Source organism: Chenopodium album, chromosome 12 (genome assembly GCF_948465745.1).
Source record: "Chenopodium album chromosome 12, dcCheAlbu1.1, whole genome shotgun sequence".
NCBI lineage: Eukaryota > Viridiplantae > Streptophyta > Magnoliopsida > Caryophyllales > Amaranthaceae > Chenopodium > Chenopodium album.
Genome location: NC_137845.1, coordinates 8,215,931 through 8,279,973, shown reverse-complemented (window position 1 = coordinate 8,279,973; position 64,043 = coordinate 8,215,931). Strand labels below are relative to the sequence as shown.

The window sequence follows — 64,043 nt, the reverse complement described above, 5'->3', positions numbered from 1 at the left end:
CGTGTCGCCATATTATTGGGCAAATTTAAAAAAAAAAATTAAAAAACCTAAAACTACCCCAGCCACCACCACAGCGCCACCCCCGCGCCACCGCCGCCTTCCCCCCAACTCACCACAACCCTCCCCGAAACCACCACCCGCGTCGCACCACCAGCCCCAACCCACCTGAACCCTCCCCCTCCCTTTCCCGCAACCATATCGCCCCCAAAAACCACCAAACCCAAAACCCTCGTCCCCCCTAAACGGCCACGAATCCGGCCTTAAAAGGCCGAAATCGGCCGGTTAAGGCCACTAAGCCCCAAAATCGGCCGATTTCGGCCATTTGTGGCCAGATTCATGGTCGTTTTGGGGAACGAGGGTTTTGGGTTTCGTTGTTTTCGGGGGCGACAGGGTTGCGCGAAAGGGAGGGGGAGGTTTCAGGTGGATTGGGGCTGGTGGTGCGACGCCGGTGGTGGGTTCGGGGAGGGCAGTGCTGGGTTGGGGAGAGGGCGGTGGTGGTGCACGGAAGATCGGTGAAGATGAAGAAGAAACGTCAAAAAGTTGGGCCCTACTAACAGATTCATGGACGGAATCCGTTAGTTGGTGGTAAAATCGAATTTTTGGAAATTTTGTTGGTGGTAAAATAAATCTTTTTTTTATGGAGGTGGTAAAATCAATTAAGTCATTTTTTGGAGGTGGTAAAAGTCAAAATTTCCAAAAAAAAAAACCTAGTTCGAGGTTAACCCGGTTCGGATTGGTTCATTTTGGAGTCTAGATTTTAAACAACCCTGAACTTAACAACAAATATGTAAGTTATGGTAAGTTATTTTGCTTTAATTATTTATTATTGTAATCAATCAATCAATAAACCTATACTAAAGGCGAAACCAGGAATGACATTTGTCATTTTCTAGTTAAAAATTTTCCCGCCTTTTTTCCTTTCTTGTTTAGTATTTTGACAATATATTTTATCCAATTATATTCAATAAAATATACTAGGAAACTTTTAGTTACAAAACTACTAACATTAATTAAAAATAATGTATTGGAATATATTCGAGGAAGCTCCAATTAATTTCTGGGATAAAAAAAATTTGTTGATCATATGGCATTTTGGTAAATAAATTAACAACTTTATTCAGTCATCATCACTGTGGGACCCGCTTTTATTGAAAAAGTTGTTGATTTATTTACAAAAATGTCATGTGATAAACAAATTTTGTGTATCTCAGAGATTAATTTGTATTTACCCAATATATTCTTTTCCAAAATTATTATAATATTATCAATATCAATTTTTTTTCTCCAACTTTTATCATTTGATAATAAATTTTATTTTAATTAAAAGAGAAAAATCATTTTGGTAGCATACTTTGTATTGATTTTAAAATTATAAGTAACATTTACAAGAACAAAATAAGTTTGTTATAGTATACTTCGTACACGACATATATTGGAAAATTATTTAGTTATTCTTAACATTTATGTGATTATTTAAAAAAATAAAAACCCCTACTACTCACTAAAGATATATTTAAAAAGTTGATTATTGAATACTAATTATCCTAAAGTAAAATAAACTCAACTAAATTTTCATATTATGTCGATCAAAGTGTGTCAACAATTTAAGGACAAATGTATATGAGTTCGTGTATGGGTACTAACCTAAGCTAATATTTTAATTTTCTCATATAAAACCTTATAGCTTCTAAGTTACTATTACTATATTTATTTATTTATTTATTTATTTATACAATCCATTCAATAACCTTTACGTATTTAGTGTTGGTATAAACTAATTAAAATTCAAGTTATTTTGTTACAAATAATTTTTTTGGATAAATTATCGTTGAATTAACACCATTATTTATTATTTATCTGTTGTAAAATTTAATTATGACCGTGCATGGCACGGGACTTAACCTAGTTGTAACATATGAGAATGAAGTACTCCGTAATTGATTAGATGGAGTGTTGTAATAAAGCGAATCTTTGGGATGTTGTAATAAAATGAATATTTGAGTTAGGGATAAGAGTAATAAAACTAAAAAATTTAAGTTGGAAAATAACAGCGAATCTATCTAATGCACTAAAATTTTCTAAAATCTGATTTGGATCCAGTTCTAGCATTATTAGTGCGATATACTAATCTTGCATTTTAGTTCTACCATCGATCTAGTCCAACCTTGGAACAATGAATTGCCCCCTTTTGTGTAGGACTCAATTTAATGAGCATAATGGCTGATTAAATCCATCATATCACTTATCACTAATATGTAAAGTCAGACTCGCAGCCAGGCCACAAGACAACGACAATTAGCATTCCAGTTTTTTGCCAAGTGTCAAGCCTAATAAGTATTTTTATGACATGTAAGCGAGTTTTAGATTTTTTTTTTCTTTTTTCTCTCTCTCTCTCTAAGATCAAAAAGTTATTATATAAATTATATATATCCTCCTAAATCACATCATAATAATTTCAAAAATATTATTCTCCTAGTTTATTATGTATTAGGATATCAAAGATATTTTCCCCTTTAACAACCCCCATCTAACGTGTGATTAGGATGATAATTGTATTTGCTATTGATTTTTTTTTTTAAGGCAATGTTGAGATTACCTTATTTACTTTGTTCCTTTAAATTGTAGTACAAGTGTACAACTATATACTACCTCCGTTAACAGTTATTTGCAACATTTACAAAAAAAGGGTGCTAACTATTATCTGCAACAAACTTATTTCTTTCCTATTTTAGTAACTTTTTTCTGTTAAATGACCAAAATACCCTCATTTAAAAATTATTAGTACATAATACTACACACAATTACAAAATATTATAACCTTAATCTAATTTTTTTTTTCTCTCTCTCCTCCTTCATCTCTCATTTCATCATCTTAATCTCTCATCTCTCTTCAAATTTCAATTCATCCTAATAGTGAGTTTCAGATCTGGTTATTCTTGGATGGTTTGCTTGATTCGTGGTAGGATTTGGTGGCTTGTGGGTGGTTTTGTAGGTTTGTGGGGGTGGTTCGTGGGTGAATTTCGGTGGTTGTTGGGTGGATTTCGTGGTTGTTGGGTCGATTTCGGGGTTGTTGGGTTAATTCGTGGTTCTTTGGTTGATTTCGGTGGATGTTGGGTGATTTTCGTAGTTCATGGTTCATGGATTTCGGTGGTTCTTAGGTGGATTTTGTGGGTCGTGGGTGGTTTTCGCTGGTTGTTGGGTGGATTCGGTGGTTGTTGGGTGGATTTCGGTGGTTCTTGGGTGGTTTTCGTGGTTGTTGGGTAGATTTCTTGGTTCGTGGACGGTGGTTCTTAGGTAGATTTCGTGGTTTGTGGGTGGATTTCGGTGGTTGTTGGGTCGATTTCGGGGTTGTTGGGTTAATTCGTGGTTCTTTGGTTGATTTCGGTGGATGTTGGGTGATTTTCGTAGTTCATGGTTCATGGATTTCGGTGGTTCTTAGGTGGATTTTGTGGTTCGTGGGTGGTTTTCGCTGGTTGTTGGGTGGATTCGGTGGTTGTTGGGTGGATTTCGGTGGTTCTTGGGTGGTTTTCGTGGTTGTTGGGTAGATTTCTTGGTTCGTGGACGGTGGTTCTTAGGTAGATTTCGTGGTTTGTGGGTGGATTTCGGTGGTTGTTGGGTGGATTTCATGGTTGTTGGGTGGATTTCGGTGGTTATTGGGTAGATTCCGGTGACTTATGGGTGGCGTGGGTGGTGGTTCGTGGGTTCTGGGTAGCGATGTAGCTTGTGGTGGTGGTTTTGGGAAATTTTGTTTAAATTGTAATTGTTTTTTTTATTTTTTTTATTTGATTAATGAGTAGTTAATTAAATGTCCATAACTTTCAATAATCATGTTTTTGAAGTTTTGCTAGGAGTCCACGCTAACCCCCTTTGTTGCAAATAACTGTTAACGGAGGTAGTATTATTTGTCGACACATGTGCTAAAATTCAATGGGACACTAAAATAAGGCCCTATTCTTTTGAGCTTCTGGGCAGAGTAGGGGTCAGCAAAACAGAGCAAATTAAATTTCAACAAAGCAGAGCAGAGCAAGCAGATTTCAACATTATTATTATTATTATTATTATTATTATTATTATTATTATTATTATTATTATTATTATTATTATTATTATTATTATTAAGTCCATATACCATTGATTTAGGTGAGTGAAAACATAAATAAATGTGTACCATATTTAACATATGTTAATAGTAGAAAGATAAAAGACAAATTACTACCTCGGATAAGTCATGATGTGGTCTAATGATATCGAAAGACAAATTAACCAACGCTTTCAACACTTCGTTATAATACTTGCATATTGTAGAAATAGAATGCTTAAATTTGTCGGAAGCATCACGATATGAAAGTCCTTTTGCTAAAATATTTAGACATATACCTACTTGTTCCGCTACTTTCACATATTTACCGTCATGTAGTAGATCTCTTTCAATCATCAAGTTCAATAGCTGAACAAACATGTTTCAATCAAGTCTTAATTGAATTTGACATTCCGTCGGAGTTTCTGTTACAACATATGTATAAATATTAAGTATTGCTTTTCAAAAAAAAAAATATCAAGTATTACTATTCCCTAAAAAAAATATTAAGTGTTCGTTATTATTATTCTCGGCAAATACTGAAAATTGTTATTATTTTCTTTCAAAAAAAAAAGAAATTGTTATTATTATTATTTATTTATTTTGAAAGAATTGTTATAACTATTAGAAATTATTAATTAATAATATTATTAAATATTAATTCTTAAGTTTGAATTATTAATTATTATTATTGATAATAATTATTATTAATTATTATGATTAATAAATATTACTTATTATTAATATTAATAATTATTATAATTATTTAAAATAATAAATTATTATCATCAATACAATATTAATTATTATTATTGAATATTAATTATTATTATTATTATTATTATTGTTATTATTAATTATTATTTGAAAATAGAGCAGAACAGATTTCTTTTGAGCAGAGTAGAGCAGATTTGATCTGAGCAGGGATCAGCAGAGCAGCTCTAAAGAACAGGGCCTAATAATGGAAGTATGATTTTGTGAAAAGAAGAGTGCGTTAGTAAAAAGAAATAATAAAATATATAAAAAGTTAAAATCAATCAATCAATCAATAATAACATAATACTAAAACAAACACCGAGAGTGACACATGTCACTTCCTGGTGTTGTTTTTTTCCTCCAAAAAATATTTTTCAAAAATAAATATATAGTAACTTTATTTTTCCTTTTATATCTTTTTGATTGACAACTTATTTAAAACAATAAAATTATATATATTTGATTTATATATTATAATAGCAATTAAATATTCTTATTACTAATATTGATATTAATTGCTCAAATGATTTTTTTTCCTGATTTATTACAATCAAATGGGTTTAATTTATATTTATAGTATGAATATTTTTTTTAAAAAAAAATATTACGTTATAGTGCATCAAATTGACTTTAACACTGAAATCTATAACTATAACTATATATTTATGTGATATTAAAGGTGAAACCGAGAATAACATGTATCATCTTCTTTTCAAAATAATTCAGCCAAAATAATAATTTTTTTTGTTTTTTGCAAAGCTTCTTAGAGAATATTTAATACCATACAATATATTTCCCTACATATAACTTTGTGACGTAATCCATTGTGCATGTAATACTCCCACTATATACTTTAGTATGATATAATTTTATTTTTATTTTTGTAATTATGAATTTTTCATCTTATTTTACAATTAGATAATTTTTATAATTAAGTATAGTATCAAACTAATAATAAATATATAGTACGTGAAAATTACCGTGCATGACACGAGACCTAATCTAATTTTAATACAAAACATGCCCACAAATAAATACACTCTTTAAAATGGATTTCTGGGGCCATGCCCAGGGCACGTACTAGTGGAAATATAGTTCATGCTAATAAGTATACTTCTGTCTTGTTAAAATGCAGAGTACCCACAAGGCCACAAACATCAAATTACCAATATGTCTAAAGTTATCGTTTAGGCATATCTCGTACAATAGAAATTGCACGCGAGGAACAATTTTAACAATACGACTATACGAGTATTATTTAAGTCATCAGCTTATGACCTTTAATATAGATAAACGAGTATTATTTAAGTCATCAGCTTATGACCTTTAATATCGATTAAGAGAAATTAAGCAATGGTACACATTGCTTGTGAACTTGTGATACACAATATTTAAAACCCTGTAAACGTGTGCATTATACACATCGCTTGTGAGAGTGAGAGATAGTTCAAGTGGTTAGAGCTTCTCTCCCGATTCCAGGAGATCCTGGGATCGATTCTCACCCCGTCCCTGTGGCTCTCTAAACACCAAAAAAAAAAAAAAAAAATACACATCGCTTGTAAGCTTGTGAACTCGTGAAGTAACTAAAATTGTTAGACGAAAATACATCATAAAGTTAAAATTATTCAAGAATCAACCTTAGTTAAGATTATTAAAACCAAATTTTCCAAATAATTATAGTTTATTGGTTTCAAAAAAAATAAAAATAATTATAGTTAATTTTAACTTAATATGTGATAACTATATTTAAACGAAGGTAACATATGCCAGAAATTTCAAAATATTAGCACTCTGCCACTCTGTATACATTTACAATCAGTACGAGAGTATGAACAGAGGCGGTTAGAGATATAACACTACAGCGCTTTTGATGGGTGAGCTGCCTAGACACAAACAAAGGATTTCAAAAGCCCTTGCAAATACGAGTAAAATTTATTGCACATTTTATTATTATGAAGATTATAAAATATAAATATTTAAAAGATGAATACTGAAGTTTCTGCAATACATTCAATACCAGAACAGAAAGTGTTCAGAATTCGGATACTAGGTTTTATCTATTCTATGATATAGTAGTTGGTGACAAGAGTACACTGAAAAATAGTTGTTCTCGAAACCTTTTTCACCAGTTGCTTGCTGTTCCAAAAGATCATTTAGCATCTTTGGATAGGAAACCATGTGTTTCAACCTTACGAGCATTGCATAGCTCGTCGACAGCATCTCCCCTCTCAAAAACAGCTGCAGCACCCATACCAGTTCCTGAAGTTGCAAAAAAAAAAGAGGGGGGGGGGGGGGGGGGGGGTTAAATACTATACAAAGATCCACGAGTTTGTTTACCATCAGTATAATTTTAGCAAACATGGAAATAAGAAGAGCCCATACCTATGCACATTGATATAACTCCAAATCGGCAGTCTTTACCACGACGCTTCATCTCATGCAGCAAGGTGGCAACACAACGAGCACCTATAACAGACCAGAAGCGACAAGAAACCTGATTACAAAAGTACTACTACATCTAACAACATATACATAACTCTCCAAATAGGCAGTACTCCCTCTGCCCCTAATACTAGACACTCGTGAAATATTTACATCACTACTGACAATCTTATGTCATCTTTCTTTGGATTTTTAAGTTTAGCATAGTATTCAAGGTAATATCATGGGGAAGTTCGACTTTTAACTTCATAAATCCAGAATGTTGGGCCTATTATATGGAGACAGACTATATCATAATTTTGGCCAAGTAATTAACAACATATGGAGTGCTATATATTGGCAATTTGCTGTATTGATCATCCAACAAGAACACTCTTCTCAACCATCTACTATTCAAATTCTGAACCCACCATAAAATTTTGTCATGAAAATTTAACTAGGTTGTGAGATATAGACAAGATAGAACCAGGAACTCCCAAGGTACATGTCAAGCTTAGAACAAATAGACTTGTATCTTGTTTGCTTTAACATCATCAACTGGGGAAAATTATTAAAGTAGAATAGGCACCCAGAAAAAATAAAAAATCTAAGTACCTGTTGCACCCAAGGGATGCCCTATTGCCATAGCCCCTCCATTTACATTGATTTTCTCTGGATCAAGTTCCAACTTCTTACGGCAGTACACAAACTGAGAAGCGAATGCCTGTAAAATCAAGATGACATTGAAACAAGTATTATTTACATGTCAAGTAAAAGCAAAATATCAATGATATGATCCAAAGTCCAACATGTATTTGCTTCAGAAATTCCCAATTCAATTATCACCTCATTTATTTCAAAGAGATCAATATCATCAAGTTCCAAGCCAGCAGCCTTCACAGCAGCTGGGATTGCAACAGCTGGGCCAATTCCCATGATAGCTGGGTCCACTCCAACAGCAGCAAAAGTCCTGCACAACAAGTTTCACATTATATAACCCAAAGTTCCAGGCATCAACTAAAACCATCATCATATATAAGCATAAAAAACACTGGGACCTCAGAACAAAGAGAAGATCATCAAGTTCTCAAAGAATGATAAAAAGTTAAACATTAGGCAACCGGCAGATTAGCAGCAAGGTATTCGAAAATGAGAACAATAAATAACTTAAACAAATGCAAGTTTTTAAAATGCCCATCTTATTATTGTGGATGTGGGTTTAATGATAGTGTGCAAAGGTTCCAACTCTTAACTGCCACCACACGTATTAAATACCAGAAGAGACTCATCAATCATATCTAACATGTTTCTATCAGTCACAGAGAACAAAAGACAACAAAAGCAGTAATCTGCAACCAGTGCAACGAGTAATCAACAGACCCCACCAAACCAAAGGAGAAAGAAGACAAATGGATGGGGCTGGGGAGGATAAAAGAAGATACTATATACCTAAAGACACCAAGAATAGGTAGCCCTTTATGCATGGCAATACTCCTCTTCATCAGCAGAACAGCTCCGGCACCATCAGTCACCTGGCTAGAATTTCCTACAAGAGAGGAAAAGGGGGAAAAAAAGTAAGATAGGAAACTGCTACACAAGTACGAGAACTTAAAATCACTACTGAAATGCCTTATACCAGCAGTAGTTGTCCCACTCTTCTTGAATACAGGCTTTAACTTGGCCAGATCTGCGACACTTGCATTCGGCCGGATACCATCATCCACATTGACAGTAATAGGCTTCTCATCTCCAGTTTTTGGATCAACAATCTGAAAAGGTGGAAGGGAAAAGCATGAGAACTCACTAAGACCATGAATTGACAAATGAGACACAAATAATCACAATAGCTTAATATGTGGATTACCTTTGTGTGTACAGGTATTATCTCATCTTTAAATCTACCAGCAGCAGTTGCAGCAGCAGCCTTCCTGTGAGACTCTACCTAACAGGTCCAAGCTCAAAGAAATTATTTAACTCTGTGTAAGCACCTAAGAAAACCACATCTGAAACGTCATGTAACTCACCGCTGCTTGGTCTTGTTCTTCCCTTGTCACACCGAAGCGGTGTGCCACATTTTCTGAAGTAATACCCATAGGAAGAAGACAATCTTGGGCTTGAACAAAATCCTTTACCTACCACATAAGGAAAAACATATCAAGCTACACAGTCTCATAAGATATAACAGAAAAATTCTCTATACTACATGCATACAGAGGCACGTCCATGTAACCTAGATTGTGAGATAACTCAGACAAGGGATCATCAAGAACTTACTTTGGGATTCACAGATCCATCAAAAGCCATTGCGTTTGTTGTCATAGACTCTAATCCCGCACCAATTCCTGCAATGTGAAAATTTGGAATGTGACTCTTTACATACTACTTCCTCCGTTTCTTTTTAGTTGACATGTTTCTTTAGTCACGTTTATCAATGCATAAATTCAATCATTAATATCTTTAATTACCGATAAGCAAAAATTATAAAAAGTTGATATTTTGAAAATATATAGTCACGAATCTAACAAGATCCAACTTGACAGTATTTTTCTTCACATAAAAATCACAAAACATGGTCAAAGGGAGGTGTGTGAATAGTGCTAAAGTCAAAACGTGTCAACTAATAAAAAACACAGGTAGTATATAGTAAGAAGAAACAAACTTAATAGGTCCCCTTCCCATTTCTTGTCCGAGGTTACACCAACTCTTCATTTCACCTCAACCACCCATGTTGGAGATCCAAACTTAAAGGCAGGGTATGTATGACGCTTGGACAGTTCATAGTGGACCAAAATCATTTCATGAATGAACATACATTGACACTTGGACACACATCTATGTGACTGTGTCTTGACTCATCAAGCCAAGTCTATGTAAAATAATTACTTTTTCCGGAGGGAATCAAACTTTGCTCATTACTTTCAGCAATACACTAAGCAAAGGTCCTTACCAATATCATAAAATCCAGCCTTGATGGCCGCTGCTACATCAGCAACTGCCTGAAGCCCAGAAGAACATTGCCTATTCACAGTCCTTACAGGAACAGTTTCTGTTCACAAACAACAAGCCAAGTTAGTAAAGATCTATTTTACTTGCATAGTTCACATTCATGTGTCACCTAACATCCAGTTGGCTCAGCAAAAGCCTGAACTAGGGAGATTTTGAAAATTACATCAAGTTTCCAAATGATAAAGTACCAAACTTTCATATTAAATAAACCTATCTAATTACAAAGTAGCACTTCCTAGTCATCTAGATTTAAATGAAGAAAATACAAATGCTAGCTATTTCACATTGGTTGCTAAGAAGGTAATAGGATACTTTGAACTAATGATCAAAATTATCATTGGTAAAAAGGTACTCCGTAAGAAATATACCTGGGAAACCAGCATAAAATGCTGCCATTCTACACTCACTGGCTCTCTGAGAACCTGGGGCCAAAACAGTTCCCACAACAATGTCCCCGACTTCAGCAGGGTTCACATTTGTTTTCTCTATTACTGCCTAAATAAACAAGAAGAGATCACAGTAACATAGATATCTTGAGAAACAGGGTAGAATGGTAGATATGATTGCAGTTTTGAGCATGATTAACATAAGAGGAAGGAGAGGAATTTCAATGAAAATTGATAGGGTAAGAGAAAAACATGCATTCATATTAACAGCATAATATTAAAATTCAGTCTCTCTGTCACGGTAGCAAGTTATGGGAAAAGAAAAACTCATAAATTACTTCAAGTTTAGCAAGGTCAACAACTCGGCATAAATTTTAAATACTTGTATACATAGGTAACAACTTCTCAAATTCTTTTGTGTCAATGATTTATACAAGCCCCTTTTTGAAAGGAATATCATTAACAGCATAATCCATGTGTACCTTCAAAACTGGAGCAAGAAGATCATCAGGAAATGTGTCCTTGAATTGACCTCGTTTTGCCTTGCAAAGTGGAGTGCGATGCGCTCTGAAAAAAAAAAGATGCAGTATGACTAAGCTGTTATTTATCCTAGTAACTAAAAGTGGGTATAGTATAATCACACAGTGACAACTTACGCTACTATGACAACATCATCACCAAAAGCACTCGTCCTGTGATAAGCAGCAGAATCCCCCGCCATGCAATTGGTTGCCTACAATAACCACCACAACCAACATAAATGAACAATGAGTTGAGAAGAGATCCTTATAGTACAAGTATCAAATGATACATATTGAATATCTTAGTTAAATCAGGAAAATGCGTAATGGGCCGAAAGGATAAAGTATATTCTAAATGTTATGACTACTAAAAGTCTTTATGTTGTTTGAACTCTTGAGAAATAATGAAATCTTGTTAGAACTTACAAGTATCTGACAGGGATATGAGTTTTCCTTCAGTTCTAATTTTTTCCTGCTACCAAGTTTCCATGGGCTATTCTTAAACTATGTGCAATTAATCAACTAGTCTGTTATGTATCAGATACTAGTGCATCGGCTACATTAATGGAGTCTCAGCCCCAAAATGTCCCATTCTTTCTTTATTCTCAAATTATGAGATTGCACATGTATCCAAGGACTAAAAGAAGTCAAACATCACAATTAGAAGACTGTAAACAAGATCTCCAACCCCTAGTCAATTAATCGCACTTGGAAATATTTAAATGCACTTAAATTCAGGAAATGCCCCAACTGTAGTTGTCTACTAACTCCTGGATGAATTATATCAAGCCTTACAGCCAAAGTCCACCAATCCACGTGAAAATGACATATTTCCCTCCTCCCACAGCTTTGACGAGAAAAGGAAGGCCTAAGAGTCAGTTAAGTGTTTATTACAGCCATCAAGAATAAGATACATACGATGACTGATACAAGAGGCAACGGCATTAAATAAGCACCAACCAACAAGATGATGAATCCTAGTAGCCAATTAGGTAACAATCTAATACACCAACATGACAGCAACTGGAATACAAAATTACTAGCTGCCTTAATGAAACCAAGCCCTAAAACATTACATAATCCCCCATGCAATAACCACACCTAACACCAACAATTAGCTATCACAGGCCAATTATTTGCCAGAAACATAGCACCGTGCTCAATCTAAAACCCGCGAAATTCTGATTAGCTCATAAGCTCCATATATAATCAACATAATTCAGCTAAAAGTTTGGGATCACAATTTAAGTTTCTCAACATAGATTTCAATTTTACCACAAACATGCAAATACTAACTACAAAGATCCGCAAACCATTCATAACCGACCCATTAACCGAGAATCGAACCATCCAATTCAATCATACAAAAACTAACAATCCAATTCAATCATACAAAACCAACAATCCAATTTCAACTTCAAATTCATTGTTTAGATCATAATATACGAGTAATAATTTTTACAATAAAATAATAACAATTAGCTAGTATTAACAACATGCAGCCCACATCATATATTCAGAATTCTCATAAGTCATAACTATAGCCTATGATTCTTGAATATAAATCTTATAATATCAAACAGATCGCACAATCAAAATCATAAAATTTGAATAAAAAAAAAAATCATACAAAAACAAAGATGAATTGTTACATACAGAGAGAACAGCTTCATAATTGTGATCGGAAGAAGAGGGAGGACGAAGATGATCAAGAAGAATTTTCTGCCTGTTAATTGCTCTATCCATTTTTGCAGAAATCAGAGAAAATCGATTGAAAAATTTAGGGTTCTAAATCTGGAAAAATGAGATGAATTTATTATCCCCAAAGTCGGTAGTAGTCAAGATAAACAAGGCAAGGCTTAAATGATGATGATGATTGAAATGACGACTTTGTTATATTTTTAGCATTTTTTTTAAATAAAATTATATTTTTAGCATTTTTTAAAATAAAATTACGGAGTATATTTTTAGCATTTCAAGACAAGATAACACTATTGTAAAAAGCCTTTTTTTTTTTTTTTTTTTTAGCATATCTAAATATCTTGTCAAAGTTGGATATGATTGGCGTCCATGCCACCTTTAAATCTTTAATGTCATAATTATCATGTTTTTTTACAAAGATTTATAACTCAACCAATTTTAAGAGCGATTTTCAGAATAATGCTAAAATACAAATTAATTCCTTATATATGTCGATTTAAAAACTATTTTTCATTATACCATCCACGTAGAATCGGTTCCCAGGTTTGGAATTTAGTAGTATAAAATCGTTAACAATGTTGGCATATAGAACCTCAAATACCATTAGAGGTTCTATTAGCGGTTCTAAGTTGAATCTGCCTTGTTCACTTTAGCTTTCACTTCTGCTAGATTATATAATACCATTGTTGGGAAAACCAAATTATATAGAATCGCTAATGGTAATAGAGGTTTCATATAAAGAACCGTTAATAGAACCTCTATATATTAGTTAAAGCCGTCAACTATGTTAGCAGTTTACACTTGCAAATACCGAACCTTGAAACCAAGCCGGCATAGACGGTATTGTGGGAAATAGTTTTTAAACCAATGAATTTAAGGAATTAGTTGATGTTATTGCATTATTAAGGGAAATCATTCCCATTTCTAGTCATGAATCACACAATTTAGATTGAAGATCAATAATCGGTAATAAAATTTTAATGATTCTATAAGTTTACCAAAAAAAAATGTAAATAAGATAAATTCTTTATCATTAGTAAATTAAATAAGTAAGATTCAAGATGTATTTCATGATAACTACTGTAATTTTAAGCTCATTCGAATGTGCGACTTAAGCTTAGGATTACATTATCACGTAATAAAAGTTATTCTAGTAAAATACGGAGTAGCAAATATGGATTGTGACAATTTAGCAACTATTTCCAAACAAAGGCATACGACTGTGTAAAATGTGAGGTTGATTAGTGATGATATGAAATGATTTCTAGTAAGCTTATTGAACCAGTCCAAGAACAACAAAGCATACTCATTTCCAAAGCAGATATTGGATTCAGCAGAAAAATTGCAAACAACAGTGCTCCTTTTCTCCAATACAAAAGCAGCGTGATTATTTGATTGATAATATACCAATCGAAAAGAATGCAATGAGAAATCAACTTAGTTCCCTTCGTTATAAATCAACCGCATGCAAACTTTGCGTAAAGAACTACAACTGCAGCAAAGTTGCAACTCTAGTAGTATATAGTTAAACACCCACATTTGCAGTATACTTTGAATCCTTTCAACAGAGCAGAAAAGTTCTCTCCCAACTTTGTCAGCACTCCTACTATCTACATGGTAAATGAATATGCTGTTCTGCCCTTCGAGAATTCCTGTTTTGTCAGTTGTTTCACAAGCTATTATGTATACCGTACCACTCCAATTAATGAGCCAGACTTGGTTGCTCTTTGTTTTTCCCTTTCTTAGCTCGGTTCTTCTCTTCCATCTTTTTTTTCTTTGCTTCAGCAGTAATCCAAACATAGTCTATAGGGATAGCAAATGGGTCTTGACTACTCTCTGTCTTGTTGCCGGAAGTACTATCACTAGATGAGGTTGATCGTTGGTAAGGAGCTTTTGCCCATCGGAACCAGGAGGAACTTGAAGCACTGGTAACTGCTGGACTCTCATCAGAAGCAGCTGTGGGACTGGAAGGAGGTGTCGAGAATTCCTCAGTTGGTTGTATTTCCTCGAACTTTGTGAAAGTAACTAATACTCTAATTGTAGGAACCACTGGTATAGCAACCTGGGTAAATAATAATGATGAAATTAGCAAAACATGGCTAAATGAATTTAAAGGGAAATGAAAAGGGACTGTAGTTTAAAATGCCCTCCTTTCCTATTAAACAAAATGCAAGGAATAAAGGATTTCCAAATTAAACACTCTGAGAGCGCAGGGTAGATATCAGTATTAAAAAAAAAAAAAAAAAAAAAAAAAAGCTATAAGGAAGCACTGCGAGAATTCCATAATAAGCAAGCTCTAATTTTCAATAAATATTTCCGATGTAAGCTCTTTAAACAACTTTCTCTTCAGCCTTCAGTCAACAAAGTTAAGCAAGAAGACCAAGATTCATCTCCCACTAATATGGTCGATCAGTAGCAATTAACACAACACCAAGTCACCAACAGGTCCAACACAGATTCTAGCAGCAGGAACAACCATGGCTCAGATAACTAAACTTCTAACTGTTCTAACAAAGCTAATTTCAACTACACAAAGTATCTTGCTAGTTTGATGTCCAAGTAATTTTCTGAAGAAAATGCAAGTTCTTCCATCAATATAAATATAGTACACCAAGTTCAAGGAGTCTTAAAGAAGGCTTTCCGATCAAGTTAATCATGAATCAGATAATAATAGATAGGGTGACCATGATATTCAGGCCCAAATCAATTTGCATCATACTAATCACCAAATCATGTCCAATATTGCATAGTTTCGTGTCATTTACAATTACCATGGTTCTTGCAAATTTAAACCATAAAAGTCTGTGAAGACTTGAGAATCTTCCAAGTTCCATTTAGATTCAATTTCTGCAAGACTACAATGACACAACACATACAATTACAGAATAGCACAAAGACAAATAGGAGTAGAAGTATGCAAGGAATCAGACATAAAATAGGAGTCTGGAAGGGCAAAATGGGCATTCCAGAAAGCAGTTTATGAAGAAAAAAGATTTTCCTCAAGGGTGGTCAATAGTGTTAGGTGGAGATAGAGAGAGATAGTAGAAGGATAATACTAAGTATCAAACAAGTTGATCATAACATTAGTAGTTGAAGCAACAGAGCTATTTGTAATTATAATGGTAAATATCAACCAAATTCATACATAAAGATACCCACAAAGGCCAAAGTTTAAACATGAATAGAAGCCGATCTAATGCAGGTTATGAAAACTAACAGCAGGACCATTTTTTTTAATCTAAAATAACCTAAAGGATTCTCCAAGTTTGATACCCCATAATATCAGCAAGGTTCTCCTTTGTCATAGCAGAGAAAAAATAATCATTTTTCATAATGAAACCACTCTGCAGCACACATCCAGTCTCAAGGCTGAACGCTGTCTTGTTCCTATAGATCTTCTCTCGCTACTCTCTTTGGTTTTTCCTCTTAAACACAAATCATTTACTTTTTGTATATTCAAAATTTCCAAAATATGATCCATGTTCAGCTAACATATAACGATGGCTAGTCGTTCTAAGATTCTAAATTTCAAAGATACAATCTCGACTACAGCAGCAACACTTCAATCATGTATTCAAAAATGCATAAAACACAAACTGATTTCACGAAAACTCAAAATCTTGGAAACATTTCAAAACTGGCGTCTTGTCAGGTTGTCCTGGCTTTACCATAATACTATGGAGCAGTATACAGTATGACTGGTTTAAGAGTAATTCAAATTTAGAGGAACAGATTGATTTAGGTCTTTGCATCCTATGCTCGGTTATATAACCTAGGGGCAATATTTACATCATCTAGCAATAATCCTTCTTTTAAAGCAAAATGAAGCTCAACACCTCCCTATTCCCTGTATCCAACTTATGCTCAGATTCATTCTAACATCAACCGATGAAAGATTTAAGGAAGTAGAAGATTAAATACACAAAGAGTCAGCAAAAGAAGACCTGTTGAACGAAATTAAACAAATACAGTACAACTAATTAATCAGTTTGAACACTAATTTCATTAAGCACGGAGATAGTGAAGTATGGGTAAGACGAGAGGTTTTGGCAGACATTTAAAATCAGATCCTAGAAGAGCTTGTATTAAATACAGTAATAACACATTCTTCCTCAAAAGTCACAATTCACTACTTTCACACCAAGGCACCAAGTACGAATAAAAATTTGCGTTACTTTTCGTAAATAATGCAGGCATCAAAATATAATCTCATGTCTGCCAGACTGCCAGCTTAGCGAAAACGTTTTGTGACGCTATTTTAGCAAACATTGCAGGCTAGGCAAAGGGTGTCTAAAGAAGGTTCCACCGCCATCAACAGCCAACTTTTAACCACTACTAATAAGCATGACTGCCAGAACGATAATAGTAGGAGTGAGCTTTCATTGTGTTATCTGTAAAGAACCCATATGAAATCATAGCAATAGAAACAAACAATACATAGCAGTTCTAGTAGTAACTTCGATGAGTCCGACCTCACGCTAAAGAATAAGGCTAAAGTGTATCTGCGCACTATTTACATAATGAATCTAGAAAAAAAAATTGAAATAAGACTACCAAGAATCATGCAGCAAATTCATGGTACCTCCTACTGATGAGTTAGATCTCTTGGATACAAAGGCAAACATAGTAGAAAAGCAAGGTGCACAGTTGCATCCTAGAACAATAAGAATGCACCACTATCACTAAATTAAATGCCCAAATTGTCCTACCATTACCATTGGGCCAGCCCATATAAAAAACATACATATAAATTGGGACAATTTGAGCACCCAAAGCTTCAGTTACAGTGATTACACCAAAAACTTTAACCAATCAACCAATATGCTAATTATTATTTCCTCACTTATTTTTCCTTGTACTCTATAGCAGTTATTAATCTATGTAATAGAAGAAATTGCCTAATCACAATGCTGGAAAAAAAAAAATTAAGATGAAATAGATGTCATCTGGATTCACTAGCAGCGGAAAGGATTCAATTTCATTTTTCGTCTGTGCATCATACGTAGTATAAATATAAGATGAAATGTAATGTAATGATCCTACTCTACGTAGATAGAGACAGCTGGTAAAAATACCAATGTGTCGAACCATAAACAAACACAACTCACAAAAAAGGAAATTTCCAAAGGGGTAGCTATTCATTGTTTTGAAGCAGAAATCAACAATATGAAAATCACAACCAATTATTCTAAAGCAGCTTTAAAGATAGATATAGGAGGAAGGAACACATACCTTGACAGGGAATGTTCCCATGGGAAGTTTTGTAGTTAACAGTTCTCTTAGACGCCGAATTGCCTTCACTTTGTTGGCTAGGATATCAAGCAAAGGTAAAAGTTCTTCTGTACGTAGTGGGAAGGTAGAGGATAGCCAAAGAATAGGCCTAAGTCCTTTTTTGTATTCATTCTCCTGACTTCCGTCCTTGTGACGATTGCCACTCTCTACCATCCCTGATGAAGATGATTTTTTGTCCCTACCTCTTTGTGACTCATCCCCCCTTACAACATCTACGGAATGCCTTCCAGGTTTAATTGCATTTCTAGAAGGAGAATTGTTGCCGACATCACTCCTTTTATCATCAACAGAAAGAGAGCTTCTGGGAGGAACAAGTTTCCTTTGTCCTTCATACTTCTGATCCCGCTTCCTCCAACTGCCAAACCATCCTTTTTTCTCATGTTTGCTGTCTATATGGTTATATCCATTTACGTCCCCAATAGGAATCTCCCTGGATTCATAACAACTATGGCGAGGCCCAACAATCCCGTCATCACCGCCATCATTGGCTCCTTCATATGAATCTGACTTAAGTGCAAGTTCAAGTTGCTTTCTTTCCTCCTCCGACAAAATCTCGTTGAGTTCTTCAGTGTCTGTCTCATTATCATTGCACGAAGAGAAAAACTCGTCATCAGTCATAGCCCCAGGGACTTTCCTTGATTTAATGCTGACAACCACATTGTGCATATCGTAGACCTTGGCTTTCCATTGACCAACTGATTCTGTTTTTTCTTGGCGCCTCCAAGTGAGCTGGGGCAAAAGAACAGCCTCAGTCACATCAATTCCAGGTCTGAATATGTTGGTCTGCGACATGGAAGCCACTTCTTGCTGTACCTCTGCTTCAGAAGCTTGAGCACCAGCACCATCAAGTGCATTCATTATCTCCTTATCCTTGTGATTGAGTATACATAACGATCCAGGAGGGAACCTTCCATCCTCAGATCCCTCTCCAAGGAAAAGAACACTCTGATCAGAACGTTGAATCCGAAAACCATCAAAACCTGCCAAAGTCATGTCCGCCCTCAAATTGGCACCAGTCTTCCAAATCTTATAGGTGTCAGAAGGGGCAATCCTAGAAATGAAAGGAATCACTGAGCTCTCAAAATGAAATGTAATCTCCATATAAAAGTCCCTCATCCTCCTCATAGTTGCAACTAACCTAGGCAACCTCCTACACCATTTTGCCCAAGCCAACGGCTGGTAATGCCGAACTATAATCTTGGCAACCGCTTCCTGCCTATTACAGATAGCTTCCTGCAGCGCGCTCCACCCCTGCTCATTCTGCAAACTCCAATCTGCACCAGCCATCATAAGCATCTCAGTAGCAGTCTCATCACTGAGTTTCACTGCAAGGTGCAGGGGCGTGTCTCGATTAGGAACATTATCACGCCTGTCGATCACAGCCGAAATAGCATCAGCCTTCTCTTCCTCAGCCAAGGAGGCTGCCTCAGACCGAATATCTGCAGGATCAGAAAGACGCGGTAGGCCGGACAGTATTTTCCGGAGGGCGGCATGGTCTCTTGTTACAATCGCCTTATGAACAGGACAGTGAGCATACTTGGATACATCTACACCCCCCGCCATTTATACACACCAATTACCAGGTAGGCAGGTAGTCAAATCAAGTGCCAAAACAACCCCACCAAATTATATAATCAAAACAACCAATCAAAAAATAATTCTCCAATCTTCTTTGTTACACCAATCAAATGATATAGACAACCAAACCAAATCCCATTAAAAAAAGCTACAATTTCACATACCCATTACAGCAATCCATCAAATAATATAACCAATTCAATTAACCCTTGAAAATAAACGCAACTTCTCCCTCCTTTAAAAGAAAATTGACATTGATTTTACTCCAAATTATGCCATGATTCCTTAAAAGGGGACAAAACCCAATCCAAGCAAATTAAGCAATCATATAAGGTAAAGAAAAGAATTCTGAAAATGGGCCCAGAAAAATTAAAAAGATTCGAAAAATTAAAAAGGGGTTTTCCAGCAAAAGATCTCACCTTTTTCTTGATTGTGAACCCACCCTTCAAGATTCAAAAAATTCCACAAAACCCCACCTTTCTTTTCCACAAGAAAGTGCAGAATTACTGAAGCAGGAGAAATTTGTGCGAGGAAATGTTGTTAGATCAGACAAAACCCAGGAAAAAAAGGGGAAGAATCAAAGCAAGGTATACAGGGGAAAGCTCAAAGGTAATGGAAACCCCACCATGGAAGTAAATGCGACAAGGTGTGTGTTTTTTGGGTGTATAATATTGGGAATCTGAAAGGGAATATTGCAAATTTGGGGGACATGGAGAAAGCAACTGGAATAGTTCATATGCGATTTTGCGTGTGGTAAGACTATGGACAGTAAATTTCCCTAAAAAAAATAAAAAAATAAAAAATAAAAAAATAAAAAATAAAAAAAAAAAAAGACTATGGACAATAAATTACTGAAGTATGGTAAGAGAAAATTTTGGTAATAATAAGAGTTGTTAAGAGTTAATTAATTTAGTCAAGGTGTGAATGTCCACACTCCAATTCTTCATTGCATTTAATGTAGTAGCCAACCCTAATTGCCACCCTCTAAAGTTATAGCCCACAATGTAATAGTGGTTCTTACTACTATAAATAGCCATGTAATTTCACTTGTATGATGCACAAAATATTACCAAGAGTAATACATAAAAGTAGTAATACTTCTCTTATTACCTTCTTCTCTTAATCCTCTAATTTCTATATATTTCATAACACGTTATCAGCACCATCTTCAATCAGGTATACTTATACCGATTATCCAATTTTTACAAAGATTCAATTTCCTTCACAAAATATATTTTGAGGAGTATGCTCTATAGTTGCCCATATGGGATCCTCTATACCAGAAACTCACAATATATTTCTCCACAAAATTACTCTACATAATTAGCCATGTTGATTAAAAATGAGGATATCAATACATACCTTATTTATGATACTTAGTTTGGTAACTCTCATGCATGGTTATAGAAAGTAATAAATGATGCAGCCTTTATATTTATTTAATTTTTAGATTACACACTTTTATGTTTCTTTCAGTTTTCGAACCCTTGACCTCATGAATAGATTAGGGTTCTCGGACCACTACGGCTTGCATCCCAGTGTGATACTTATTTACGTTTGTAAATATTAATAGTTTGATTACGATTATTTTACCAGTCTACTAGAACATTGTATGATATTTTTACAGTAGTGTAAAGCTGAAACAGATAATTTACCCCCTATAAAAGGCGGATTACACCCCCTTATTTCACCATACAAACCTTATCCCCTCCTTAAACTTTACCCAAATTATCTCCTCTTCTTCTTCCTCCATTTACACCGGTCATACACCATGTTCCCCGTCGACAACCGACAACCACCACACCCCTTTACCTTTGAAGAAGATTTAAGGAAATTAAAACTATATTTAGTTTTAATTATGGCCCTAGTAGTTTTATTAATGGCAATGATGATTTTCATCATTTTACATAAGTAACGCTCGGTTTTTCGACAAAGGGAATTCATGCATGTAATCTCCGTAGTACTTCAAGTTTTTTTTTTGTCTTCTAGGTAGATTATAAGTGCATTTTGTTATAATAAATGTTCCTTTTGTCTTATCATTAATGTATGTAATTAATATTATTATTGTTGTTGTTGTTGTTGTTGTTGTTGTCGGTGATGTAGTGATAGTAGTAGTATTTATTGTTATTGTTATTATTATCATTGTTATTGTTATTATTGTTGTTGTCGTTGTTTAATTAACGTAATTATCATGTTTAATTTTAGCTTAACTTTATGTAAATCATAATAATAACCCAAGGGGGAGAAGCAAATATGTTTTTAAATGGATTATTATTATGATTACAAATTGATTACTTTAATTATCACTTGCTTAATTGGCTTAATAATAATTACCTATTTGATTGTAGTTAAAATGGGAGACTTGATGAAAAGACAATTTGACGTATTAGACTTGTCCGGACATAATTATCTTGAATGGACAGTTGATGCCCAAATGAATTTGAAGGCTCAGGGATTGGAACATACAATCAAAGAAATTACCATCCCAGGAAACGAAAAAGATGCCCCTGCTCAAGTTAAAGTTCCAACTGATCAAGAGAAAGCAAAAGCTATAGTTCTCTTAAGGCATCATTTACATAATAGTTTGAAAACTGAGTATTTAATGGTGGAAAATCCCAGAGAACTATGGGATAGCTTGAAAGGAAGATATGACCACCATAAAAGGGTACTCCTTCCTTCAGCACAATTTGAGTGGACAAACCTGAGATTTCAGGACTTTAAATCTGTCAGTGATATAATTCATCACTATATAAAATCGTATCAATATTGAGATATTGTGATCAACCAGTCACTGAAGTGCAAATGATAAAGAAAACACTCTCTACATTCCATGCTAACAACATTGTATTGCAACAGCAATACCATGAAAGAGGCTTTGCAAAATATTCTTGAGCTTATTTCTACATTATTGGTTGCTGAAAAGAATAATGATCTTCTGTTGAAGAATCACAACCTAAGACCAACTAGGTCTCAAGCATTCAATGAAACAAATGCTGTAGAAAGCTCAAATCCACCCGAGACAAATGTTGCTCATAGAGGTGGACGTGGAAAATATAATAACCGTGGCAGAGGTCGTGGAAATTTCCGCGGACGTGGCCGTGGACGTGGTTATGGCCGTGGTAGAGGCCAATTTCCCCCTAGAAACAACACTCAAAGGGGGCATCAACAAGGAAACAAAAATCAAGCCACCACAAAAGGAAAAGACACATGTTATAGATGTGGCATGACTGGACATTGGGGATCGGACGTACTTGTCGTACGGCCAAACATCTGGTAGAACTATACCAGGCTTCCATTAAAGGGAAAGAAAAACATGCCGAAACAAATTATGTTAATGAAGAAAATGTCCCTGGAATTAGCCTTGATGTGTCTGATTTCCACATAGACAATGGTGAAGCTGGTGGTGAATTTATCTTTGGAGAGAATAATCATGTTTAGATAATTCATCAATTACTATGATATGTATTATGTTTTCATTATGTACTTTTCTTGTATGTTTTTTTTTTCATGTTCAAGTTATGTACTCTTAATTATTCATCATTAATAAAGTAAGTCCAGTTTAATTATCTTAAACTAATCTTATACTTATTATTTTATGAAGATATGGATCTGCCCGAAGTTGGTTCCAAATTTCAATGCCTATTGGACAGTGGAACAACACACACTATTCTGAAGGATAGAAAATATTTTTGTAAGTTAAAATTATTTCAAGCAAATGTTAATACCATTTCTGGGTCAGCCAAGCTAATAGAAGGTTCTGGAAAAGCTTGCATAATACTCCCAAATGGAACAAAATTAATCATTAATGACGCTTTATATTCGAGTAAATCTCGAAGAAATCTTATAAGTTTTAAAGATGTGCGTCAAAATGGTTTTCATTTAGAAACAATGATAGTGGATCAAAAGGAATATTTATGCCTCACGGCAGAAAAACATGGCAAGAAACATGTGTATGAGAAATTGCCAGCATATTCTTCAGGGTTATATCATATAGATATACGACCGGTTGAAATAAATTTGATATCTAACCAGAAGTTAGATAATAAGAATCTGCTAAATTTATGGCATGATCGTTTGGGTCATCCTGGTACAGGAATGATGCACAAGATTATAGCAAATTCATTAGGACATTCAATTAGGAATGTTAAAATCCCTCGATCAGATGAATTAACATGCTCTGCATGTTCACTTGGCAAATTAATAATAAGGCCATCTATGAACAAAATTGCTACTGAATCTCCAACATTTTTAGAGAGGATTCAAGGAGACATTTGTGGACCAATTAATCCTGCATGTGGACCATTCCGATATTTTATGGTATTAATTGATGCCTCAACTCGATGGTCACATGTAAGTCTCTTATCCAGTAGAAATGTTGCTTTTGCAAAACTCCTTGCTCAAATTATTAAACTAAGAGCACAATTTCCAGACCATACAATAAAAAGAATAAGGCTTGACAATGCAGGGGAATTTACATCCCAAACATTTAATGATTATTGTATGTCGATTGGAATTGTTGTAGAACATCCAGTAGCTCATGTTCATACACAAAATGGACTCGCTGAGTCATTAATTAAGAGACTACAATTGATTGCAAGGCCATTATTGATGAGATCAAAATTGCCTTCATCTGCTTGGGGTCATGCCATAATACATGCGGCAACTCTAATTAGGTTGAGACCAACTGCTTATCATAAGTTCTCACCACTACAATTAGTTTTTGGTCGAGAACCTAATGTCTCACATCTAAAAAATTTTGGTTGTGCGGTGTATGTTCCTATTGCTCCACCCCAACGAACAAAGATGGGTCCACAAAGAAGGCTGGGAATTTATGTTGGGTTTGAATCACCCTCCATAATTAAATATCTTGAACCAATGACCGGTGATTTATTTACGGCCAGATTTGCCGATTGTCATTTCAATGAGACAATATTCCCAGCCTTAGGGGGAGAGAAAGTGGACCCACGAAAGAAAGAAATAGAAATCATTTGGAACCAACACAATTGTCAATGTTTGATCCACGAACAAATATGTGTGAACAAGAAGTTCAGAAAATTGTTCATTTACAAAGCATTGCAAATCAGCTGCCTGATGCATTTATAGATGCAAAGAAAGTGACAAAATCACATATACCAGCTGAAAATGCCCCTGCACGAATTGAAATTCCATCTGGTGATAAGGTCACTGAAAAATTGAAAATGAATCTCTAGCACGCCGAAAGCGTGGAAGACCACTTGGTTCAAAAGACTCTAAACTAAGAAAATTAAAAAGACCTGATGAGATCAACAATATTCCCCTTACAGAAGGTCAAGAAAGACAAAGTACAGATGAGAATAGAGAAAAAGATGATAATCCGAAAGGGGATGAACAAGATGACCATGACATCGATAATAATGAAACTTCAATAAATTTTGTTTCTACCAGGAATTATTGGAATAGAAATGATGTTATCGTAAATGAAATATTTGCATATTCCATTGCAATTGAAATGGCATCTGACGAAAATGATAGTGAACCAAGAATAGTGGAAGAATGTCGTTGCAGGCATGATTGACCAAAATGGAAAGAGGCAATGCAGACAGAGTTAAAGTCACTCGAAAAACGAGAAGTGTTTGGAAAAATAACCCTTACACCAGAAGGTGTAAAGCCAGTTGGATACAAGTGGGTATTTGTGAGAAAACGAAATGAGAAAAATGAAATTGTTAGATACAAGGCAAGACTTGTAGCCCAAGGTTTTTCTCAAATTCCAGGGATTGATTATGAGGAGACATATTCTCCCGTAGTTGATGCAACTACGTTAAGATTTCTGGTAAGCTTGACAGTCTCAGAAGGACTAAAGATGCGATTAATGGATGTAGTAACCGCATATTTATATGGGTCACTCGATACAGATATTTATATGAAAGTCCCAGATGGACTAAAATTACCAGAAAACCACAAGCCTAGACATTTACTTTCCATAAAATTGAAAAGGTCACTTTATGGATTGAAACAGTCTGGGAGGATGTGGTATAATCGTCTTAGTGAATACCTTATGAAAGAAGGGTTCAAGAATAATCAAATCAGTCCTTGTGTTTTCATTAAGAGATCACAATCAGGGTTTGCAATTGTTGCAGTTTATGTTGACGACTTGAATATCATTGGAACCCCAAATGAACTTGAAAGAACTGCAAAATACTTGATGAAAGAATTTGAGATGAAAGACCTTGGACAAACTAAATTTTGCCTTGGATTGCAAATTGAGCACTTAAATAATGGTATTTTCGTCCATCAGTCTAACTACACCGAAAGAGTGTTAAAACGTTTTTTCATGGACAAAGCGACCCCAACAAACACCCCGATGATTGTTCGGTCTTTGACTATGAAATATGATCCATTTAGACCTCGAGAGGAAAACGAGGATGTCCTTGGTCCTGAAGTACCATATCTAAGTGCAATTGGGGCTCTAATGTATCTAGCTAACAATACTAGACCAGACATAGCTTTTTCTGTGAATTTGTTAGCCAGGTTTAGCAACGCACCAACGAAGAGACACTGGAAAGGAGTAAGACACTTACTACGATATCTACGAGGAACAAAAGATCTTGGTTTGTTTTATCAATCAAGGAAAGATGCCACCCTCATCAGATATACAGATGCTGGATATCTATCAGACCCACAAAACGCTAAGTCACAAACTGGATATCTGTTCACCTATGGTGGAACTGCAATTTCTTGGAAATCAACAAAGCAAACCTTAACTGCGACATCATCAAATCATGCTGAGTTGATTGCCCTTTATGAAGCAGGACGTGAGTGTGTATGGCTAAGGTCAATGATCGGCAATATCCAAGAAGAATGTGGGATGAAAGAAGTAACTGAAAGTCCAACCATCATTTACGAAGATAATACTGCATGTATCGCACAAGTAACTGAAGGATATATTAAAGGTGATAGGACTAAACATATATCCCCAAAACTGTTCTTTACACACGATTTGCAGAAGGAAGGGAAGATAAATGTCCAACAGATCCAATCATCTGATAATCTTGCAGACTTGTTTACAAAGTCCCTACCTTCGAAGAGTGTTGAGCGGTTGGTCCACAAGATTGGGATGCGTCGTCTTCATAAACTATGTTAAAATCAGGGGGAGCATTATATGCACTCACTTTTTTTCCCTTCGATCAGGTTTTTATCCCAATGGGTTTTTCCTGACAAGGTTTTTAATGAGGCAGTACACTAAAGCATATAGTAATATATTGTTGTACTCTTTTCCCTTAGCTATGGCTTTTATCCTAAAGGGTTTTACCTAGCAAGGTTTTAACGAGGCAACATATACCCTATTCTGTATGGACATTCAAGGGGGAGTGTTAAGAGTTAATTAATTTAGTCAAGGTGTGAATGTCCACACTCCAATTCTTCATTGCATTTAATGTAGTAGCCAACCCTAATTGCCACCCTCTAAGGTTATAGCCCACAATGTAATAGTGGTTCTTACTACTATAAATAGCCATGTAATTTCACTTGTATGATGCACAAAATATTACCAAGAGTAATACATAAAAGTAGTAATACTTCTCTTATTACCTTCTTCTCTTAATCCTCTAATTTCTATATATTTCATAACAAGAGTTAAAATTTGGTAATAATAAGAAGGAATTTTTCACTTTTGCTACCAGCGAAAGGGCCCTAAATCACATTTGCTACCGGTTTAATTTTTTATTTTATATTACTACCACCTAAATCACCGTTTTTTAAAAATCACTACCACTTAACGGAATCCGTTAGGATTTCCGTTAAGTTTATTAAAAAAATAATAATTTTTTTTTTAAAATATAAAAAATTAATTAAAAAATAAAAAAATATATATAAACCACCCTCCCCAATACCCTACCACCCCTCCCTGCAACTACCACACCCTGCCCTCCCCCCCTGCCGGCGGCCGGTGCCCAGAGCTTCGGCAGGCGCCGGCGTGTACCACCCCCATCCCTTTCCCCCACCCCTACGCAGCCAAACGAACCCCCCTTTCCCTTTCCCCGTTCTCGTTGCCCTGACCCCCACCCCTTTCCCCTTCCCCCCACCGGAATCCGTCCCCGCCAGCCCCGTTCCCCCCACCGAATCGACCCCCCTCCCCTTCCCCTACCGTTCTCGGCCTTCACAAACCCTAAACCGCTCGTCCACCACCCCAAAACCACCCAAATTGAATTTAGGGTTTTGTTTCGGTCTCGATTCAAGTTAGGGTGGGGGAAATCGGTTGTTTTAGGTTCGATTTAGGTTGGGGAATAGGGGAAATCGGCCGTTTTCGGCTCGATTCCGGTTGGGGTGATGTCGGGGTTGGTGTTTAAGGGTTGGGGGTGGTTGTTTTGGCTGTTTTGGGTGGGGGAAGGGTGGTGTCGGGGCTGGTGTTTATGGGTGGGGGTGGGGGCAGCGAGGAAGGGATAAGGGAAGGTGGTGGGGCTGTTACCGGCGCCGACAGGGGGTAGGGAGGTGGTCGAAGGTGGCTAACGGGGAGGTAGTGAGGGTGTTCGAGGAGGGAGGGGTGGCAGTGAGGGTGGTTGATGTCACTAACGGAAATTGTAATGGAAAATGTTAAGTGGTAGTGATTTTTAAAAAACGGTGATTTAGGTGGTAGTAATATAAAATAAAAAATTAAACAGGTAGCAAATGTGATTTAGGGCCCTTTCGCTGGTAGCAAAAGTGAAAAATTCCTAATAAGAATAAAAATTTAGGAAAGGAAAAGTTTCATATTGGAAAGTGTATATCGAACTTAAAGATCTGATAGTCAGATATAGAATATGGTTGAATTAGTTAGCTAAAAGATGATAAATAATAATTAGATGTATCTTTGACTTTTGGTATAGAGTATTGGATACAAATAAATGTATATGCAGTAGTTGATTACGAAATGAAATAAATGTTGTTTTTAAGGGGGGAGCCCCAATTGATCTTTTACATAAACATGCTTATGAATGATAATGCACTTCGAAGTTTTAAGCTCCGTTGCAGCTTCCTCCTTCGTGGAAATGGAACCATTGAAGCTTCATCCTCCATGGAAGCGTCCTCCCCATGAACCACCATTTCTACCACCATATTTTTGTAGGTTTTGCCCACCACCGAATAAAACGAAAACTCTGAGAGAAATAAAGGGCACAGAGAACCTAAAATGGTACGACTTTTGTCCTCCTCCATTGATGTTGTTCGTGAGCTCGATTTTCTGTGTGGTATATCCATTGAAGCTCGTCCATCGCCCAACCTCCATTAACGTCGTTAAGTTGTTATTGGTAACCTTTTTTTGCTTGAAATTACAAAGGTGCTCATAATTAAATGCAAATATTGAGGATATTAATATTTTGTTTATGACCAAGATTAACTTGTATTTTCTCTTGTTGTTAACAACCTTACATGTCAAGATTGATGAAAATAGGTACTCGTATGATATTATTACACAACATTAGTCTTCTTAAGCCTACACAATTATTCAATTAATGCTACGTCTTACTCAGGTGGTGTTGAATTGTGCGGCATTACACAGTACAATAATGTTAAGGCAATAAAGTACTCGTACAAGTTTTTGGGAAATTGATGTGTCCAATTTATATAGTATTTTACCCCCGTCCCTTGGTCATAATTAGTAGTGTTTTTGGCTCTTTAGAACTACTTTTATTACTAATTGGTGTTTTCTAGTATTTTTGTAGTTTTGCTTGAGTTTTATAGGAAATTGCATCTTTGGAGCGTTTTCCGGGTTTTTCATGGAGTAACTACAGACATTAGGAAGACACGACCATCTTTGAAGCCCAGGACCGGTTAGAGCCGGTGATTAAGGGCTCGGTGAGTGATACCGGGGCATTTGGATCAAGTATTTAGGACCCGAAAAGGAAATCCAGATTGGGCCGAAGAATCAAGCCCAATCGAAGTCCAAGCCTCGAGGAAGAGACCGGGCCCGATCGGGCAAGCTTACGCCCGATCGGGCGGGTGCGTAGTCAGAGGCGTCAGGAAAGGAGCGCCCGATCGGGTGAGCATTAGCTCGATCGGGCGCGGCTACCCAGGAGAGTTGCGAAGAAAAAGGCGGGCCCGATCGGGCGGCCCATCGCCCGATCGGACGCGTGTTTTTGAGGGTTTAGATTTGCCGAATTCTTAGTTTTTAATTAGGATTGTTTTTAGAGTTGTTTAAGTACGATTTTAGTACGGAATCTTTTTTTCCTTTTTTAGACTCTCTCTCTCTACTTAGATTATTTTCTCTCTCTAAAATTCTCTCAACTTTGTTCTTGCTCAACTTTGTAGTTCCATTGATTTTGGTAACGATTTCTTCTCTATTAATTTCAGCAATTTTATTTCTTTATTCTCTTATGGCTTATTTAATTGTTTTATTTAGTTTAGATTTAATTATGAGTGAGTAGTTTTATTTCTAGGGTTTATGGGGATCCAATAAATAATATGAAGGGGTAATTTATGATTGTTGATTGTCAATGCTTAATTATTTTCCTATTGATTGATTTAATGCTATGCAATTAGGTTTGGCCAGATTTAATTGTATGAGTTTAGCAATATTTATCCGAGATTCGAGAGATGAGAATTGATGTTTAGGCTTAGTTTCAATAGGCGGACTAATTTATAAATGGTTAAGTCGAGATTCGAGAGATGAGATTTAATATCGGTAAATTAACTCTGTGGTTGTAATACGTAGCGAAAGCCCTTTATGATCTGTTTAATTGATGCATTGATGATTGATTGTTATGTTTTACCCTGGAATATTGTTTATTGGTGAACCTATGCCCTAGGTTTTTCTTTCATTGATTTACCTCTTACTTTTATTCCTTCCTACTCTTACTTTTAGTAGTTTAATTACCCTTTTAACAATAATTTGGTTATTTGATAGTTTAGATTGCTTTTAATTAATTAGGAATAAATTGACTTGTTTCCCTGTGGTTCGACCCTTCTTCCCTATCTACATAGTTAGTGGATTTAGGTTTTATTTTTGATTGGGTGAATACGACTTGAGCCTGTCAGAAATACTCCTATGCGTTAATGATAATTACGGGCTTCAAAATCCCCATTGGTATTATTAATCTCCCCATTTTCTCTATTGCTCATCCAGTAGCCAAGAATCTTTATTTGTTTGTTTGATTTCCCATTGGTATTAATAATCTTCTCATGCTCCATTTTAAAAGTGAATTTCCACAATTAATCGTCAAATTACTCGAAATAACTTCTTTTTTTTTCTATACTTAACCCATGTGAAACATGCCAATCCATTGACTCTTTCTTCTCACTCTCACCTCTCTAACCATTCTACTATTAAATTCCTTAATATGGGTGCCAAACTACCAACACCTTGTTGGAAATGAGTAAGTATTACCCACTACCAGGTATGGGTAATACTACTCAATACCAAAATATGTTTTTTATTTTTTTTCTTTTCCCTTTTTTTTTCCCTTTCCTCTTCATCTTCTTCCTCCCTTAAACCCTTTCCCCACCTCCATGGATAGCTCCCATTGCCGGCCAAACCTCCGCCCACCACACCTTCACCTCCAACAGCAAGAAACCCACCCCTACTACCTTGGTTGAAAATCCAAAAACATGCAACTATCTCAGTTAAAAATCACCGGAAACCACCCAAAAAAACATAACCCATAAACCAGAGACACAAACTTATGGCTCTAGTCATTAAAATCGGTGAGTTCTATGCTGGAAATCATTGAGTTCGGTCGAAATTGACGATGGTACTAGTTTGTCGGTGCTCAGTTATTATTAATTTCTATACTGTTATTATTGGTTTGTGTACTGTTATTCTTGGTTTGTATACTGTTATTCTTAATTTGTATACTGTCATTAAGAGGAGAGAGACTACATTTTTACAACATGGGTAAATAATTCATGAAATTACATTTTTACCCCTGGTATGGGCCCAACGAGCCCATAACTGGTAGTGGTCTATCACTACTCTGTTGGAAATAATGCAAACGAAGTTTTTTTTTTTATTTTTGGAGGAAAACTCTTTGTCCCACATTGGTGGGATAAGGAAGATTTTACTTGGTTTAAATATGTGTGTTTATACTTTGACGTTTGAAGTGCTTTTCCTATTGTTGTGGGCTAGAAGGGGGGCATCCTCACGCGCGTGCCGCCGTCCGGCCGGTTCGTGCGTGGTGTGGTGTGGCTTTTTGGGCCAAGTCGTAATTGACGTTCCAATTTTTATGAGATTGTTCAGTTACGAAGCCCGCAACAACATTTGACTCGGTTTTTTAAACGTTTGTAACTGTCGCTGATTTTTCTCCCACGATTTATTTTGTGGCTTGATTTTCTCTATTAGTTACAATTTTCATCATCTATAAAAACTGATATTTTCGTGGCTTTTAAAACACACAGAAACAATTTCCTTCCTCTTCCTCTATTCTTCCAGTTTTCCTCTAAATTAGTTATGAGCATATTGTGAGTTCCTAATCTCTCTTTTTGAGTGCACATTAAGAGAGATCGCTGTGTTCAATCTCGGGAGACAACGCCATCTCCGATTGCACCATAGTCTGGGAGAATTTTGCTTCTAAGACAGTGTTCTAAACACGTCACAGCTTTACACATACATTAAACAAATTTGGCCCACATTTCAATATATATATTTTCTAAATTTACAGTCTCTTTACCTACACACTTAACAAGAAAATTTTTCATAAAACAGGGAGTTTATAAAAATGTAAAAACTCTAGGCGATGATATATTGAGATTGTGAAGAAGAATGTATTTAGATAAAGATTATTTCATGACATTTTTATTCCTTTTTTTTAGGTTCAATTGACCTAAACTCGATTACTTTACTCAAAATACCCAATTTGTAGCTCAAAGTGTAATGCACTAATGCATTACGGAGTACTTTATACGATCCAATCTAACTTGACCTTAACTAATCTAATCGGACAAATAACATATCTATTTTTTTTTTTATTTATTTTTTACGAAATAACATATCTAATTTACTAAGAACATCTTTGTGCCACGTAGAACCACGTCACGTCACCTACTCTATCTCTCATTATGCCATATCATCATTACTCAATCCGACATAAACATTAACTATCATTATAAAAAGGATGGGTATTTAACTATTTAAGCCAATTATCAACTATGTTTTAAACATGAAAATAAATTTATATAATTGATAATCACAAGATCTAATTAAAAAAAGACATTATAAATATCAAATACAATATATAATTAAAGTACCAAACTGGTGCAACGCTCGGACTACACAACATAGTAGTTTATCATTACAAAACATAAACTATGATTTGACATAAATGATCACCATCCAAACACGACGTGATTCGAATTGCCCCATATTTAAACGAGTTAAATCCAATCCAAAAATTATCACACATTCAACAATTTCATACTTATATTAAACCACCTTTTTTTAGGACAAGGAAAGGATTCTAGGCAAGTCCAACTTTTCCGACGAACTCGATCGGAAAATCGTCAAAACTCCCGTAAATTGAATTTAGTATCACTCACTCATAGGTATCTTTCTCTCTCCTCCATTGAAGCTTACTCTGAGTTCTTCATTGTAGCTTCTGAGGTAAGACGATTTTTGTAATCATTAAATACAAATGTCACAATCTAGGGTTTATCGTTAGTTTAGATGTCATTATAATTGAATTAGGGTTCTTCTAAGCTGAACTATTGAAATATTAATAAGAATTTAATGTGTTTTCTGAACTTATTGTGATAATTGAGTCAAACTTGGTTGTTAATTTGTTGTAGGATTTTGCTTAAGACCCTTTAATGTTAGGATGGAATTATGAAAATGGACCTTTTCTCCCTAAGGCCAGGGTGGCTGCCCCTAATGCCGTGGCTCGGGGACAGGCCTGGCTGGAAGTTGGGTTGTGGATTGATGTGTTTTGTGTGCCTCTAACAGGGGTTTTCTTGCTCAAATTGGAAAATGTATAGAGTGATTGGTGGGAAGATCAATTTCGAGGTTTCTCGACTGCAAGGTCTAAGGAGGTTCTATTGCAATGTAGGCGGTCCGGAAGTTTCTGCTTCAAACAGCTATATACATAGCAATGTGAGTAGGGAATTATAATGCAAATTATTGATATTTGAATGGTGTCAACATGTATAGTTGTAGTTGTGGGATTCGTGCGGTTGTGTTTTGGTGATGAGGTGTAAAAAATTTGGCTATAGTGTAGTTGTGGTTTGGTTGTTATTTGTTAGTCCATGCCTGACACTAGTGGTTGTTGGTCTTGATGTTTTAATGGCACAAGATTGTAGTATAATAGTCGTTAGACACGATATTCTTAGTACTTCCTATTGACGATGCTGTTGTAGCATATAGGCACCTTTTAAAGTGGTTTAAGCTCCAAAATCAGCTTACTTATGCATCAAAGACGGGAAAAAAAAATAAAATTTTTACAGCTGATTATCGTCCATTGGTTGCTGGGCTTTGTAGAAGACGCCAGGGTGATCAGGAATTGCTGCATTTCGACATGTCTTGATTTTATTCCAAGTCATAATAAAAATTTGTCTTATGCTTGCGGTCTTATGAAATCAGCATTGTCTTGAATTAATTTGAATTCTATTTTGTGGGTGATGGAAATGATGGAATACCCCTTCTTCTATGAAGCGTTGCTTTTCATTTTTGGTTTTTATCGTCCCCATTCCACCCCTTTCATTTCCTCCGTTCTTTATCATCCGGGTGTAAGTTTAATTATTGTAACAGGGAAACAAGGGAGAAAATAAATCAGAAAGTGAAACTCAGCAATATGATGTTGCTATTGTTGGTGGCGGCATGGTTGGCATGGCTCTTGCATGTTCATTGGGTTAGTATGGATTTACTATTTGTGAAGAGTGTTTAATACTTATAATGTCCTATTGCTTCTTGCCTCATTCCTACTTTCCATCTTTGATATCCCGTATCTTCTTAGCAGCTGTAAGTAATTACCCCTGGTCTTGTTGTACATTAGTAACTATTCTAAATTATAGCCACTTTTTTGCAGCAGGAAGGAGTAAATACGCCAGTTTAGGATTTTAACATACTTTGTATTCCATGCAGCAAGCTCTGCTTTAACTAGAAAGTTGAGCGTTGCCATCATTGATGACAACCCTGCATTGACATCTGGTGGTTGGATAAATAAAGAGGAACCTCCTGATCCAAGAGTCAGTACAATAACACCAGCTTCTATCTCCTTTCTTGAAAGTATGTTATCTTTGTTTGTATTACGCTGCGGTATATTTTATGTATCAGTTTTCAGAATACAAGCCTTGATTCATAAGTCACTACACATATTATAGCTTGCAAAGTAAAAACTTATTATTTTTTAAACATCTTGTACCTGGTTTGCTTTATCAATAGAGCTATTTGTTTCAGTTCGTGTCCTACAGAACTTCAAGAGGCTAGGGCAGGACAATATTCTGACGTATGACCCTTTTGTTTCCCAATTTGGTTTTCAGTAACAAAGAAGTATTTTTTGCAGGTATTGGAGCTTGGAAGTACGTTGAGAAGCAACGTCATGCGTATTTTGATAAGATGCAGGTTAAGATGTGATAATGCGTATATCTACAGTTTCATGTTTGAAGTTCTAGTGCTGCATAATAATGTGATTTATGGCTTTATTTATGGTTCAAAAAGCCGCATCCTGAATAAAACATTTATTTTTTAAAATTCAGTAAATTAGTCTTAGTCTAGCTGTGCTGTATGCTTACATGATGTGACACAGTGCTTAAAGTCCTGTGTTGCTGAACTTCAAGTCTTGCAACTGTTTCCACTGTACATGGGTTTTTGCACTAGAATTTCAAAAGAAATCAAGAGAGAATAAAGATGACTTGGTTTGAGGCCTTTAGGGAGTTAAAATGACATGGAAAAACTAGTTAGCATGTGCCCTAGCTAGAAGTGAATGGTGGACGAGGATCTTTTTTGGATGATCACATGAGATAGATTCTTGGTTCATGCAGCTGACGTCATCCTTTTGGGAATTTAGCTTTGGTATATTTAGTTTAGCATATTCTCTTTTACTGAAGAAATTTTATGTTAGCAATGCTAGAACAAGAGAGAATGCAGTATATGGCTATATGCAAGGTCCTATAAAAACAGACGTAGCCAAAACGATGGCTTATATATTAATCTTATTGTATAAAATCATTATTGTCAAGTGCCATAATGCTTTTCTTTTTATATGCCTGTTTTTGTTAGTACTTCGTGCCTATATATGATGTATAAGTTAATTTCCTTGTAGGTATGGGATTATACTGGCCTAGGGTATACTAGGTACAATGCTAGAGATGTTAATAAGGAGGTGCTCGGGTGAGCTTACACTACAAAAGAAACCCATTCTAAACTTTGAAGTCAACTCTAATTGCAGATGCATAATATTATTCAAGAGGGTTAACATACTATTTTTCATATATAGGTGTGTTGTCGAGAATAAGGTGCTTCAGAGCTCCCTATCACTGTGTATACAGGTACATTTCAATTTCTCGGTACTAATTAATTCTTTTACAATTCAATGCCTTTTTTGCCAGAAATTTTGGGAAGGCCTTGATCTATCACATTCCCTCTGTTTCATGAGTGGGCTGTCTTGGATAGATATACCAAAGATAAATGTTCTGATTCTCTAGCAGTCTAAAATTTAGTCCACCTTTCTTTAGAATAATTGTGTAGACTTCTTATGTCTACTCTAAGGATTGACAGAAAAAAAAAGTTCTTGAAGTAAATATAAAAATTGTGGAAAGACTGAATTGTGCTGCAAAACAATGACCTTTATATAAAACGTATCCAAGTTACTGATTTTATGGAGGTTTATAATTTGTCTTTACATGACTTTTAGTCCACCCAGTCATATGAACTATGAAGTCAGTAATTGTGACTTATAGTAGTCTGTTTCTTCTCTTAATTGTTGGATTGGGGAACTTGACAGGAGATGGACTTCCATAAAACAGTTCTTTCCTCTAGATTGGCTTCAATGGCTTTACAGTCAAGTATGTCATCTACCAAGATGGACAGTCAATTAGCAAAGTTGGAGCTGGCTGACGGAAGCAATGTAGTTGCAAAATTGGTGGTAAGTATTTTGAATTGCATGTCAAAGTAAATTTTGCAGTGACAGAAATATAATTGAACTTTAATTGTATCCCATTCTTTTTCAGATTAAACTCCCTTTAATTTGAAACCTAAACTAGTGAACTCTCCCTCTTTTTTTTTTTGGGTGCATATTCTTCTGTCACTCTATGGTGTGGTTTTAGACAGGGGATGTTCATTGAATTCATTTGTGGGAGGATATTAACAGAGGAGATCAGCTTTATTGTTTTAAATTTCCGTGACTATTCCATTGGGTAATGCTCCTGTGTCTGCTTTCTATACCAACAACTCTCTAATACTGAGGCCACCCCATAACAGGGAGATATAGGAGCTTACTTCTGTAGTCAAGAATTACTTGCTCTATGATTTACTTAAGGTGGAAGATTCTAGGTGGTGGATGGACATTTATTGAGGTCCTTTTCCTGTTAACAATCTCTATAACCTTCACTGTCCCCCTAGGTATCCAGCTTTTCCAGTAAGGGCTTTTGTGTGTACATTGGCGTTGGCTTGGATTAATACAAATGACTTATTCCATAAGAGAAGACAGGGAATTTAGATGATTTTAAAATTTATGTATACTCTGCCAAATTATTTGTGAATCTCGTTCACATGCTTTTGTAACCATGAGGTGTCATGTTATCTAACTTATCTTTGGAGAAGGTGACTAGCTGTGTATGAAGAGAGTCTTGAGCTTGTCCATTACATGTTTTGAATTGGCTGCTGATCCATTTGTGGGGACGTGGGGTTTGGAGGGGTCCAGGAGAAGAAGCCTATGTACACAATGATTTATGGAGATTATGTGGTGTGTTTGGCTGGAATGGAACTCCCATGCCTTTTCAAGAGCTACCTTATCATGTCAGTTGTTGTGGGATAAACTAACTCTTTTAGCATCATTGGCTGCTGCAGCTGTTTGAAAAATTATTCTATTGGGGAGCTTGAGAGCATATAGAAAGCATTTTGAGCTTCTTTCAAAGAAATTGGGTAAAAATAAAATTATAAATATAATACTTTTCTTTTTAGGTCATCTTATTTTTTCAAGTATATAATCTTTTTCAGCTGTTATTATATAGTCTCTTGTTGCCTTCTTGGAAGAAATAAAAATTCTCTTTTCTCTCTATTTCAATTGGAAATTACATTGGTCAGCCTAGATGGAAGTGGACTTGATGAGGTTTGGTTTTAGATCAGGGTGCTATATGATGACTGGTTGGAGACTGCTGTAGTGGAATATCTTCTTCATGATTTGGTGTTGTGCTTGCATAAATGCATAGATAAATATAACAATAAAATTTTGGTTGTATGATATTGATATATCATGGTATAATATGCTATAAGACCTGTGAGAAAGCTGTTTAGTTGAAAATTTGTATATTATTATATTTATTTTGCGGTGGTTATGGTCCTGTCCTAAATGTTAGCCATGTACTTAATTTTTTTTAACTATCTATGAAAGCGGTAATTTCTAGAATCAAGGCTGAAAGTAATGCTTCCTAAACCAGAACAAGCAGCACTTGTGCTATTTCAGTTCCGTAAAAAATTGTCAACTGTCATTTCATATAATATTCCAGTCATTTTTTAAGCAATTCTTCCTTATCTCTCTTCTCACTGCATGGTCTTCTTTATAAGCACGTCACATTTTTATGCTCACATTAATTAAGATAGAGGGAGTGATTTTAAATGATAGGATATCTCTCAAGATGCCCCTACTTGGATTGAACAGGAGTGGTCCAAACAGTCCCGTTACTATAAATGGTCTTTTAGCAAAATCACGTCATATCCTTAATTACAAGGAGTTGGGTTTAATTTCACTATCATTTCTTGTAACACCCCAATAATTCTCTCTTTAAACCCGGGAGTAACCTGAACAATATTCAAGAGAATTACTGGCGTGCTACCGCCACGTGTTCAAACGTTAAGGCTATATCAGAAATTAGCAGCGGAAAACTAAATCAGTTATAAATAAGTTTCAAAACCAATAACCAAAACCAAGTTAAGTTTTACAACTTGAAACCATTAAGGCCCTTATTCAAAACTCAAACCAATAGAAGTAGTATAAAAGTGAAATTAAGTTTAAATAACTTCCAAAAATAAACAGCAATAAAAATAAGAAAAGCAACCAACACTCCACTCAAGATCCCACCACCTAGCTACGGATGCTGCATGTGTAAGAACATGTGGTTAATCTGCTCCCCAATATTAAAGTGTAAAAATTGGATCGTCACAGGGTCATTGAAAGGCGAGGGCTGTGACCAAAGAAAGACACACACAAAAGCACGCAATCAGCAAAGCTGAGTACATACAAGCTGCGAAATAAAATAAGAAATCCCTAACATGCTACTAATAATCAAACATCATACATCATTAAATTATAGACTCAACACACGACTCATCTAACAATTTTATTAACATTTCACTAGTTGGTAGTAGCCAACTCATTTATTTATTCATTGGATTAAGCAATAGACAAGGTTGTCCAACCCATGCTCCATTTGGAACATCAATAAAAGAAAACCCCATGCCTCCTTTCGGAAACATCAATAAACATCCAACGACCATGGGCGCGACTCCATGACCGTAGTTAGTATGAGATCTCACCTAACTCCTAGTTTTTTTTGAAAATTATTTGAAATAAGAGACTCGTAGATCAGACGGCCTCGAGAAAAGTGCACGGCTAATACCTCGTGTACCCCAACCCCTGTTTGTCATTACTCCAGATGTGCACAAATCCAGAGTTTTATTGCTCATCCATCTTGCACTTTACGTGATTTACAAGTTTAGACTTGGTGATGACTCATATGCATAACAATTCAAACATTCCAATATCAATTCAATCAAGCAAGGCAAGTTTCCAATTTCAATTCTTGATTTATAAGTGACAAACAACATTTTATTATTTAATCCTTTAACTACCTCGGTGTATAAACACCGTGAGTGCATAAGGCACCCCACAAACTTAACCTCGTCTCACAAGACTTGAATTCTTCCTTTACTCATTCTATTTCAATAATCATGAATGAGTAATAAATAAATCATCTCACATATTCACATACCTTTGCCTCTAAGCGCATCTTGAAAAGTTAATGCGTAAATAATATTTGCAAAGTAAAATAGTGCACATCATACGAAAATCACAATGTATAACCAAACAATCATTCCCAGTCTTCTCTATACATAATACTAAGTTCGCGATACATCCCTAAACATGCTTCTAAAGGCAAGGTTTTGTAACTCGTACGTACCTTGAATAAACGAATTGGTATGCCACTTTACTATCTAGAAATCACCTTCAATAAACTCCTCTCCTAAACCAAACAATAACATCTCAATCAATACCCAATCAATCAAATTTACAGCAATACTAACTTACTTTAAAACCTTCAAAATCCAAATCAAACAACACTTTAAAACCTTCCCTTTAGTTAAAATTAAAGGCTTATATATAGTTCTTTAAATTTTCTTCATAAAAACCTTAAAATATACTCTTATACATGAAATTATAGCAAGTTTAAGTTTAATAAAAATCTGAAAATTATTTAAAAACCCCTAATAATCTCCCTTTTTAATGGGTGATTAAACCCTCTTTATAAATATCAAAAGTAGTACTTAGAAACTATTTCTAGCACTTTAGATTAAATAAAAAACCCTTCAAAACTTTATCAACACATCACTTTAATACTCAATTAAAAGTCTCCTAGGAAATAATCACTTCCTAAAAAAAAAACAACAATTAATATTACTAACCCACGTAATTTCCAACAATATAATATGATGAAAAACCTCTTAAGACTTCAATAAAAACATATTTATACTTAATTAACTTTAAACATAATTAATTTTATTAATCAAACTCAAGGATAAAATTTTAAGCATAAAAAAAACTTCGTTAAAAATCAAAAACTGCCCGAAAATCATATTTAGAGGCTGAATTTGGCCACGAGAGGATGGTGCTCACTACCAAAGGTAGTGAGTCTTTCTTAAAATGTTGTTTCCACATGGAAAACACTACTTTTTTTTTTTTATCAAAATCGGATGAGTTCAGAACCTAATCGGGATTAAAACGGGATTAATATTAACGAACGGAAATCTAAAAATTAAAATACGAATTTACGTGTTCAAAATAATCTGGAATTAAGTTAATCTAATCATTAGTTATAATCACCAAAATTTCAAAACATCATTACTATAAAAGCCCTAAATCAATTGTTCATAAAAACCCTAAAATCATGATTTTCAATAATTAAAAACCCTAGGTTATAAAATTTACAAAATCTGAAAATTATGACATTTATAAAATCTGAAATTATAAAGTTTAATCATCAAAATATAATTTGATACTAATTAAATTAATTTCAAACAATAAAATCAAAACCACAAATTAATAAAATAAAGGAGGAAGAAAATAAGACTAACCTTTTTGTGTGGGAAATTTTTGGGGATTCATGGTGTATTTATAGAGTGGGGAGTGTAGGGTTAAATTTGGGCTTATAAAAATGTGGGCTTAAGTTATGGGATAGGGCTTAAGTTATGGGTTTTGGAATGGGTTATTTCAATAAGAGTATGTAGGAATAATTTACATTGCCAAATAATTAATAAACGTTTGGTCCAAAATATATTTTACTTTTATAAAACCTTATACTTAAAATACTTTAACCCTTTAAAATATTTAATTAAAATACTTGAGCCCTTAACAATACATTTTATTAATACTTAAATACTTTATAAAAAATACATAAAAATACAAGGTATTATATTTCTAGACCTTATGGAGTAATAATAATTCTATTCTTTCCAATATCTGCTGCTTTGTTGAGGTTCTTTTGGTGTTTTTGGTTACTTGCACTATTACTAGCTTCTGTTTTGGATCCTTTGATTTTTGTCTTTGATTTAAAAGGACCTCAGCTACTTGCGACTTTCAAACAAATTGCTAGGCTTTGGTTCCCAGATTTGGTAAAAGATCAACTCATCAGTCCCTTTAGACAAAATATGAGTGTTTGATCTTTAGCCTTCATAATGTTTATTATATCATATTTATCATGTGCACTAATTATAGTAGATATCAGACACCTTTTTTTTTCCCCTTAAATTTTTACAAACTGCAAAAAATAATTGAAGGGTACAAACCAAATGTAAAATTGGAAGAACTTGTATTGTTCCCTGATGGCTTATTTCTTGATGCCTTCTGGATGATTTGGACACTAAGTGTAAGCCCGAAGAAAATACTAGAAAAAATGTGAGTATGAGATTGATGGCATTAAGGACTTTCTCAACCATACTGTTAAATACTCCCTCTATCCTACAATAGCCTGTCTATATTTTCTTTTTGGGATGTCCTAAAACTATTATTAAGTTTTTAACAATAACAAGCTAAAACATCTAATGTGTCACTAAATTAACTATGGAGTATTGGTTAATAGTTTTTTTTTTTTTTTTTTTTGAAACCGAGTATTGGTTAATAGTTAAGGATGTTCTCCCTAATTAATTTATATTTAAATTTCAATCATCCATTTCAAGTATGACAACCTTTGCAGTATGGAGGATATCTCCTGCTTTTTTGGGGACATTCTAAGTGGATACTGCAAATAGCTATTAGTAAGGTTTTCCCCTGATCCCTTCCCCTCACCTACTAACGTTGAAGCATTTTTTGTTTCCACCATCCTTGGCTCCGTAGAAATCTTATGAGTTCATGGACCTTATGGCACTTTGTGTTAACACCAACACGCTGAAAAAAAATTGGTAGGGAAAGGTTGTTCTTTAACAGCTCATTCTTCCCTAAAATCATAACCAATTTTTGTGTCTTGGCAGTTCAAATAATTTGGTGCACTGAACTTCAAGTGATGAAGGTTATGACAGTGACCCCTGTTTTTTTGACTTTTTTCATTGATGATGTTATTCTCAATTCACCTTAAGCGATAACTTGTTTGCATTTAGTAATTGTACTTCGCCATTTAATGCCCAAGAGTTCTTATCGCAGGTTGGAGCTGATGGAGGCAGATCACGTGTTAGGGAGTTGGCAGGGTTCAGATCCTCTGGCCGGAAGTATCCTCAAAATGCAGTTATCTGCACAGTTGAGCATTCATTGCCCAACTATTGTGCGTGGCAGAGGTTTCTTCCTGCAGGACCAATAGCACTTTTGCCGATAGGGGAAAATTTTAGCAATATTGTCTGGACATTGAGCCCTAAAGAGGCTTCAGACTGCAAAGCCATGACTGAAGATGATTTTGTGAAGGCTGTGAATCATGCATTGGATTATGGATTTGGTCCTCATCCACAGTCAACTTCAAGTATTGACAAAATTTTCTCAAGCTTTAAGTCGGATTCAGTCTCATCTAACGAATCTTTTGAAGTTCCACCAAAGGCTATCAAGTTGGCAACAGAAAGAATGGTGTTTCCCTTGTCTCTAGTACACACTGATACCTATGCTAAAACCCGTGTTGCTCTTATTGGTGATGCTGCCCACACCGTTCATCCTCTGGCTGGTCAAGGAGTTAACCTTGGTTTTGGTGATGCATCTGTTCTTTCAAAAGTTATCTCTGAGGGTACTGCTGTTGGCATTGACATAGGACAGGTACCATCTCCTGGAATTTTTTTATTTCTTATGTGGCATTGTATGGAATTACATTTTTTATTGCTTAACATTATCTGATTATAAGTTGTCAAATTATGAAAAAGAATCATGGAAAACTAAAGTCTAACTGATATGTCAGGGCGGGGGTTAATAATGTTGTAACATGAGGAAAGGTTAAAGGATTGTTTTGTCTGTATGTTCAATATCATATCAAACATAGCTTATGCAATTGATGTCATGTCACAGTTATCCCTGTTGCGAAAGTATGAAGCAGAACGGAAGCCAGCAAATTTTATGATGGCTACTATCCTTGATGGTGTCCAGAAAGCATATTCATTTGATTTGGGACCGTTAAATGCATTAAGAGCTGCTGCGTTCCATGGAGCACAGTACATATCACCTTTAAAGAAGAATATAATCTTATATGCTTCTGGTGAACAAAAGCTTCCGTTTTTCTCTTGGACTTAGGTACGATGGTAGCGGGAGCTTCAGCTGTCTGCAAGTTTTTATCAAGATCTTGTTTACTGCTGGGGTTTCATTTCTAAAGAATGCTGTGTATTTCTCTTCAAAGAAAACTTTTGATTAGCCTCTTGAGCAACAAAAGAATAAACGACGCTAGTTTATTAGTTTGTAGTTGTACACTGTTATGATACTTAGGATAATAATGTGTATTTCATGGACCAACTTTAGGTCTTGGCAATTAATCAAACTTTGTTACTCGCGTAATTGCATGTAAGATGTAAATATTGAAAAAATATGTAATCATCGATAGGGTTCATATTAGTTTGGACACATTGCATATGAATCTCAGAATCTTGAAGGATTACCACAAAAGTTCGTATGTTACTGTGTGACTGCTTACATTAGTATGTTGAATTTATCTGCAGCTTGGGCGAGATACGGATGGAACCTTATATTTTTGTCTAACAAACTTAACGACAAATGAAGTCCTTTTATGCAAGCTTAACAAGTAGTCCATGTTTGTCCTAATTAACACGTCGGGCTAGCTAGGGCTAGCTTACGGACTAACATGCCTAAAATATCTTTAATTTTTCACTACTATTTCTTTTTAATACTTTTAAAATTTTAGAATTTTAAAATATTTCTGTTTAAGCCTAAACAAATCTTCGATCACGAACAACAATAAAAATGTGTTATTATGACCATGTTAGTGAATAATATGAGAGGTATCAAATATCAAGTTTCAAATGATTTTTACAATTATTCAAATTTTAAAGCAGTCCAAATCGGCCTTTTTAGCTTGATATGTTGATTGTCTAGCACATGAACACCTCTGCTTAAATCCATCCTATAATCTTATGAACTTATTTTGGTTGACATACTAGTGCAAAGAGGCTAAAAGACTACAAATTAATTTCAACTCTACAAACGTTGAAAAAAGGGCTTGGTAGGTGAATAATCACTACTTATTTAAAGTATTTATACTGGTTCTGGCGTTAAATAATATGGCTAACAACAATTCACGTAGTTATAAAAATCGGTTGGAATTGAAAGAACTAGAACATCTTTAGGATAATAATACACTTAAAATAGAAACAATATTATCCACCTTTGATGTTGGGAAAAATCATTCGTTATGACATTAAAATCATTCATTATAACTAATATCAACAATGGCAACATAGAAGCCAAAAGTCAGGGTTGGCTTTGATGTTGAAAATCTGATATGTTGATGTAGCAAAAGCATGCAAAAGACTCAAGATATAAGATAATTATTTCTCTGTTTGAGAGGAATAACATAGAGACAGAGTGTAGTCATTTCGTTTATCCTTTTCCCTAGGTTTAGATGAGTACAAACTCCATATCAAAAGAACATGTTGCATCTTATAACAACACAAAAAGCTCATCAAATAACTGAAAGTAACGAATTTATGAAGTCAACTCTTATTAGTTGATTTGATTAGCATATTTTCGGGTCAAAATCTCATTACCAAACTAAGCCCAAAAAACACCATGTGTTATGTTTGGATTTTGGAACTTGACTTCAAAACTCATTTAAGATCTACACAAGTTGATGCTTTAATCTTCAAGTGTTGATTAGAGTTAAAAAATAAAAGAAAATAGACAATAACAAAACATAGAAGGGAGTAAATTACGGTCAATGATCATCTGAATTAAAAAAAATAAAAAATACAAAAAAACCCAAAAAAGGAAAAATAATATCGAGGCTTAAAACTGGAGTCCGAAACTCAGCAAAGAAACGTCGAACGAAGAAATTAGGAGAGAGAAACAACGAAAGTTAGAGAGAGACTCAAAGATTAAGTTTTTACAATCAAATTTGGGAAACAAAAATTCAATCAACTTGCAATCGAATTCAATCCCAGAAACCCCAATCTTATTATCTTACGTTTTCAACCCTCAATTTTGACCCCTTTTTTTGCTTGAAAGTTAGGGTTTTGTCGCGAGAACCCTAATCGGTGCAAATCAATTTGAAATTGAACAAATTGGGTCGGTATAAATTGGGGCTTTTGCTACAATCGGAATTTCGACAACGTATATAGGAGGATCTGGTTCAATAAGTACACGATCATCGTTAATTAGTCTGTCAATTGTTGTACCGAGCAACCGAAGCACCGTCATTGTGGTTAATTTAACTCAAGTTATTGGGGTTTCTCTCTGTTTTCGATTGAATTTAAGGTATGGAGTTGTGTACTTGATTGTTGTTTAATCGTGCAATGTGAATTGAGTTGTGATTGATTGTTCTTGAATGGTGCAGTAATCTCAGTGTGAAAAGAAATAGTTTTTATCAATTTGGGTAAAGTATTGGATTTATAAATACTTTAGAAGCTGATAAATTAATATTAGGGTGTAATTGTTTGAAGGGAATTTACCCGCCAACTCTAATGTTGCTGTATATCATATGTTAGAGTTGGTAAAGATGATATTTTTACTGAAGTTGATGTATTTGCTCAATCTGTACTTTTTTTTTTTTTTTTTTTTTTTTAGCATTGGTGAGTATAGACTGATAGCTGCGTTTCTCGGGTCTCTTTCCGTTTATGTGTGATCGGCGCTACACGATACTATATTCAGTGCTCGCATTTGAAATCCGAGGTCTTTTAGACTTGTAGGCAATGGGATGCAATTTATGTGTATTGGATGTTAGTGAGAAGTGAGAACTAAAGTTGTTATTGGACATTGTGTTGCTGTAAATTGCAACTGTATAGATATGCTGGGGCTTGTCTTTAGTCCAGCGTTATCTACATTTGGATGTATGAATTAGTTTCCTTTTTCTGCATAGTGTCTCTGTTCACAAATATTGTTTTTATTAGAACTAAAAATTGCTTCTCTGGTTCACCTTCTATTTATAAGTATGACACTAGTATATTAGATAAATGCCTCAGTCAAAGAGACAAGGTACTATGCAGCTTTACTTATAGTTTGTTTTCCTTTTCATAATAATCTGTACAAACATAGGTTTCACTCTGTGGCTTTATCCTTGTAAATATGCTTTTTACCTCGTTATTGCTCTCTTCATCATTGTAGGAGTGAATTTGTATATTCTGTCTATTCAATGTTCAACAGAGGAAGTGTCAAGTTTGAGCTTTATAAATATGGAAGTTGCTTTCTTTTTCTGTGTCCTTGCAGGTGAAGTGTTGTCCTTGCAGTGTAATCAATAATGTGCTGGACATGAATTTTGAATTGACCTTCTTATGGTGAAGCTGATGCACTTTCAGGCTTTTGGCATTTTAAGAGTTGAAAATGAATGTCCAGGCACACATGTCAGGTCAGATCTCTGGGCAGGTACCTAACCAGGCTAGTAATCAGTTGCCTGGACTGCCTCAGCAGAATGGAAATACATTCCACACGCAGGCACAAAATCTTGGTGGTCAAAGTAATCAAGCAATGGTGGACGCTGAACTTACTAAAATTCGACTGTTTATGAGAGAGAAGATGTAAGATCTTGTTTTAAATTTTTTGATCCATCATTTTTATAATTGGCTGTATTTGTTGCCTCTGGCGCCTTTTTTCTTGGAAGGTGTAAAAAGAAATTATCTATGACGAATGAAGTATACTTCTGTAGCCCGGTTTATCATCTCCAAAAGACGAAAAGTGACATCCTTCATGAGATTCTAAATATAAATCAATTAAGGGGCTTTATAATTTCTTCTGATGGATTTGATTGACCCAGTGCTTAGATTTTGTGTTTCTTAAAATAGTATACCTTTGTGCTTATATGTATCTTAAAAGCCTTTGGTTCTAATGCTTGCTACTCTAGGACGATTTTAGTTCTTTGGTGCAATATGGGTTGTTTGTGATTATGCATGAGTCATGCATTGATACATTTTTGGCAGTAGTGGATCTTTAGGCCAGTAGGTGAGGTTTGATGCTAGTTTTCTGGCATGCGCATCTGTTTTTGTTTTTAAATCTTTGTTTTTAGCTATTGAATGGAGCTGTTATGATTGGGTTATTATGTCTATAAGATGTGGGTGCCTTGTTTACAAATGGTATGATTATGTTTGTGTAATGTCGAACTTTAAATTACTTGATGCATTCAGTTACAACCTACAAGGCTACAACGCACAATATTATGGATATCAAATTTTTTTTTTTTTTTTTAAATCTTTATTGTCATGATTTGTCCTATATTTCAACATGTGGTTTATTTATCGCATCAAATCATTATCCCTGTGCGCATGCGTCCAGTCTTGTATCTGTTAAAGAGGCCTCAAACTGAAAGCTGGCTGATCTTCTTATTATGGTTTGAAGAGATTAGATGAAAATGACAAATAGTTATCCTAGTTATGTAATTAGTCTTATTGCGATCTAATGCTGAAAAATTATCCAAGCATGATTATTTGAACTTTTAAATATGATTTTATAGGACAAAGGGGGTAATACCAGTAGATGGTTAGTCATAAAGCGGAAATATAATTGTATGAGTAGGCCAGTGTTGAATTTTGATTTTCCCTCCTGTCTTCATTAGAACTCTAAGGCTTTTCATATTTTGTTGATGTTGAACTAGATTTTAGCAAAACTCTCATTTGTCCTAGCTGGCTTTAATTTTTTTTTTTTTTTATTGATGTATTTTACTCCCCCCGTCTCTTAATACAAAGCCTCTTTTAATTTTTGCGCGGGAATTAAGAAAGTTGTAAATTTTGTAAAACTAATGATTAAAAGTACATATGTGCATGTGGGGTTAGAGAGTAATAAAGAGAAAGAAAAAGTAGTTGGGAATAATTGAAGAGATAGATAGAGGAAGTGTAGGGAATTGATGTTAAAAGTACAAAAAAGTAAAGGAAAAAAGATGACAACTCATAAAAAGAGGGTAATAATGTTAAAAAAATACAACCTTTAAATACAAAGAGGCATTGTATCTTGGTTTGCCCAAAAAGGAAATGAGGCTTTGTATTAAGGGACGGAGGGAGTATTACTTTGAGCAGTGTTTTCATCTGAAGTATGTGGGCCATAACTATCTGCAATTGCCTGAGGATTTGGTAGTTCTTTCTATTTTCCTCTTGTCCTTGGGTAATATGTCTTATCATAATAGACTTGTAGTATTATGAATAGTTGTTAAGTACAGCACTAAAACTAGGTGAAGGTCCTCCTCGTTGAATCTGTCATTGGATTAGTACTGTTTCTTCTATCTATGTGCTTTAGTCTGTCCTGTTTCTTGGACATGCTATAATTGCTGCTGTACTTGATATGACTGGACACGTATTGTGCAGTTTGAATATCGATACGATCCAACACAGATACAACCTGATACAATGTACTTGCCACAGTACGGGTGTTGTTACAAACACTATAGTGCATTTAAAACTTAATTAAAAATATAAAAAGTTTTAAAAAAAAAAAATGCAAATTGTCAAATGCCATATCTTGTCCATGTATCTAAAATTAGGACTGCCCCTGCATCCAACCTTTTTTTGTTTACTGTAACAAACACTCTCATATTCAACACCTTAAATCTAGTCCAGGCTAACATAGTTTATTATGCAGTTTACATTTTAAAATATGCACAATTGTAGGCATTTTGTTCCACTCTCAGCACATGTGTATGTTTTTATTTATTTTTATTATTAATTTATTTTTTTACAGCTTTGAAGTGAATTAGTAATGTTTGCAGATCATTTGTTGTTTAATTTTTTAAATATATTTCATGGGATTTTACTCAAGTTGATATTAATGATCTCATTGAGGCATCGTTGCAGTGTGCTCTCCCTCTCCTGATATTTGAGCTACTATCTATTGGTCTTGTACAGTCAAGCTAGGATTTATGTGCTGCATATGGGATTGCTTGCTGTTAGGGGTTTTGTTGAACGTAAATTGCATCATTTGCTGTTCTTTTTTCTTTTCAAATTATATCTTTAGATGAGTCTGTAGTTTATATCCTATCTATTTTTAATCTCTTGGCGTACCTGATATTATTTGGTCAAGTTCCATGATCTGGTAAGTGGTAAATGGTTATTCTGGCATTTTTTGCTGTTGATAGTTCTTCGTATTTGTTATTAGTATCTCTATATGTGTAGAAAATTCTATTGAATAGTTACTTTCTTAGATTATCCTGCACTGCTGGTTTAGTGATTAACATATAATTTACTTTGTTTCCAGCTATGAGACTCTAATGCTGAGGCAACCAAACCGGAATGATGTTGTTTCAAAAAAATTGCAAGAACTTTCAAGGCGCTTGGAAGAGGGGCTGTTTAAAACAGCTTCGTCAAAGGTAGTCCTTGGCCCTCTCTCTTTTTGCTCCTTGGGTATTCAATGTTTGTTTTCCTGGTTACATTCCATGTAGTTGATTTTATCCTTTTCCTTTCCTTTTTCTTTTTTGTTCTTTGTTTTGGTGTACGGTTTGGTTGAGTGTGGATCAAAGAATTTCTTTGTGTAATTTAGTTACATCTTTCCTTAAGCTATCAACTGTTTTTCTGGGTCTTCAATAAATTGTTGCCTTTTTGTTCTTAATTAAATTCTGTGACAGGAGGAATACATGAATATGGAAAGTCTCGAGTTCCGTTTGCAGGGATTTATTAGGCGAACACCACAGACCAATCATGTTCCTCAACCGACACAATTTATGAATACTCCTACTCCTGTTGGTACAATGATACCAACACCTGGTATGCAGCAGCAAAACAATGTAAATTCAAATGTGATGGTATCATCTGCAATGGATCATTCTAATATGACCACCACAAGTGCTTGTGGCGGCATCTCATCCTCAACTCAAGGCATGGGAGGCTTGATGCCCAATTCCAATGGGTCATTTTCCAGTATTCGTGGTGGTTCTTTCCACGGAGCTGATGGTGAGTAAATTCATTACTTAAATAAGTGATGTTATAAGGTTTTGTACTTTGGCCTTTTATCTGATAGAATATGCTGTGCAGGGTCTCTGTCAAATGGTTACCAGCAGGCCCCCTCTAGTTTTTCCATGAATTCTGGCAGTAACAATGTAATGGCTGGGCAGAGAGTTGTGAGCCAAATGATTCCCACTCCTGGATTCAGTAGCAGTAATAATCAGGCATATATGAATGCGGATAACACTAGCAGTGGTGGTGTGTTATCTGGTGTTGATTCTTCAGGTGTGTCACAACAAGTGCCGCAAAAACATGTTGGTCAAAATAGCCGCATGTTACAGAACCTTGGTAGTGCGATGAACAGTGGAATGAGGTCTATAATGCAGCAGAGAGTCCAGAGTGGGCCTGTGAACAGTGGATTTGGTAACAATCTTCAAATGGTAAATGGTTCAGGCTCATCAGATAGTTATATGACCACATCATCTTATGGCGCCTCTCCTAGACCTCTGCAACAGCCCCATGATCAACATCAGCGCTCTTCTGTGCAAGGTTCTGCCTTTTCATTCTCCCTTTTAATCTAATTGTGAGTTTTGATTTATGCTTGATCAATGTTAGCTGATGTATCAAGTTTGTTTGGTAGGTGATGGATACAGGATGAGTGCTGCTGATTCCTCTGGAAGTGGAAATTACTACAACAATGGAGCTCAGGTTGGATCCTTGATGAATAATCAGAATGTAAATCAAATGAGACCTCAGGCAATAAGCAGACCTAACTCGCTAATGATCCAAAATAGCACGCAAAGTGTGCAATCAGCTTCATACGCAAGGCCTCAATTAGCGGAACAAGTGGAAAAGTTAAATTTCCAATCATCACCTAGAGAGAATCATTCGCAGTCTTATGCTAAACAGTACCAACAGCAGCCTCATTTGATGCCGCCGCAGCAGCAGTTTGCTTCAAGCCGTCAACAGAAGCAGTCTAGTGAGCACCAACAATCTTTCGGGAGAAATGATCAATTTGTTCACTCCCAGATAACATCTGACCTCGGCAGTCGTGTGAAATCTGAAACAGGAATGGAGCATCATAGTGAGGTTCTTCAGACACAAGTTTCTTCTGGGCAGCTTCAGCTTCCAGAATCACACAATCAACTTCACCATGATTCGAATGGAAATCTTATTAGAAGTTCTCATTCATCTTTTGCTCCATCAAGGTCTCAAGATATGCACTCTACGCTCTTGCAAAATCCTCAGCATATGATGACTGATGAGGCTACAAATGAATACAATAATATGTCTTTTGGAGTACAGCCAGAAGCACAACTAAATGGTCAATGGCATACTGAATCTAATAGATCATCACTGGCTGGAAATATGTCTCATGAACAGCATCTACAAGAGGAGTTACGCCAGAGAATGGTGGGGCATGATGAAGCTCAGTGCAATAATTTGGCTTCTGAAGTGTCTACCATTGGCCAGAATGTTGCTCCTAGAAGTGCTATGGATCAATCCAGAGTAGTTACTACACCCTGTAACTCCGGGAATACCATCCGTGAGCGTCAATTTAAGAATCAACAGAGGTGGCTTTTGTTCTTGCGTCATGCACGTGGATGTAGAGCGCCAACAGGTAAATGTCCAGAGCGCTATTGCCTTGAGGTGCAAAAGCTATTGAAGCATATAGATAGCTGCGATTCTTCTTCTTGCAACAAATCTCGCTGTCATGCAACCAGAACACTTATCAATCATCATAAACATTGTGCGACTGCCAACTGCCCTGTTTGTGTACCTGTCAGAAATTTTATACGTTCACATGGAAAGGGATATGTTCGTAAGGATTCTGATTCTGGATTGCAAAATTCAATTGCTGGAAATTGCAGACCATCTGAGCCTGGAGAAGCTAAAGTTAAAGACAATCTAAAGCCTTCTGATATAGTTGTTCAACCTCCAGAAAGTCAACCTGCTGTCAAACGCCTAAAGCCAGAGCCTCCTCAATCAGCTACTCCTGAGAGTGGAAGCATGTTTGTGCCAGTTAATGCCAACAATGCATCTCATGTTTCTCACAGTGTACAACCAAAAGCATATGAGAAAAATGAAAACACTTTACAGGTTAAGTCTGAATTTTCTGATGTGAAGATGGAGACTTTGCCTGTTTCAACTTCTAATGTTACTGAGGTGAAGAACATCATAGTTGACACTTCTAATCAGTCGGATGGTGCGTCGTCCTTGGCTAAGGAAGAAAGTGTTAAAAATGAAGAAGATAATGGTCAAGTGAAGCCAGAAGAAGTGGAGTCTCCTGAACCTTTGACAAAGTCTGGAAAGCCTAAGATTAAAGGAGTGTCCTTAACTGAACTCTTTACACCGGAGCAGATTAAGGAGCACATTTCTGGTCTTAGGCAGTGGGTTGGGCAGGTCTGTCTCAGTTTCCACCTTCTTGTTTTTACTGATAGTAGTTCTAATCTTTTGCTAAACTAAATTTGATAGCCCTTTAGTTATTGGAGATTAGGAATTTAATTTTCTTTGCTCAAGTATGCCAGTTTGTCCTCATGTTTTCTCTTACATCCTTTGATTACTGATTTTTTCCTTTAATTTTCTCATAATATGGAAATGGATGATAAGCTGTATGTTATGCTGTCCATTTAAGTTTGTGCTGCAAATATGCTTCTTGCGAGATGTGTTTTAGTTTACTGCCTGTTATTTATTACCAAGGTAAAAGAAGGGGACCCAGATACACTATCCCTGTGATTCTACTGAAACTAATTTTCATTGTTGGCCTAAACTTTGGTTTTTTATAGCCAAAGAAAATGAAATTTTTTTGATTGGTCCATCACAGCAAGGATATTTGGTGATTGGACATTGAAAGGCTGAAGATTTCTGTCCTTATTCTACTAATTTCTGCAATGCCACTAGATTATCATCATATTTTTGGCTGTTGTGTTTTGAGGTGTTTCTTTTACTGACCACCTCTTTTGAGTATTTGAGTTTCTTATTGTTGTGGATCCATGAAGCAGGTCAGCTACATATTTGAATATAATGTCTTTGTAATCTGCTTACAATTTTGTCTGTGATATGCCTTTGTAACTGCGTTTCAATATGAAGTACTTAAGTTTTGGGTGCCTTACAGTAAAATTTACTTGTTATTTCTAATCTCTCTTTTATTGATTGTAGAGCAAAGCAAAGGCAGAGAAAAATCAAGCGATGGAACACTCAATGAGTGAAAACTCCTGTCAGCTTTGTGCTGTTGAGAAGCTCACATTTGAACCACCACCTATTTATTGTACTCCATGTGGTGCTCGAATAAAGAGAAATGCAATGTATTACACTGTGGGAGCTGGTGATACACGGCACTATTTTTGTATTCCATGCTATAATGAAGCTCGTGGTGACACAATTTCTATAGATGGAACTGCTATTCCCAAGTCGAGGCTGGAGAGAAAGAAAAATGATGAGGAAACTGAAGAATGGGTGTGTTTTTCAGTAGCTTGTTTTATGTCTTTGCAGCCATAGGTTCTGCATAGGTTAATTGTAAATCTGCCAATGCTTTTTTTTAAATCATAATTTTTGCTTCTTTGCAGTGGGTTCAATGTGATAAATGTGAAGCTTGGCAGCATCAGATCTGTGCCTTGTTTAATGGTAGACGGAATGATGGCGGTCAAGCTGAATACACATGTCCTTTTTGCTATATGCAAGAGATTGAAGGCAGGGAGCGCAAGCCATTGCCACAGAGTGCTGTTCTTGGGGCAAAAGATCTGCCAAAAACGATTCTAAGTGACCACATTGAGAACCGGCTATTTAAACGATTGAAACAAGAAAGACTAGAAAGGGCAAGAGTCCAGGGAAAAAGTTATGATGAGGTAATCTTCTATTTGCATTTTGGTGATGTGTAGGCAATTTGTTGAATTTGTCAAGCTTTCATAATATTAATTTCATTCAAGGTGAGTAATACCCTAGATCTGTCGATTGAAGGCAAGATAATTCATAACAGAAATTGGTTAAGCCGGTTATTCGTGGGGTTCAAGTGATCCAGCTGGATGTCTCTGGAGATAGCAACTGTTTTCATTGTTGAAAATCCCGCTCCCTTGTGGTTGCTGTTCTTTTTCTTTTTTATTTTCTCTATGTGGCTGGCTGTCCCCCCCCCCCCCCCCCCCCTTCCGCCCCTCCTCTTTTTTTCCCTCCTCTTTTGTGCTTCTGCTGTTTTTAAAAGTATGTGACATGTTTTGTTATATGTGTTGTGTTTCCATGTTTATGTCCAATTTTGAGGACAGTTACCCCTTAGCTTACAATTTTAGAATTACTGTACCAGATTCTCAGATCTGTACTCTTATGTGATTGGTAACTAGAGTCTAGGTGCCGTAGAAATAATTTAGAGAAAGTGGGCTATTAGATTTACTGCAAAAAAATATTATAAATCTCCTTCAAACACTTCTAAGGACCTTCAGCAGATTCTCAGATTTGTACTCTTATCTGATCGGTAACTAGAGTCTAGGTGCCGTAGATTTAATTTAGAGAACGTAGGCTATTAGATTTACTGCGAAAAAATATTATAAATCTCCTTCAAACACTTCTAAGGACCTTCAGATGTATGCAGCTGTATTTCAATGTAGTCCGATGCGGGGAATAAATAAATCTTGTCAAATGGTGGCAATAATTGATAGATGGTCATATATTGCGCAGTTTGTGAAATTGTGGCTGTTTAGCATATAGCACTTCATAGTAGATGTTGGAAAAAGTGTAGATTGGACTGCATATAGTGAACCGTCTATTTATGGTATTTGGTAAATAGTAGATCAGTTTCAATCTCACATTGGATAGTATATATTACAAATTATATCTTTCCTCTGTCTTTTAAATTCACATTTACTTTTCCGTTACATTGCCCACCTCCCGCCCCCTTTTTTAGGCAACGACAATTTATCCCTATAATATTGTGCACTTAAAGATTTGTGGCTCTGGGACGGAGGGAGTATTCTCTTTGACTTGTGTTATGTTTCGTTTGGTTGTTTGTGCTTTAGATTTATTCTTATGTTATAAATATTGAACATCACTTGCATCAGGCATTACTGTAGGGTGTCATACAGTCATAGTGAAATGGATGTACTTTGTTATATGGTAAACTAATGCTACTATGCTAGGTTATTAATCCTCAGAAATTTGTGCTTCAACCCTTTTTTTTATAACCTTTTGGTTCTGAATTTGATTTTTTAAATACATATAATACTATTTCAAAATTTGTATATATTGTGATGAATACTATTCTAAAATTTGTATTTGATTAATAAGTGGTGAAAAACTTTTCTAAAATTTGTATAATGCATTAAATTATCTGAAAATGCATAGTGTCATTGAGATTAATATATATGTGGCTGTATCAGCTCCATAACAACTGGATGGTAATCTTTGGTATTTGTCAGGTTCCTGGAGCAGATGGAATTGTTGTTAGAGTTGTGTCATCTGTTGACAAGAAGTTGGAAGTGAAGCCAAGGTTTCTTGAGATTTTCCGTGATGAGAACTATCCTACTGAATTCGCTTATAAATCTAAGGTCTGATGTTGTTTTGATTTTGGCACTTTATATAACTTACTTATCAATTTGACTATCTAGGCTAGAGAAATGTTGGAAATTTGCTTATTAGAATCTAATTTTCTTTACAGGAAAATTCAATTTGCTTATTCAATTTTTCTTACTTATCAATTTTTCATGTGCCTCTTTCTACAGGTAGTTTTGCTTTTTCAGAAGATTGAAGGAGTAGAAGTGTGTTTATTTGGAATGTATGTTCAAGAGTTTGGCTCAGAATGCCTGCCTCCAAATCAGCGCCGTGTTTATCTTTCATACCTTGATTCAGTGAAGTATTTTAGGCCTGATGTAAAAGCAGTGTCTGGCGAAGCTCTCCGTACATTTGTTTATCATGAAATCTTGGTATGTTTTGGGGGGATTTTTTTTTTGTGGGTGTTATTAATGATTGATTAGTATCTTTCATCTGAAAAAATCATGTGCCTCTTTGCAGATTGGTTACCTTGAATACTGTAAGAAGCGGGGTTTTGCAAGTTGTTATATATGGGCATGTCCACCTTTGAAGGGTGAAGATTATATTTTGTATTGCCATCCTGAAATACAGAAGACACCAAAATCTGACAAATTGAGGGAGTGGTAAGATAAATTGAATTTTCCTGTAATGATTATATTTTAATCCCTCTTTGTTTTTGATTAATGACGAGAAGTTGGTTTTTATGCTTCAGGTATTTGGCAATGCTAAGAAAAGCTACGAAGGAAAATATTGTGGTTGACCTAACTAACTTGTTTGATCATTTCTTTGTACAAACTGGCGAATGCAAGGCCAAGGTCACCGCAGCTAGGCTCCCGTATTTTGATGGTGACTATTGGCCCGGTGCTGCAGAGGATATGATATATCAAATTAATCAGGAAGAGGAAGGTCGGAAACTCAACAAGAAGGGAACAACAAAAAAGATGATCTCAAAGAGGGCTCTTAAAGCATCTGGGCAATCAGATCTTTCTAGCAATGCGTCAAAGGATCTTCTTTTAATGCATAAAGTAATCTTCGTATCTGTCACTAACACCTCTCTTTTTCAGTTGCTGCTGCTGCTACTTGTATTTGCTTTTTGGTTAGCCTTTTGTCTTTTGGGTCTAGTGTCTGTGTGTAATAAAACATAATAACATTCTTTTCTAAAGCGTTAATGAATAATTATAAATACAAAAAATAAATATTTGGAGAGGCCACTACCATGGGGACTATCTTACAATTTATTTGCAGTGATGATGATCTCACAGTGGTCAATATATAGACATATAGTGCACTTTTATCGTCTCGTAGCTTATGCTGTAATTACCCCTAATATCGTGGCTTTCTAATTAAATTTTGATTTGTTCTGCAGCTTGGTGAAACGATTTCCCCAATGAAGGAAGATTTTATTATGGTTCATTTGCAGCATTCATGTACCCACTGCTGTTTGTTAATGGTTTCCGGGAACCGCTGGGTTTGCAATCAGTGTAAAAATTTTCAGCTCTGTGACAAGTAAGATCCTAGCTGTACAATTATGATCACGGTGCTTCATATACGTTTTTTTTTTTATTTTTTTATTTTTTTTTTATTTTTTAGTTGGACGTACAATATTTCTTATATCTGCTTAACAGCTACAATCTTGTTATGAATTAGCTTTAAATAGTGCTATTTCAAAATTTTGAACTTTCGAGCAAGTTTTATTCTGTTCTTTTGCAAATAAACGTATCTTTTGTTTTCTTTGACTATTGATATAGGATATATTTAAAAAATATGTTTTTTTTTTTTCTAATATAAATTGCTGGATGAAGTTGTTACATGTACATTGTAAAGGGAATTATATCAATGAACTCTCTGACTTGAAAAGTAGGGAGTTGGATTTATTTATGTATAATTGAATAGTTAAACTTGAGTTATGTTTATTGCAGGTGCTATGAAACAGAACAAAAGCGTGACGATAGAGAAAGACATCCTATCAACCAGAAGGACAAGCATGCACTTTATCTGGTAAGCTGTTGTACCTGTTGGAGAAGGTTCTTTGAATGAGTAATATAATGATTATACTCTCCCTCTGTTTATATTTGGCTGTCTCGTTTGGAATCTTGCTCAGTTTCCTATGCAATATTGTAATAAATTAATGATAATGTCTTTAGGTACGTTTTACGTGGAAACTTAAAATTGAGACGAACCTAACAAGTTCACACGACTACGTTTATATATATATATATATATATATATATATATATATATATATATATATATATATATATATATATATATATATATATATATATATATATATATATATATATATATATATATAGCTTAAGTATTAGGTTCTATTTGCATTGGAATCCAAGCAGGTCATTAGTAAAGAACGGAGGGAGTATGATTATCTCGCATTCTTTGTTGATTTGAATTCTTATGTCATAATGATATAGGTTGAGATTGCTGATGTGCCGGAAGATACCAAGGATAAAGATGAGATTCTTGAGAGTGAATTTTTTGATACCAGACAGGCATTTTTGAGTCTTTGCCAGGGGAATCACTACCAGTATGATACTCTGCGTCGTGCTAAACATTCTTCCATGATGGTGCTTTACCATCTTCATAATCCAACTGCCCCAGCATTTGTGATAACATGCAACATATGTCATCTTGATATTGAGACTGGTCAAGGTTGGCGTTGTGAAACTTGTCCAGATTATGATATCTGCAATTCTTGTTACCAAAAGGATGGAGGTAGGGATCATCCTCATAAGCTGACGAATCATCCTTCCGCTGCTGATCGTGATGCTCAAAACAAGGAAGCAAGACAACAACGTGTTGTACAGGTACCACTATTTGCATTCGCCGTAACCACCCCCCCCCCCCTCTCCTTCCTTGGCGGATTATCTATTATACACCTGCCAAATATCCACAAATCTTTTGTGGGTTTTTTAACCTATATATTTTGTCTCGTGCAATGCGCAGGATTTATATATAATTGTTATCCATAACTGCTATCCATTTTTATTTACTACATATTTATCCAGGGAAAACAGGATACCTAAGCTTATTATTGCTATATAAATATGTTGTCATGGTTTATGGAGGATAATGGTTAGGCTAGAAGTAGATGGTGGCAAGTTGGATATTCAATAGTGGTGGTTTGATAGCATCATTAGTTACCATGGTGGTTATGGATATGAGGGAGATATGAGAAAACATTGCAGTACTAGAATAGCACTAGAATATGACACTATTTTTTTCCCTGTGGTTACATTGCGCACTTATTAATAGCTTATCACTTGATTTATGATTATTGTCATGTTCGGAGTCCTCTGGAAGAGTGTCATATATATGCAAGTATATATGATGTGGGGCCCTTTACTAACTGTTTTTTTTTTTTTTTTTTACTTCTCCTGTCTATTAAATAACCCTACACTACCCTAGTACTTACTGCTTACTCTAATTATGCGTATCCATACTTCAGAGGACATTATATGAGAACTGAGGGAGCATATATTATCTTTACAAACATAATTTTCCTCCCAACTTTGCTGTTTCTGAAGATAAGTGGTCATTTAGCCACTGCTAACACCTAAATTCATTAGATATATACTTAGTTATGTATTATTGTGTCACACTTCCTTCTTTTCCCGTTGATGAAGAGGTGAACGTACCTCTCTCCTATCTCCTTCCCCAGAAAATTTCTCGTATTTTTATCCTTGTAGAATCAATGAATGCCGACTATGCATTTTTACCTGATGAAAAGGTGATTGGCTATTTATCATGGATCCTCACGAAAAAAAAAAAGAACAAAATAGAATTAAATCCAAGTACTATTAAGAGGAAGTTGTGTTAGAATAAGAAAGTTACTCCAGTGAACATCCTTACTCAGATTTGAAGAAAGTTTTAACTATATGTACGTTTCTTTTTGTTATTTGGTTAAATTCCTTTAGGGAGAGGCTGTGTCATAGTTGTACTATTTATGTAAGAATTATGCATCTGTCCAACTTGACTTTATGATCTCCTTAAGTTCCAAAGTGCAGCTCTCTCTCTCTGCATCTTGTACTAATATTATATGCTACATGGTCCAGCTCCGAAAGATGCTTGATCTGCTGGTGCATGCATCACAGTGCCGTTCACCACATTGCCAGTATCTCAACTGTCGGAAGGTTAAAGGTCTATTTCGTCATGGGATACAGTGTAGAATTCGTGCATCTGGGGGTTGTGTTCTTTGCAAGAAGATGTGGTATCTTCTTCAACTTCATGCTAGAGCTTGTAAAGAATCTGAATGTCACGTACCTCGATGCAGGTTTGTGGCTCAAGCTCCTAGTTACTGGAAGAAAATTTGTTTCCTCATTACCCTATTATTGATCAGATAAGTGGAGTGTATTTCTCAAGCTTTTTATGTTTTATTTTTACCTATCTGCAGAGATTTGAAAGAACATCTAAGGCGGTTGCAACAGCAATCTGATTCTCGTAGACGAGCAGCTGTGATGGAGATGATGAGACAGCGAGCTGCAGAAGTAGCTGGCCATGCTTAATTCCTGTACATATTTCTGGACATTTGGAAAGAGTTTTCCAAAGACTTGATAGATGGTTAGTGTTCTGAAGAATACTCATGCCGTAGCAGTAAGAGAAGGAAGTCTTCTACGGGAGAAGAAATGTGGATTAAACCTCTGTACAGATTCAATATGCAGAAGTCATTAATATGGTAACATATATATCCTGCTCCTGAACATTTCCTTCCGAAGACGCTGGGTGGAATTCTTTTGCAATTTGGAGGGAAGAAAGTATTTTTATTTCCAGGGCACTCATCCTCAATGCTTACTGGCATCTCATAAATGGAGCACCGGCACTAGTGTTCATCTTTGTGGTGGTGGTGGAAGAGTTGGTGATTCTTTAATTCTATCCTTTGTGTATTTTCTACAATGCCTCATCAATGGTGGCAAGTGTACTATAGTATGTCTTTATATGTACGAGAAACGTTCCTTTTTGTGCAATGGAGCGTAGGGGATGTTTGCAATTCTTTGCTTTCTACCTCCTATATGTTGTTCCCTTTTTTGTAGAATATTTATTTCATTTTGGAAAGGAAAAAGAAGTTACATCTCAAAGTTCTCTTGTGCTAAATGCATTTATGATTATCGTCCAATAGTTCCAAACTTCCAATAGTAACGCTAAGAAAGTAGTGCTTCTTAGATCTTGTGTATATTCTAACTTTATACTTCTATGATTGAAGAAATAAAGATTATCTTCTACATATTCCCAAAAAAGCAGCTAAACAAATACGTTCTCAGTTGAATTTTATTTTATTTTATTTTATTTATTTATTTTTTTTTATTATTATTTTTTTTTTATTTTTTTTATTTTTTGTGATATGTACCTCTTTGAAGTTCAAAACAATAGTGATATCTCTAATTTTACAAACTTTTAACATACAAAATGATTTTCACCCTGGACTTGTATAGTTGTATGGATCAAAATCAGAGGTAAACATGGAAGCTCAAAAGTATATATAAAAGTATAACGGCTGAAAAAACGAAGTATGACTCTCATGATAATTACTCAAAAATCCCGTTTTGTTTGTCCCCTGGAGTAAAAGTCACTTTTTAAATTTTTGGTTCGGAGAAATTGATGGGAGAGAGAATTAGAGAAGTGGTGCGACAAAATGTACTTGGTATGAGGATAAAATTGTAATGTTTCACAAACTAATATGGGACAAACTTAAAGGGACAAAGCTAAAAAGAAAATTAGAGCAAACATTAAGGGACAAAAGGAGTAAGAAACGATGTGTTTGGCAAAATTCCACTAACCTACTTTATTCACAAGTTTTAAGTATATAAAATGTAAGGAAAAAAAAGTCAAAGTTAAGTGTTTGAACTTCGAATAGTGTGAATGTCAAAATCTTGTAATGTTACACAAAATAGAAGTAGTTTCTCTTCCAAAAAGAAAAAGGAAGATTAGAGAAAAACAATCCAAATTATGGACTTTACGTTGAAAATGATCAAAATCATCTCTAGTTATTTTGTTTAACTACATTCAATTTACGTCTAATTTACTATAGTAATCATCCAATTTCAGTCACTCGAGTAGCCTCTTAGGGAGAATGTTTAGTTCAACAACCACCACGGCCTTCCTTGTTTAGCTTTCAGACTCATTTTATGAAGCTGCCCTGCCATACCCTTTCATCTCTATCTCTATAACATGAAGTGGTATCTGGGTTGCAGCTTCGAAAAAGTACTGGTGCATGTAATACATTGCCCATAACCACGTTGACAGTATCTAAAGTGCTGGAGAATTATTGATATTTTTTGTCATGATTGAAAGAGATTAAGAATTCTCACTATTTTTCAGATTCATGGACCAAATTTCAGATGGGGGTAGTGTTCTTTGCAATAAGATGTGTCTTCTTCAATTTCATACTCGAGTTGGTAAGGAATTTGATTGTCAGACCTTGATGCAGTTTGATCTTAAACTCTTAAACAACCTTTTTAGTTGTTTTTATATCTTTGATTTAATATCAGGATTCAGGAGCATGTTTCTCAGATTAGTTTGTTTTCTGCATCTACAGAGATCAAACAGAACCTGATACATCATTTCAGCTGTCTGATTCTTGTAGGTGAGCAGCTGTGCAGGAGGGGTGATGAAATTAGGAACTGCAGAAGTTGCTGACAATGCTAGTTTGTAGTATGAACGAATTGAATCTGGGTTCATAAACAGCAAGGATAATGTCAGGGTGCACAAGCAAAGGTTGAGTTGAGTTGAGGTGAGATTGATACTCCCCGCTTTCTCTTCAGTGTGGATGAAAGTATAAGGCTGTATCTTCATTGTTTTTGGGATTTAATAGAAATTCCCTTTCATGGACTGCATAATCCTTATGAATACAATCATTAATCACCCATGGTACTTAAATGAAGAGCAGATTGAGCAAAATGAATCTGTATATTATGAAGATATGTAAGTGGAAATAAACATTTGATGGACACAATGAAATCAGATAACTGATTTTGATAAATATGGTCAATTAGCCAATTAGGCATGCACTAAGCATATACAACCTGCAATATGGCTGAAGGGTTACATCTTACATACATGATTCATCCATATCACCTTAAATAGCAAAAAAGGAAATTATAAAAAAAATCCTATTTACTTTTCTCTCCTAGAGTCAGATTCAGAAGCCTTGAAGTCTCAAACTGCTTCTAACAGCTTGGCACGTATTGATTCCGGACATGAAGCTTTGTTGAGGCTGCAATTGTCATAAAACACGAACATCAGACCATCACTAGTAACACATAAAATATTGAGGTGCTCTTGTTGAGACTTGAGAGTCAATTGATTGAAAAAGGAATTCAAGAGACCTACCGAAGAAGAGTATCTCCGCTGAGAGACTGTTGTTTAGAAATGTATTCTGGGGCAACTTCTCTTAGCAACTGAAACTGCGCTTCAACCTCATCTGCAAACAAAGATACGATTATTCTAGTCAGAACAGCAACAAAATGTTCCAAGTTAGTTTCAAAACTCAAGAGGATGAAGCAAACCCTTACATTTATCAACTATGTCTAAATGGCCAGTAATTAGTTTGTAAATAAGTTCCTCTTTCGTGACAATGGGACGCCTGATAGACTGGAACAAAAGAAGAATCATGTCAAAGAGTTTAGGTACTCCAGCCATCAGTTGTTGCCGCCTTTTTTCTTGTGAGACTGCCAAGCCCTGGTCTTCTAAGATCTTCTGTTCTTTTTCTATCAACTGCAGTAAGATTGTTGATTTAGATTCTTCTCATACAATGTTTACCAAACATAAATTATGCAGCACAATCAGAGAAAGGAAACATACACTAACTTACCGATTGTAAAAGGTCATCTGGAAGCACGTTCAGGACATCCTTGGAAACATTAGAGCCTTGAGCTGGGCAGCAGATTTCTTCCTCCCCAACTTGACTGGGTTGATCCTCAATA

At 35.4% G+C, this 64,043-nt stretch overlaps 4 protein-coding genes and 1 pseudogene across 6 annotated transcripts in view; 2 read left to right on the top strand and 3 right to left on the bottom strand.

Annotated features, from left to right (window-relative positions):
• Positions 1–6,754: 6,754 nt before the first annotated feature.
• On the bottom strand, positions 6,755–13,035 carry LOC145570239 (3-ketoacyl-CoA thiolase 2, peroxisomal-like). The gene is made up of 14 exons (XM_081629267.1): positions 12,825–13,035; positions 11,304–11,380; positions 11,130–11,214; positions 10,630–10,756; positions 10,203–10,301; positions 9,530–9,597; positions 9,280–9,387; positions 9,120–9,197; positions 8,892–9,024; positions 8,705–8,801; positions 8,102–8,225; positions 7,871–7,979; positions 7,217–7,300; positions 6,755–7,093 (listed from the first exon to the last, which is right to left on the bottom strand). The coding sequence occupies exons 1-14, from the start codon at positions 12,912–12,914 to the stop codon at positions 6,984–6,986; spliced, it is 1,389 nt and encodes a 462-aa protein (XP_081485393.1). The 5' UTR covers positions 12,915–13,035; the 3' UTR covers positions 6,755–6,983.
• Positions 13,036–14,240: 1,205 nt separating this feature from the next.
• Positions 14,241–20,686, bottom strand: LOC145570238 (uncharacterized). The gene is made up of 2 exons (XM_081629266.1): positions 18,102–20,686; positions 14,241–14,931 (listed from the first exon to the last, which is right to left on the bottom strand). Exons 1-2 carry the CDS (start codon positions 19,722–19,724, stop codon positions 14,572–14,574), a joined length of 1,983 nt encoding a protein of 660 aa, XP_081485392.1. The 5' UTR covers positions 19,725–20,686; the 3' UTR covers positions 14,241–14,571.
• Positions 20,687–33,059: 12,373 nt separating this feature from the next.
• LOC145571868 (uncharacterized) lies at positions 33,060–44,062 on the top strand. 2 transcript variants are annotated; one of them, XM_081630901.1, is made up of 10 exons: positions 33,060–33,224; positions 33,622–33,768; positions 34,423–34,522; positions 34,756–34,899; positions 35,177–35,235; positions 35,936–36,003; positions 36,110–36,161; positions 36,617–36,757; positions 42,743–43,336; positions 43,583–44,062. In XM_081630901.1, exons 2-10 carry the CDS (start codon positions 33,646–33,648, stop codon positions 43,802–43,804), a joined length of 1,503 nt encoding a protein of 500 aa, XP_081487027.1. In that variant the 5' UTR covers positions 33,060–33,224; positions 33,622–33,645; the 3' UTR covers positions 43,805–44,062. The 2 variants fall into 2 exon arrangements, with proteins under 2 accessions (XP_081487027.1, XP_081487028.1); XM_081630902.1 differs by having other exon boundaries at positions 33,060–33,282.
• A 1,476-nt stretch (positions 44,063–45,538) lies between these two features.
• LOC145570236 (histone acetyltransferase HAC1-like) lies at positions 45,539–61,199 on the top strand. The gene is made up of 17 exons (XM_081629265.1): positions 45,539–45,994; positions 46,943–47,250; positions 49,910–50,021; positions 50,277–50,601; positions 50,683–51,141; positions 51,233–52,995; positions 53,752–54,048; positions 54,159–54,437; positions 55,995–56,123; positions 56,298–56,498; positions 56,587–56,729; positions 56,819–57,131; positions 57,473–57,612; positions 58,026–58,104; positions 58,539–58,931; positions 60,180–60,397; positions 60,518–61,199. The coding sequence occupies exons 2-17, from the start codon at positions 47,057–47,059 to the stop codon at positions 60,627–60,629; spliced, it is 5,157 nt and encodes a 1,718-aa protein (XP_081485391.1). The 5' UTR covers positions 45,539–45,994; positions 46,943–47,056; the 3' UTR covers positions 60,630–61,199.
• A 1,870-nt stretch (positions 61,200–63,069) lies between these two features.
• Positions 63,070–64,043, bottom strand: part of LOC145571867 (CDT1-like protein a, chloroplastic) — a 3,236-nt pseudogene continuing 2,262 nt past the window's right edge. Inside the window, exons 4-7 of the transcript XR_014096639.1 lie at positions 63,932–64,043; positions 63,633–63,834; positions 63,451–63,541; positions 63,070–63,334 (exon numbers count right to left, since the gene is read on the bottom strand). The exon at positions 63,932–64,043 is cut by the window's right edge and continues 518 nt beyond it. The product of XR_014096639.1 is annotated as a CDT1-like protein a, chloroplastic (transcript). The remainder of the gene's footprint in view (positions 63,335–63,450; positions 63,542–63,632; positions 63,835–63,931) is intronic.

Bases quoted from the DNA above. Each gene is read 5' to 3' on its own strand.
- LOC145570236 (XM_081629265.1), top strand. From the start codon at position 47,057: ATGAATGTCCAGGCACACATGTCAGGTCAGATCTCTGGGCAGGTACCT. The intron at 58,105-58,538 runs GTAAGCTGTTGT...ATAATGATATAG, and splicing joins ACAAGCATGCACTTTATCTG to GTTGAGATTGCTGATGTGCC. The intron at 60,398-60,517 runs GTTTGTGGCTCA...ACCTATCTGCAG, and splicing joins TGTCACGTACCTCGATGCAG to AGATTTGAAAGAACATCTAA.
- LOC145571868 (XM_081630901.1), top strand. From the start codon at position 33,646: ATGTATAGAGTGATTGGTGGGAAGATCAATTTCGAGGTTTCTCGACTG. The intron at 34,523-34,755 runs GTTAGTATGGAT...TATTCCATGCAG, and splicing joins GGCTCTTGCATGTTCATTGG to CAAGCTCTGCTTTAACTAGA. The intron at 43,337-43,582 runs GTACCATCTCCT...GTCATGTCACAG, and splicing joins TTGGCATTGACATAGGACAG to TTATCCCTGTTGCGAAAGTA.
- LOC145570239 (XM_081629267.1), bottom strand. From the start codon at position 12,914: ATGGATAGAGCAATTAACAGGCAGAAAATTCTTCTTGATCATCTTCGT. The intron at 11,381-12,824 runs GTATGTAACAAT...TGGTTATTGTAG, and splicing joins ATTATGAAGCTGTTCTCTCT to GCAACCAATTGCATGGCGGG. The intron at 8,802-8,891 runs GTATAAGGCATT...CCTCTCTTGTAG, and splicing joins GAGTGGGACAACTACTGCTG to GAAATTCTAGCCAGGTGACT.
- LOC145570238 (XM_081629266.1), bottom strand. From the start codon at position 19,724: ATGGCGGGGGGTGTAGATGTATCCAAGTATGCTCACTGTCCTGTTCAT. The intron at 14,932-18,101 runs GTATGTGTTCCT...TTATTTACCCAG, and splicing joins TGGGAACATTCCCTGTCAAG to GTTGCTATACCAGTGGTTCC.